The sequence below is a fragment of the Panicum hallii genome, chromosome 7 (assembly GCF_002211085.1).
Source record: "Panicum hallii strain FIL2 chromosome 7, PHallii_v3.1, whole genome shotgun sequence".
Classification (NCBI taxonomy): Eukaryota; Viridiplantae; Streptophyta; class Magnoliopsida; order Poales; family Poaceae; genus Panicum; species Panicum hallii.
In genome coordinates this window covers 10,662,206-10,734,294 of record NC_038048.1, presented here as the reverse complement: position 1 = coordinate 10,734,294, position 72,089 = coordinate 10,662,206, and the positions used below count along the sequence as shown (strand labels likewise).

The window sequence follows — 72,089 nt, the reverse complement described above, 5'->3', positions numbered from 1 at the left end:
CGAGTTGAATCCAGCTCGACATGAAAAGAAAAGAAATTCATTTCTAGAACATATTTTCAAGCTTAAAATCAATCTAGAAACGTCTAGATAAATCTTTTTAAACCATGAAAAAAATATACGCAGAAGAATCCCAAAAATTCCAAGAAAACTCTGGAGATAATTTGGGACACGAGGAATCCAAATAAATATTTGGGACATAAAAAAATTTTAGAGCCTTCCAAAAAATGGATCTAGCTCTAGGATAAATGAGAATAATTGCTAGAAAAATCTTTAAAATTCTCGGAGAACCCTATTGATAGATGAACACATTCTAGAAGATACTCACATCCTAAAATTAAATATTTTAGCGTGTGACAGCATACTTTTCTTAGGATAAGCGTTGGGATATGGCCCACGCCCTACATCTATTGTAACTACTCGTAGCCTAGTAGAACGGCTCCTACAGTAATAAAACTAATCGGATACAGTTGGAAACTAACAGAAAAGTACTCGGGTAGGACTCTAGGGCATGTATCCGACTAGGACTTCCATGTAAACCTATCCTCCAGACTATATAAGGGTGGAAAGGACCCCCTTAGGGACGATCATCCAGGGAATCACCTAGGAGATCACCCGATCACCATCAAAGGCAATACAAACCACACAGAACGTAGGGTATTACGCTCTCGATAGTCCGAATCTGTCTAAACCTTATGTTCCTTGCACCTTTGAGTTCCAGATCTCTGCAACACCCTACCTACAAACTCACCACCTTGGGGTATCCCTCGGTGGGCGTGGCGGTAAAACACCGACACCCTATATACAACCTTTTTGCAGTGAGTCAAGTATACACTATTAGTTTCATCTAAGCAGTGTTTGCAGGCTCTATATCCCTTGTTCGCTTGTCCTAACAGGTTACTAAGAGTAGGCTAGTCATTGATGGTTACGAATAACAAGCCTCGTAGGTTAAAGTTCTCCTGTCGGTATTCATCCCACACCCATACACCTTCTTCGTGCCATAGTAATAACAGTTCTTCGACCAATGGTCTTAGGTATGCATCAATATCATTACCAGGTTGCTTTGGGCCCGGGATAAGCACCGCATCATGATGAATTTTCGCTTCATGCAGAGCCATGGTGGGAGATTGTATATGCATAGAGTCACAAGCCAAGTGTTGTTGCTACTGTTCATTTTATGGAAAGGATTCATGCCATCCGTACTAAAAGTGAACCTTATGTTCCTCGCATCAGTACAAAGTCTGGGTAAGTTCTATCTATTTTTCTCCACTGGGATCCATCAGCCGGGTGTCTCAACATTGTGTCTTGCTTTCATTCTTCTTTGTGCCATCACATCAACTTAGCATGATCTTTGTACCTAAACAGACGCTTGAAACATGGTATTATAGGAGAGTACCATATGACCTTGGCAGGAACTCTCTTCCTAGGACGCTCCCCCTCGACTTCTCCAGGGTCGTCTCTCCTGATCTTACACCTCAATGCACCGCATACAGGGCATGCATCCAAATGCTCGTACTCATCACCACGGTACACGATACAGTCATTGGGATATGTGTGTATCTTCTGTACCTCCAAATATAGAGGGCAAACAAGATGTTTTGCTTCGTATGTTGTGGCAGACAACTCGTTATCCTTAGGAAGCATTTTCTTAAAAGTTTCAGTAATTCACCAAATCCCTTGTCGGATACAACATGCGTTGTCTTACATTGTAGCAACTCCAAAGTGATGCCAAGCTTCTTCAAGCCATCTGCGCATCCTGGGTACAACAACTTGCTATGGTCCGCTAAGATCTGCTGGAACTTCATCCTCTAATTCTCACTTTCACAATCTTCACGTGCATTACGTAGCGCCTGCCCAAGATCGTCTGTGGGATCATCATCTGCCGCCTCTCCTTCAAGCTCTTCCATTGCAGCATCATCATTAAAGGCACCGAATCCAAAGTGGCCAGAAAAGTTGCAGAAACGTCGGTTAGCATTGTACATCCATTGTCGATGATATGATATTTTACATAACATGAACAATTACACGACATGATTAATTAAAACATCTAAATATTGATTTTGTTACATGTGACAGTTTATGTGCTTGTAAGTTAGACATATATTTGTTAGTGTGAAATATGTGTTTGGTTGTATAAAGCTTGTGTGTGTTATGTGAAACTTTTGAAAATTTAAAGTACAAGTAAAATGGGTATTTTTGTAATTACAGAAAAACCTAGGGTTGTTTTTGTAAAATGTAATTGGACAGAAGGTAACTTCAAATAAGAGAAGGGTGGTTTTGTGAATATATTTTTCTTAATCTACTCTCTGTAAAAATTATATATTTATCCAATAGTTGTATTTAAAATGTATGTGCTGAAGTGTATAAAAAATTTTGGGTGAAGTTATAAAAATAAGGGTATTTATGTAATTTTACAAAAGTACAAGTCCTTTTATGCAAAATAGGTGATTTACAAAAAGTAACTTTCCAAAATTACTATAAGTAAAAAAAATAATAATAATGGAAGTAATCATGACTTACATAGCATCTTGCAAACAGGTCCAAGTTTATATGTAATTTACACTAACAATGATAAAGATTTTATAAAATTCAATTTTAGTCCAAGTCTTAAAATAAAACTTCATATTTTGAGTTTTGGAGATAAAACCCTAAAACAAAGTTGTAGAGTTTGAAAAGTTGTACAACTTTCATTTTGGTCACATTTTTGTTTGAACCCTAGAACAGTGGTTAAAATAGTCTTTACCGAGAGGTCCCTGCAATTTTCTAAAATTACAAACAGATCCCTGGGAAAATCCCCTTTCTCTTCCTCCTTTGGCGCTGCTCTGTTTTTGCTCTGTTCTCTGCTCTGCAACCGCCGCTGTCCGGCCAGCGTTGACACCTCCTGCTGCTGCAGTTCACCGCTGTTCCCACCCTTGCCACATCCTGCTGCAGAATTTTCCACGCGTCGCTACCCCCCCCAGCTCCTTCTCCTCTGGCGCCATTATTTCCTTCCTCACGGCAGCAGCTCTGTTCAATTCCATTTTCCCTTTCTCTCCTCCAACCAGACAGCACAGGAAGCAGCAGGCGCTGGCCAGGCGCTTGGTCTCGGGCGGAGCTCTGGCGGCCAGGCCGCAGTGGGGCGAGCGGCAGCAGCAGGTGGGCTGGCGCAGGGAGCGGTGGGCCCAGGCGGGTGCGGCTCAGGCGGAGGCCGGCCAGGCAGCCGCGGGCGCCAGCGCAGGCGGCCCCACGCGAGGCGCGCGCAGGCAGGCGGCTTGGCGCTGCGCTGGAGGCAGGCGGGGGCGAGCGCGGCCCAGGAGGAGGAAGTGCGTGGCGCGGTGGGTGCGGCCGCAGCTCGAGCGCGTGGAAGCAGTGCGGGCGCAGGGAGCCGGAGTGCAGTACAGGCGGGCCGGGCGAGCGCGCGTCCAAGCCGGCGCGCAGGTACTGGAGCGCGTGGAAGCTAGCGACGGCAGGCCGGAGCGGGAATCGGTGGCGCGCGGAGTGCGTGAGCGCTCGAGCGGCTCGGCTCGGGTGTGGGCGCGTGCGGGACGCTGACTTGCGGGCGAACAGGAAGCGGTGCTGGGCGGTCAGGCGCGCGGACAGCAGCGGTTTGGCGCGGTGGTGGAGCAGCGGTGCGCATGGCCGGAGCAGCTCGCGTTCCTGAGCTCCATTTTTCCCCAAGCGTTTCCTCTGTTCCAATTGCAGATGAAGGACCTCGTGCGACAATTTGAACGAGCTCAGGGGGTTTTCCGCAAGTTCTAGACCCATAGAAACAGTGTTATTTGAGGACCTCTGGGTAAGAGTTTTTGTTATTTCATGTGAGCTGTGTTGCTGACTTATAAATTCAATAGAAAATTATAGGAAATTCCAAAAATTACAAAACCAGTTTTGTTTGAAACTAAGTTTTGAACTCTATAATTTCTATTAAGTGAGTTTGATATGAAACCAAATAGTTTAGAATCTATGTTAAATCTAAGATAAGAGAGAGTGTAAAATTCATAGCTCCTATGTATTAACTTGTAGATCATGATTTTTGTTATACAATTTTTTATAGATTAAGTATGAATTGATGTGGAATTTTCAAATCTAATTTTGTTTTGTAACTTAAATTCTTTTAAGTTAATCAATTCAATTTGTTTATAGAAGGAATAGCTAAGCTATGTTCAGTCATGTTTGCTTGTTATTGCAATGTGTTTTCTTGTGCCGCTTGTTTAAATCTTAATTAGACTTGTTGTGCAACTTTAAATAAGGTCTAATTTGAAGTGAAATGTTTGAATTGTTTTTAGCCTACTGTTTATATGACACTAAACTTATTAGCTATTGGTAGCCAAAGTCCTCGCCATAGATTGACTAAGGATAAATTGTGCACCATGGCTGATGTATTTACTGCCCTATGGCAGATTTTTTTGTGATGATTGATTAACCTTTTATTCATATGGATGCTCATGCCTTTACTCCAGTCTTGATTGCAATATTGTTAGAGCCCCTTTCCTATGTAAAGGTCCTAGTTTACCTCGTGTATCGACTACTTAGTTAATATACCTTTGTAACTAGGCTTAGCAATCGGCTACTAGTTCAGCTGATTTTCGATAGGCGTAACCCTATCGACCATGAGCCTTTTGACTTCTTCCTTATCGGCAAAAGCCCCTCGGCCGATGTTAACCACCCTATCGGTCCGATCCAATGTTAGTGCCCTAATTGACCCAGTCCAATCTAGACAACCGCGTTGGCTATACGTCAATCGGTTGTTTTGTTGGTAAAATCGAACCAATCAAACACTAATTACTTCGGTTAACACTCTAGTCAAGAGTCGGATAGGCACATTTAATAGAGAACGTATTTATCGGCTAAGCACAGCCAGTACAGCATAGGGAATCGGCTACTTCTGTCGATTCACAAAATCTAACGCATGTGCACATAATAGCTCGACCAATGTTCACACTGTCGACTAGTTTACTAATGCACAATCAACTAGTTACATACCCTGATCGGCTAGCATGCTGATGTTCACAGGTCGACTAGTTTGTTAAGAATACATTTTGGCTATGCCGATGCGCATAGTGATTAACTAGCCATCCGATTTAGCTAACATATCGTCTGTACATAGTCAATGCACACACAATCTTAGAGTTCTATTACCCTTTGATCTAAGCCGATTCCAGTTGTTTCCCCTGGCGGTCAAATATGGCCGGTCAATCCTTAGTTTTCCTATCCTTATCCACACACTGTTATCAGCCGATTTATCGGCTGAGAGATCGGCTATATGTTTGCCGGTTACATACCCTCAATCACATCCTCCTTAATCTAACTCCGCACTTATGGTCTCACCAACCTAGTTTAATATTAGTGTTCTATTACATCTAAATCTTGAAATAGATCTAACTTAGATAACCCCATCGGCTGTACAGCACTCAATTGTTGTGCTGATGTAATCCAGCCGATGCAACCACACCTAGTTACCTAGGATAACAATTAAGCATATCTCAATTAGGCACAGCCAGTGCAGAGTAGGACAATCAGCTATACAGCTGATATGCCCCAGTAGATATAAGAGAACATTAAGGATAAAAACCGGCTACATAACTGATTCACCAATCGGCTGAATACGCTGAGACACAGGCCGTACGGACACATAGTTCGACTAGTCTATTAATACACCATCGGCTAGTTACTTGCTTTAGTCAACTAGCTATGCCGATACATCACTCGACTAATTCTACCCGATGTATAAATCGGCGAATGTGCCGATACACTAAATCGGCTAGAAGGTCAAATCATTGATCGACTAGTTTTGCTAAAGCATGGATCCGCTATGTTGTTACGCACGCGATCAGTTAAGTACACCGATGCTCACACAGATTAGCTAGGACATAACCGCTTTAGGAAACATCCCTCTACTAAAGTGATCGATGTTTTCATCGATCAAATAGAAAACCAGTGCACTTGTCAATCGGCTACCCAGACCAAAGTACACAACCCTAGATCAGTAAGATCGCACAGTAGACACGTCTCTGTTACGCCCGACCAAAGCACGTCTATCGGCTAAACCGATGCATCCTCATCGGTTAAGATCAAGATCTATACACCAACTAATTAAATAACTGAACATGCTAACTAATGAAGTTAGTATAGATGTTTAGGGTAAACCCCCTGTCGCCTAACGAGACTAGTTAGTTTAGTTAATACTCGATAAATGACTGCCCAGCACAGGGTAGTTAGGTTGTTTGTCGAAATGTAATGTTCTTTTATTTAGATTGCAACTTTATTGTGAATTGAAATGAGAGTGTATGTCATTGAACTCCATCTTGCATATCATATAGATTCGACCACTCTCGCCAACGGAAATTACCAGCTAATCCCGGAATTAGAAGGAGGTTATTCTGAAGACTCCGAGAACTTCGTCGCGGAATTATCGGAAGCCCCGAACCAAAGTTCGGAAGATCTTAACTTTACTGACTTCAGCCCCACCAGTAAAGGCAAGCCCCGGACATAACCCCTAATTTATTACACTGCAACCTATATTATTTATATTTATATCTTTATGCATTAGGTTCTTAGGAGTTGTTTGGAAACTTAGCTGCATAACTCCAGAGACCTATGTATTGATCACTAGAATTGGAGTCCGACTAGCTGCTCTGCTTATAGGACCGGTAGAAGACGAGTGATTTCCTGTCACTCGCGCGATATAGGAATTGTAATGTTCACATTCCTGTTATCACTATAAGGATGCCGGACGGGAGTTTTATGAGGTATCATGGTCAAGATGATACCCCGTCTGTGTTGATGAAATTTTGATAAGGTCGCAGTGTGTGGTAGCGGTGGCTAAGCGTTTGAAAGTACTAGCCACATGCCGTGAAATATGGTAAGCGGTAAGCCTAGTAACCGAACGGCCCGAGGAGTGGACATACCCCCCACCACATGTATTTGCTTCTTTTGGTTACTTTATTCGACGTGTAGGCATATGTGTTGCTGGGCAACTAGGAGTACGGGTTTTGTAGTCGCGCTACAGACGTACGTCCTGCACTTTTGTAGTGCGTATGACCTGCAGTCGCTTGTGGTGGCCCTGATCCACGAGTCGGAATGAAAGGCAAACGGTTGCTTCGGAACTACCCTGTGGTGTTCCAAGCGTGTGTGTTAGGTTTACCTTGCAAGGGTTGAATCTCGATTCAGAATCGTCCGCCTCTCACGATGTATGAGACTGCTTATCCCCTTTATCACATAGAGTAACAAGAGCAATTATATGATTATTAAAGATGATGTTTGAGTAAAGATTCTACCATGTTTGGATAGCTATAGGTGCTTACCTAGAATGGTTAATCAACTAGAATCTGAAAGCTAAAAATTGAAATTAAGGATCTACTCTTTGTTGCTTTTCAGCTGAAAACCCTACCCAAAGCTAAAAGCCAGCATGAGTCTAGTTATGGGCTAAGATATACCCAATTCCGGGTAAGTCTTGCTGAGTATTAGTATACTCAGCCTTGCTTTGTTGATTTACTACAGGTAATCTTTCTGGTGAGCCCGCGTTCATTACACCGTGGCCTTACCCTTTGCCTGATGGTTGGTCCGTGGAATGGGATCCGTCCCCGGCCAACACAGACCCCGCCGAGTGATATTATGCCAGGGCTAGCATAATATCTGTAATGACGCCGTGTATATTAACTACGCTTTTCAAATTCCGCTGCTTTAACTAGAAACTTGAACTTGTGTTGTAATAAACTTTACTCAGTGAAGACAAATGTTATTTTGTATATTTTTGTAATATAACTGCCTGTGGTGTAAATTATTTTGGCATTATATCTCTGGACTCACCTTCGTGTGAGGTACCTTGTTGGATCCTGAGGTCGGTGGTTTATCGGGACGTTACCCGACAGACCAATAGTATTATACCGTTTGAAGTGCGAGGTAGCCCTCCAGTGAGGACTAGCGTACTTGAGTCGGTATAATTCAGGTTGGTTCTGCCACATTACAGGTACCAAATAAATGTAAAAAATGAATAAATTCTCATAATTACAATAATATGAATAATGAAAAGGTCTGAAATATCCATCACACAATATGAATATTATTTAAAAAGGTCTACATGATCCATTACACAACATGATTAATTAAAAAGTCTAAAATACCGAATAAGGCACAGGCTAATACATACTACTCACGAGACCTATTTGACTGATGCCTCATGAACAGACGCGCCAACTCTCGTCACTAAACCGTCCATTTTTGCCATCCTCGACGCTCCTCGCCTTAATTTACATTGAGCCATCAACTCACGATCATCATCCGTACCATGCAACTCGACATCAAATTCACGCTCAAATTTGCGACTTGCATTTCGAAGCGTGAGGCAATGAAATGCTTTACTAATTTAACGACAAATACGACCGCTAACAAGTCCAAGACGCTCTTCAGGGCGGCACTCAAGGGAATGTCTGGTTCGCTTCAAATGATTGCGTACCGACGCTTGAGCGGACGCACGGCGCTCCAATGCATCATGTTGCAAAGCTATTTCTATGCATTAAATATTAATTACTCATCATATTGGCTGAAGCACTCAACTATGGTATTTTCAAAAATAAAATTAATCTCACTACACTTATCAAATAAATGTAAGAAACTAAATAAATTTTTAGAGGCGAACACTAATTATTTTGACACTCTTCAGTTTTAGGCGAACACTCATCGTCCCACGCCATATAGGATGCAATCAAGGTTCGTAACTTTGTTTCAGACTCTATATGCAAAAACCATCGACAAGAAAATTTTTTTTGTTTAGGAACATGTATCTGCCGTTAACCTTGACCATGCGGTGATGACACTGCCATTCGGGGCCAACATTGATATCTACGATACGGTGCGATATAGAGATGTGATGAAGGAGTACGGCCTTGGTCCGAATGGTGGCATCCTCACCTCGCTCAAAGGTGAGGATTTCTTCATTGGGACCAAGGCCGTACTCCTTCATCATATCCTTATACCGCACTGTGTCGTGAATATCATGTTGGCCCCGAATGATAATATCATCACCCCAAGGTCAAGGTTAATGACAGATACATGTTCCGAAACAAATATTTTTTTACTTCTCGACGGTTTCAATGTGAGCCTGAATAAATACATTATTGGAGCGTCAAAGTAATTCATTCATAGTACAAAATAAATACTAAGTATATATTTTTTTCACTTTCAATAATTATTCAATTTGCCATTACACATTGCACATAAATATTCAATTTAAAATTTCACATTCACACATTTCATATTCCATATTCAAATCCACATATGGTCCTATTTATACATACTCTCGTTCTAAAAATAAAATCCTATGATACTCATTTTCATATCCATATTCTTTCTAAATAGTATTCCTCTCTCTCTATGTATATACTCCCATTCCAAAAAATAACATTCTATTCTATGCGAATCTTAAGTAATTTGAGCTCTAATGGTGTATAAATCGAAAAAAAACTCCAACATTTTTTCCAACCTAAAAAAATCTCAAAATCTCTATTTCTAAACTACGAAACAAGCTACAATAGCAATGGAAGATGAGAGGATGAAGTTTCTAACTTTTAAACTATTGGATAGATGGAGAATCAAAAGACTTCACAAATCGTGGAGAAAATTGGTATGACCTCCCCTCACCTGAGAGCAAAAATAGGAAGAACACGAATGGAAGAATGGCTCGGGTAGGGGAGAAGAAGGGGATAAAAGGGCCTGAAAATTTAGTCCCGGTTGGTGGCACTAACGGGGACTAAAAGTTCCTTATTTGTCCCGGTTGGTGGCTCCAGCCGGGATAAATGGGTTCCCCCATCCTCCTTAATAGCCCCTAGCCATTGAACTAATTGCTTTCATTAGTTCTAAATCCAAAACTGGCTAGGATAAATGAGAACGATGAAAGATGGTTTCCGTACGAGTGATAGGCTGCCGCGGATGATGTCTCTGCCCCTGCTCGTCAGCACCTATGAAGCCTCCAGCCGGCGCATCCTCCCTCTTCCTCAAGGTGAGTGTTGGATCTGCTCAGCTAGATCCCCACGAATGTGATTGGTCCATGGAACAGCCGCTGGGATTTCCAATTTCCAAATCTGCTGTGAGCTTGCCTGCCAGGTACGCTCGGCTGCTGCCTGCTCGTTGGCACCTGGCTGGCTCTTGGGTCCAGCCCGTGGTGGCTGGCTGCCTGCTTGCTGTGAGCTTGTAGACTAGTAATGACATGAACTTTGGGAGAATGTTTGACTACTTAGCTTCTACGTTGCATATAGTGTCCGTTCACCATTTGGTGCCATCATGACTCTTGAAGTGCAATAATGATAATGCAAATTTGTTCACCAGATCGTTGGCACCTCTTGCGAGTTCCGCATCCTCGCCGCACCGGTTGCCGTTCGGAAGCCTCATGTTGGAGTCGGCAGATGGAGGTCGGCTGGCACTCCTCCGTGGTGGTGGTGGAGGATGGGAAGGAGGAGGATTCTGACCGGAAGCCTTTCTTTGATGAATTGGAGCCTGCCGTTCGACCGGGTGGTGCTGGATTGGATCAACAATGGGGATCGCAAACAGGAGGGCGATCTTGTTCACCAAACTCTGATTCCGCTTCAACAAACTCGACCTTACCAAGAAGTGTAAGCAGTTCCGTAAATAATGAATCGATTAATCAATGCAGCATATATTATTTGTTTGTAGTGATAAGTTGTAGATTGCCCAGACAAATCATGTTTCCCCAGATGATATAATGTCTGATCTTGCTAGTGTTGTTTCCATGAACATGAATAAGTATTCGCCCAGTGTTGCCAAACTCTAGTTATGTAGGAAATCAGATATCAACCCAACCATATGAGGATGTGCCAGGAGCGGGTTAGTCAAAAAAAGAGAGCACCAAATAGGTATGCAAGCAGGGCTACGGGATCCTTCACCTGCAGCATCAAGGAGTGTGTCCAGAATACAGTCATTGTTGTTGAGACGGAAGTCCCCAGTAAGGAAGCAGATTGTGAGGTCCCCATTACTGAAGAGGCGGCTAATGTCACCTAGGATGGGCCAGTCTAGAGCAAAGTACTTGAGCCCCCCTATATTATCATGTTCTCTGGACAGTAAAAGAGAAAATAGAAAAGGAGTCTTCAAATGAAGATCAGTATATTGCAGCAATGACAGTTAAAATGGAAGAGAAATTTCAGAAAATATTGGGAGCACTACCGGAGGCGCCCCCTTTGCCGAGTGTCCCAGGCACTCGGCAAACCCACAAAAACGCTCGGCAAAGCCTTTGCCGAGCGCGACACTCGGCAAAGAGCCATCGGCAAAAAAACCGTCGGCAAAGGCATCTTTGCCGAGAGCCTTTACACGGGCACTCGGCAAAGCTTTTGCCAAGAGCCGGAACCAGCACTCGGCAAACAAAAGTGCAGTGACGGCACGTGGAACGGTGATGGGGCCTTTGCCGAGAGCCAAAACAGGCCAAATAGGTATGCAAGCAGGGCTACGGGATCCTTCACCTGCAGCATCAAGGAGTGTGTCCAGAATACAGTCATTGTTGTTGAGACGGAAGTCCCCAGTAAGGAAGCAGATTGTGAGGTCCCCATTACTGAAGAGGCGGCTAATGTCACCTAGGATGGGCCAGTCCGGAGCAAAGTACTTGAGCCCCCCTATATTATCATGTTCTCTGGACAGTAAAAGAGAAAATAGAAAAGGAGTCTTCAAATGAAGATCAGTATATTGCAGCAATGACAGTTAAAATGGAAGAGAAATTTCAGAAAATATTGGGAGCACTACCGGAGGCGCCCCCTTTGCCGAGTGTCCCAGGCACTCGGCAAACCCACAAAAATGCTCGGCAAAGCCTTTGCCGAGCGCGACACTCGGCAAAGAGCCGTCGGCAAAAAAACCGTCGGCAAAGGCATCTTTGCCGAGAGCCTTTACACGGGCACTCGGCAAAGCCTTTGCCGAGAGCCGGAACCAGCACTCGGCAAACAAAAGTGCAGTGACGGCGCGTGGAACGGTGATGGGGCCTTTGCTGAGAGCCAAAACAGGCACTCAGCAAAGGATGCTGGTTTGCCGAGTGCCTACAGGAGGCGCTCGGCAAAATTTCAAAAATTTGCCGAGCGCCCCAGAGTAGACACTCGGCAAAGGCTCCCAGTTTTGCCAAGTGCTTTCTGAGTGGCACTCGGCAAAGGCTCCCAGCTTTGCCGAGTGTTTTCTGCGTGGCGCTCGGCAAAGCTGGGATTTTTTTTTCACAGCCTGTTCTTTTCCATTTTGCACAGTATATACAACATATACACGCAATAAATTTCAAGCAACATATGCAATATATACACAACCAAATTCACAGAAGCAATACATATATTAGCACACAAACACGAATAATAATCGTCCACAAAGTTTACAAGAGTTCAACGACGAAGTTCACAAGCAATTCAAAATAGTTTTAATGCAAACAGTTCAACCACGAAGTTCTTGGAAACAGTTCAACCACGAAGTTCACCAAGGCGGCCAATTAGGCTAATTCGGAGAAACATTAGGATTATTTGAGGCCGCCGATTGATTCTGCGCAAAGGAGGAGAGATTGCATGTGTGAGACAAGAAAAATAACGATCATACATAACTAAAACTTATCCATACTCACAGGAGTAGAAAACGGATCAGAAGCTGGAGGCGGCGGTCGAGGTGGAGTCATGAATAGCGAAGCTGGCGGAGCTACACCCGTTGAGGCGCCAAGAGTCTGCATATAAGCAAGAATGTCCCTCATCCTCTGCTGCTCGGCCTCCCGCTCGGCCCTCATCCTCTCCTCCAGCTCCTCACGTTGCCTCCTCTCTTCTACCAGCTGGCCTTGCAAAATTTTCATGCCGATATTACAATAATGCAAAGAAAAAGTATATAGTAATCAATGAACGACGGATAAAGAAGAAATAACCTGGAGTGTCTCTATCTGTAACTGTGAAGTGTCCAGCCGAGTTCGTACGGCTGGGCTCGCGCTAGTGCTCCTTGCTCGAATCTGAGATAGAGTGGGAGTAGAGGACGAGTCGATTGCGCCGTCGGCAATCCAGTACCGCCCATGCTTCTTACCTCCTCCGACCCTCATGACGACTTCCCCATCAAGATCCTCGGTGGTCGGATCAAATTCTGGCCCATGGATCTCCCTTGCCATCGATGTGTACTCACTGAGGCGATTGTGGACGGTCGGGTTGCTGTATGCCGGGCCCGTCCTCTAGGTTGTAGTTGACGTCGGACATCGCCTTGCCCTTATGGGACAAAGCATATGCCTTGAATAGAGAGCAAGGCTCGCCACCATGTGACGACGACTGCGATAAAAACAGCAAGATGATTACAAATCATGCATAATGGAGTGTTGCGTTAAATAAATGAAGTCGCGTACCCATGCTTCTACGTATCCGGAGAGGCTGCGGCTGCCCTGATGGTGTGGTACACTTGGCATCATCAAACGCCGCTCCCGACAAGCGTTGTGCGTCTCCTCCCACTCGTCGGAGCACCACTTTTGCACTATTTGTTGCCTGCACTCGGGATACGAGGCGCACTAAGAAGGAATCATCTGCATAACATCAAATAAAATGGAATCAATATTGATGTTTGACGATGACATGAAGAAGGAATCATTTACCTGTAAGTACTGCTCCTGAGTCAACGTCATGGTTCTTGCTTCCACTTTGGTGACCTTTTGCCCAAGGACGGTGCCGTAGTAACTTACAATGGCCTGGACACGCGCCTCGTAGTGCATGTCCGTGACTAGTTTCCTACAGCATTTGGTAGCCACCACATCCGCCATATCCTCAGATCCCGCCTGGCATCTGAAGAAGTCCTGCATACAATTGAATGCATATAAATAGAGAAGTCCGTGACTAGTTTTCAAGAATGTGCACTGAATGCGATGTATCGAGCACTTACCCAAAGCTCTTGCTTCACCCGTTCTGCCTTGTTGTTGAATACCCTGCCGTCCCGATCTTCGGCATCAGGGGCAGCGGTATAGTGGTCGAACGTATAGGCCGGCCCCGTCACTCCGGCATACTGAACCAGACCAGGGTAGTGTTCCCTGCACAGAAGACCAAGGATGCCATTGACATGGCGTGTGTGATTTCCCTCCACAAGAATCCAGCTCCTGCACAAGTGATTAAGAGAAATTATTAGTTTCTATTTTAAATTTCAACATATAACATGAAGTAGTGAAAACATCTAAAGTTACTTACTTTTTCCCATCGGTTCGAATCACTGGGCGTCTGGCAAGAGGTATCGGTCGCTTAGGGAGAGTCGCGGGATCTTGCAAGTAGACACACGATGAAGCAGATGCCGCGGAACCAGTCGTGCTCTCCCGCGCCTCCTCCATCTCGTCCTCCTCCTGCTCCTCGTCCTGCGCCTCCTCCTGTGCCTCCTCCTCCTGCTGCTGCTCCTCCTCCTCCTCCTGCGACGGCACCCACGTCGCCCCCCTACTCCTCACCCTCCTCCTCTCAGACGACCCCTCAGCTCCATCGGACACTGCAGCAAGCTTTGACTTAGCCCTTTGGTAAATCGACCGTACGTTCCTCATCCCACCACCCACCATCCTTGCTCAATCAACTGCAATATAGAAGAGTAGAACAATAAGTACAAATAAACAAGATGTGCTTAGAAAGAGATGCAAAAATTTTACTCGCTCCTTTAGCACCTTCGCCAAACGCCCGTTCCAAGAAAGCATCGGTCTTATTGATCCATTCATTGGTTACGTGACCCTGACCTAAGCGGCCCATGTACATCCACTCACGGTCTTCCATCCCCTAATAAGCATAGCATAGAGTACTATCAATTGCATATAATAGACATTTCGATAAAGAAAAACAAAGCAATAACAGTGCTATACATGTTCTGCCCTAAGTCTCCTAGATCTCCTAGCTAAGTCTCCTAACTAAGTCTTTTACCTATGTGAACTCCTAGCTAAGTCTCTAAGATCTTCAAACTAAGTCTCCTAGCTAAGTCTCTAAGTCTTTTACCTAAGTCTCCTAAGCCTTGAAATCGAACGAGAGTAATTAGCATCTATACCTTTCCGTCGACGGTCCGAGGGCGGGCGGGCGGTGCCGGTGCGTCGTGGCAAGGAGGTGGCCGCTGGAACAGGCACGGCGACATGGGTGGGGCAGGGAGCGGTGCGGCGAGGCAGGCGTGGCACGGGCGGATGGCAGCCGGGGTGTGGCGGGACGGCGCGGGGGGCGGGGCGCGGCGGGATGGCACGGGCGGGCGCGGGCGGCCGGGTGCGGCGGGCGGGGCGCGGCGGCCGGCGGCGCGGCGGAGCGGGCGTGTCGCGGCAGGGTGGCCGGGCCGGGCGCGGCGGCGCGGAGGGGCGGCAGCGGCGGCCGGTGCGGCCGTGACAGCGGGGCGGCGGCGGGGGCGAGCGTGTGATTGAATTGTGAAACGTTAAGTCCCGGCCGTATATACCCGAGCCTTTGCTGAGTGCCAGATCATGGCACTCGGCAAAGAGCCCTTTGCCGAGTGCCACTCTCAGACACTCGGCATAGTATATTAATTTTTTTTTCTTTTTGCCACCAAACTTTTTCTGGTGTGATCCTGCAATACCCTGGACAACATATGCAAATTGGACATATTACTCTAATTGTTTGCTATATTTAGTCAATTTATTTCATTTGATTGAATTTGTTGAGATAATTCAAATTTGAACTGCGAGTCGATCGAGGAATTGAAAAAAGTGAATCAAAAAATTATATTCATATTATTGAGCGTACGTTGATGCCATATCCATGAACGGACAAGAAATTTCAAAGATTATGTTCACGACACGTAACCACAAACTTGGGATCCAGTTGTTTTTAAATTCCATAAAATGCAAATTTGGTCAGACAATTATGAAACTTGTCGTGATGTCATGATATCATATGGTGAGGCTGTGATAAAATTTTGATATGGTTTCGTGAAAGTTGTAACGTACGATGTTTACAAATCTATACGCCCTTCACATGTGATAATGAAACTTCATTCCATATGTTTCGCATTCTAAGCATCGTACGTTACAACTTTCACGAAACCATATCAAAATTTTATCACAGCCTCACTATATGATATCATGACATCATGACAAGTTTCATAATTTTCTGACCAAATTTGCGTTTTATGGAATTTAAAAACAACTGGATCCCAAGTTTGTGGTTACATGTCGTGAACATAATCTTTGAAATTTCTTGTTCGTTCATGGATATGGCATCAACGTACGCTCAATAATATGAATATAATTTTTCGATTAACTTTTTTCAATTCCTCGACCGACTCGCAGTTCAAATTTGAATTATCTCAACAAATTCAATCACATGAAATAAATTGACTAAATATAGCAAACAATTAGAGTAATGGGCTAAAATTGTATATATAGTTCAACTTAATGTATAATCACAATACAAAAAGTTTGGTTGCAAAAATAAAAAAAACAAAATATGTTTGCCGAGTGTCTGAGCGGACACTCGGCAAATTGGTTCTTTGCCGAGTGCCCTGTAGAGGACACTCGGCAAAGATAACGGCCGTTAGCTGCCGGTGGCTAACGGCAGCTCTTTTGAGAGCCTTTATTTGCCGAGAGCCGGGCTCTCGGCATAGCCGCTCTTTGCCGAGTGTTCGTTTTTGCCGAGTGTTTTGCTCTCGGCAAAGACTTGTTTGCCGAGTGTTTTTCTTTGCCGAGGGCTACACTCGGCAAAACAAGTCTTTGCCGAGTGCCCGTATTTTGCTCTCGGCAAAATGTTTGGCACTTGGCAAAGACCGCGTCTCCGGTAGTGGAGTTACCCTTTCTGCAGATTTGTGTGCCTGTTGTTCTAAATCCTAGATTCAGTTTCAATTTCATAGTCTTTCGCTTGGAGGCAGGATTTGGCAACAAAGGTCCCTCGTACACTGCAAAAGTGAAGTCAACATTGGAGGATTTATTTTTTGCATGTTCATCACAAACACCTGATTCAAGCAACAACCGTCGGCCACAATCCAATGATGGGATTCTGTTGTATCCGGAGCTATCTCTACGATCTTGACTGGCTCATGTCTATGTGGTCACACACTTGTAACTGTTAGTTAACTTTTCTGTTGCAGTGACCTCTAATCTTCTTCACTGCAGAGCAACACTACTAGAAAACGCTATTGGTCCACCTCAAAAATACCGGTAGCAAGAAGATCCATTAGTAATGCGGGTCTTCTTGCTACCGGTATTCGGTATTTTTTTTAGTGTGGATGGAAGCCTACAATGACCTTTGGTATCGGGTGGTAACACCATCCGATACTAAAAGATCACTTTTAGTACCGGGTGTCGTTACCACCCGGTACTAACATGGCTGGAGATATTAGTACCACGTGGTATAAACGTTTTATTACTAGATTGTATTACCACCCAGTACTAAAAGATCCTCCACGGGTTACATCAAAAGGATAGCATGTTCCTTCAAATCATAATTGCTGTGTAGGTAAGATGGTAAGGGGGTACACGCGAGCCAAGAGATCCTGAGTTCAAATCCCATCTGCTGCACGCGTGCGTATTTCGCGTGACTTGTGACTTGCAATGTGCGGGTCTCTTTCCAGATTTCATATATTTTTTGACCAAAAATATTTTGGTGGGACTTTGGTACTAGGTGATATTTTACAGGTGACGAAGACTGATACTTTTAGTCTCGACTTCGCAGTAACAGTTGGAGAACCGGGATTAGTAGTGCAAGTTGATCTACCAAAAATAGTGCTCATGTTATATCCATAATTTTTTTATCCTGATTTGGTTGATAATTATTTGACACTATTCTATTTTAGATTTTTTATGATATTTTAGAAGCATTAGGAATTGCTTTTCCTGCTGGGCATACAAGTGAGGCTTTGTCAAGAGAAAAAAGCTAGCTAAGCTTTAGCTTGCGGGTCAAGCGGGTTGAGCATATTTGCAGGTCAAGCGGGTTAAGCATATTTGAGCGGCTTAAATATAGGGCGTGTTTGGCATGGCTCTGCTCCGTCCCGGAGCTGCTCTGCTCCAGAACTCCAGGGTGGAGCAACTCTGCTCTGGAGTTTTTGTGGTGTTTGGCAAGATTGGTGTTCACGGCTCCAGAAAAGAGGTTTTTGAGTGTGGAAAGACATTCTTACCCCTGTTTGTTGAATGTATGTTTGTTGAGCATGGTGAAGCATATGTAATTGTTTTTGCCGTTAATTCATCAAAGGAAATTGAAATATTCGCCCACGATACTGAGAAATAAGTCATTGTACTGATCACAATTACTAAAATATTACAAGGCCATTGTCTTCATCTAACCTTGTAACTAAACATTAGATTCTAATTCCAAGCTAGAGAAAGAGATGTCGCTATTCTATCGCGAAATCCATCCATGGTAAGAAAGCTTGCTTCAGTTGTTGAATCATCAGAGGCATGTGGTGACACTGCATACTTGTTGTACCTATCAGGGATCGTAGGCACGAAGTTAGGATCTCGATCAAAGTTAGCAAAATCCACATCACCACTTGAGTGCTCACGAATGAAATTGTGGAGGACCATAGTGGCAGCAACAATCTTTTTTTGTGTGTGCATGGTATATTTAGGCATCTTGTACAATATTTGCCATTTCATCTTCCATAGTCCAAATGTCCGCTCAATAATGTTACGAACAGACGAGTGCACCCGATTGAACTTCTCCTTTGGACTATTAGGTTCCATACCTCTATGCCACTCGGGCAAATGATATCTTTCACCTTTGTATGGAGCCAAGTATCCCGGGCGGTTAGGATAGCCCGCATCTACAACATAGTACTTCCCTTCTGGAGGATGTGGGAAGTGATCTTCATCTACCTCAAATGCATGGTACAATACACTTGTGTCATGGTAAGACCCCGGTTGACCAGCAGCCACATAGGTGAAACGCATATCAAAATCACAAACAGCAAGCACATTTTGAGTTGGAATGCCCGTCTTTCCAATGTACCTAACTTGTTCATCAGGTGAAACAGAGACACAAATATGAGTGCCATCAAGTGCACCAATGCAATCCTTGAAGTGTGGATACGCTCTTTTATCATTCCGAATCCTCTTGTGGATGGTGGGAAAATTAGGATTGGTTGGTCTCAAGTACTGTTCAGCCATCGCCACCAGACAATCTAGCACCTCATGGAATTTTCTACTAATAGTTTCTCTTGAGTGTTTGAACTTGTTTTGGCACCTCCAATTGGACTCACAACCGGAACAAATGAATAGGAAAATTGCAAGTATCTCATAAGTATTCATATGTTTGGATGGTTGTAGCCCGTACCTCTCAACCAATACATCATGAAGATCAATGAATATTTCTGTGTTCATCCGGAGCATTTTGTGACACTCTCCTGGTGTATTCAGGGTCTCTTGTAACCATCCAATTCCAGTTTGAATTGATACTCTTGGTGGAGCCTTATGCAAATACAAATCACAATAGATCTCAGCAAGCTTAGCACCTTTGGTGATAATGTCAAGAAACTGGTCACCATCATCACTAGAACTGTCACTCTCACTTTCTGACATCTGAAAATATAAGAAATTATTAAATGACACAAGCTGAATTAATGGCTAAGGGAACACATAAACAACAATCTCGAAAAAGATCATGATACATGATACAGGATACATGTTCAACAATCTGGAAAAAAACATGAAAAATGTTTAACAATCTGAAAAAAAAACACATGAAACAAGTCAAACCATGAAACAGGGAAAAAACATAGGAGCCCCACAATCTCTACTTTCCATACTTGCCCATATACTTCCTAGTAAGCCAGTTGAACCTAAACTCATTAGAAGGAAATGTCATGAACATTTCTCTCTGTTCCTTTTTCACAAATAATTCCGATGCAATGAAATATTCATTGGTCTCATAATCGGCACCACAAGCAAGAACGTGTCCCATCACTTCATCAATAGAATATTTTCCTTCTTTCTTGGAAGCATAAGAGCTAGCTGAAGTAGCCATGGATGTCACTGCCTCTTGAATGAGTAATGCAGTCCCTGTTTTCGGCTTCTTGCCTTTTTCTTGGATAAACCTTGGTGCTCTTTTGCCATTTTCATTGACAGGAGATGGATCCTCTTGTGTGCCCCCTTCATTGGTGCTATTTTGCCCAATATCAGCTGCATCCTCTGCTGTGTCTTCTTCATTGGTGCCATTTTGTCCTTCCTCAGCACTTGCCATATGCGGTGACCAATGATCTGTACCAATACTAATGATGCTACCAAAACACACTTGTAGTTCCTCTTCATTTTGGAGTCCTTGTTTTCTGAATTTTCCACAGCCTGGAATGTCCTGAAAGATGCAAAAACCACATAAATACAACCTGAAATGAACACAAAGATGCATCATGTAAGCAACAGCTCAACACTTACCGCTCTAGCTTTCTTCCACCATTCGTCGTCCATAACGATGGTGCCCTTTGTAGGACACCAACCTGTTCCTGTTTGCCTCAACAACAATTTTTTCCATGCCTTGAAATCTTCTTTCAGCTTGTCCCATTTGTTTTTTATTTGCAGCTTGCTCACCTCGATACCGAGTCTATCTTTCATCCCTTTCTCAACTTCAGCATACCCAACCGAATTCAAATACGTGTTGGGACGATTCCCTCTACGAACTTGTTCAGCAAACAATTTGCAAAGTTCCCGAGTGTTCACAGCATTCCAATCAATTTCAACCATCTAAAAACAACTTAGAAATCATCAATTTGTACTTGCATTGCTTAGGCAGCACTTTATAATATTCACCACCAAAAGATGCTACTGGAGCTTTGTGCTGTTAAAGAAAGACTTGGCAATTATAACATTTCTTTCTAGGCAGGCAGGGGAATGTTTGTGCAGTGAAGGACAAGAGCACTCACTCATCCACTAGTGACAACCCTGCTGTCTGCTAACCAGGGTTTTATTGGTTGCTAGCACCACTACTTTATGCTGCCACATGCCATTTTGACCCTTGAGGGCTTGCACATTGCAATCCTGCTGCTGTCGTTGCACATTTCATGCAATGCTGCGACGTCCTAATGTGGTTGTTAATCTCTATTGTATGCATCTAATTTCTGATGGCGATCGAGTACATAGGTTCCATGCATCAGAAAATACTAGTGGTGGCGATCGAGTACAGAGTGTTAATCTCTATTGTATGCATCTAATTTCAATGCATGCGGTGCAACAGCTCCTAGCTTACTTCACATAAAAATACAGTTAGTGGGTGCTTTAAGCTTGCAAACAAAAGGTACAAACAGGCATCAATTAATTCTATTTTTTACTAGTGATACTGATATAAACAGGCATCAATTAGTAAAAAAGAATAAGCAGGAAATGGTTCTTATGATAAGATCATTTTAATGTTAGACAATACACTGGTTTATGTTGCTTTCAAGGCAAAATATTACACGGAAATAAGACTATGTGGTACTAGCATGTGGTTCTTATAACATTTTGCTAATAATATACAAAATGCTACAAAACCCATAATAGCTTACCGAGTGTAACTAAAACCCAACACATAGGACACATACCCTGAGGAAACGGACAACGAATGCTAGACGCCTATCAGGATCCTTTGCTTCTGCCAAAACCTTCTGATGGATTAACACGTCCTCTGCTTTGTCAACATTCACATCCAGCTGATAGCTACACAGCGACAGTAGAGTACAAGAATAACATTAATTAAACATTGGAGGCACCAATGAAACAATATATGGCAGTCTAAGAAATCAGAAACAGGACCAACCATGCCGGCGGAGGGAGATATGGCGGGGGGAGACGCGGCGGGGGCGGATGCGGCGGGGGCGATGCGGCGGCGGGCGGATGCGGCGGCGGGCGGGGAGATGCGGCGGGGGCGGATGCGGCGGCGGCAGATGCGCCGGTGGCAGATGCGGCGGGCGGGGGCCGATGCGGCGGCGGGCGGGGAGATGCGGCGGCGGGCGGATGCGCCGGTGGCAGATGCGGCGGGCGGGGGCCGATGCGGTGGGGGGCGGGGAGATGCGGCGGGGGGAGACGCGGCGGGGGCGGATGCGGCGGCGGGCGGAGGCGCCGGGGACCGATGCGGGCGGAGGCGCCGGGGACCGATGCGGCGGGGGCCGGGGATATGCGGCGGGGGGGGGGGGGGTGGGAGATGCGGCCGGCGGGGGGAAATGCGGCGGGGGGGGGGGGGAGATGCGGCCGGCTGTGGGGAGCGGGAGAGACGGGAGAGACGAGTTCGGGAGAGAAGAAAAGAAGCGGAAACGAAACGTTTTCTTTGTAACGAGTGGCAGTAGCGGGTAAATTCACTAGAACTCCACGACGACGTTCGTAATAGGAGTGTTTGGAGCTGGAAACCTGGTGCTCCGTTGCTCCGATCCAAAATACACTGCCGGCTCCGGGAGCATTTTGCTCCGAAGTTGGGACGTTTGGCTGGCTCTGGCGTGCTCCCCTTTGGAGTTGGACTCCAGAGCCATGCCAAACACGCCCATACTATCCACAGATAGATAACTTGCCACCTTCGTAGCCCCTACCCCAGTCAATATCAAATGTACCTCTAGGACAACCAACAAAGACTGCGTTGCCGAGAGGGCGGATAGTTCAGCCCAAACTAGTGTGTATGGTCAGTCGTTCACAGGAACAGGAGCAACAAGCTCAGTAGCCAATTATCCAGCCCACACCTACATACATGATATATGTTCATAGCTCACTATCTATCTTGCAGGGCACGCCTGATTGAAGTTTCTTCTTACCGCGGGATGTACCTTGTATGGTGCAAAAAAAAGCGGGATGCCAACTTTTCCAGCTCTGTTTTGGCGGAGTCCAAAAGAAACTCAGTTTTGGCGGACTCAATAAAACAGCTCTGTTTTTAGCGCAAACAGAATAACTTTGCAACCGTCATCACCTAAATAGTTGGAGTGCGCCTAGACTGCAGTGTGTCACGCCGGTATCTCGCCGGCGTGAGAGGGAGGTGGGCCGGCTCCTTGCTCCTCTGTAAATTAGTAGATTAAGTTCAGTTGTTGCAGCCTGCCTGTATGGGTGCTTCTCGTTCCTTGCTGCTGTGGCTGTTGCTGTCTGCCCCGCGCTCGTCGCCGGCCGTCGTGGTAGCAAGGTGAGCGCCAATAAAATAAACTACCTCCCCTGTTCCCTCGCCACCCGAGCGGATCCTCAACTCGTCATCACCGCCCGTCCTCGATTTTGATCCGCTCGTCGTCATCATAGATTCGGCCGTCGTTGCCGCCGCGGCCGTCTTCACCGACACCATTACCTTCCGCCCTCAAGCAGCAGGAACCCACCAGCTTCCAGGCCGTCCTGCGCTTCCTCGTTCTTGGCTCCATCGATGCTTATCAGGTTCTCCACCGGCCACCACGGGGATCTATCGAGCCTTCCTCTTGCACTCCGGCGCCACTGTTCTACTTCATCCACCTCGGCGGAGAAGTCCCCTGATGCTGGTTTCGACGCCCCCTTTTCAACCCCAGCTCCTTTAAGCAGTGAGGCCCTTCCGCTTCGGCGTCCCTTCTGACATTAGTCAACGGCGACGAACTCATCGGCGTCGGTATCGTCGCCATCGAGCATATGCGCAGCGACCCGTCTCCCTTTCACCCTACCGTGTGTTGACGCGTGTTCATGCACGTGGCGGCTGTTGGTGGTGTGTGTGTCAATTTCAGCTTTGGCCCAACTCTAAGCACCTCTGGACCTTCCATCTGTAATGCTGCTTTAATATAAATATATATGAAATATCAAAAAAGCTTGCCACTAAAAGTATAATTAACCAGATGGAACCTAATCAAGTAAGTAATGCTTAAACCCCGTTTAGAAACCTCTCCTCCTAAACCGGTTCCTTGCTACAGTAGCGGGAGAAGCCGGAGCTGGTGCACGCCCAGGCCAGTTTTTTTTCTCCTAAATTTTCCAACCAGCTTCTTGCTATAGTGCTGCTGCAGCGCAATAAAAAGTTGAAGCCAAAGTTAGGAAGAGCCATGCCAAATAGGCTCGTTGTTCATAGTGTGGTTCGTGCTATTAAAGTCAATTAGAAAGTGAGAAAAGAAACTGATTGTGTGCACAAGTTGGTGACATTACTATCTATTGCATGATCAGGCTGAGATGCTGTCCGTGCGGGTGAGGTGGAGATTGGGGGCACCAGCTTCCTCATCCAGCCTTGGAGAGACACCACGTACAGCAGGCCGACCAACTGGTTCTACCACTACAAGGTCTTCATCGAGAAGATGCCTCTGTATTCTTGGTGCGAAGTGGGCGTTCGCCAGGCCCTGGGCTGCTCCTTCGACTACATCGAGCCGGTGTCCTACAAACAGAAGAACACTGAGATTCTCCAGTGTTGGGTCTGGATGTGGAGCCCGAACCTGTTGCCGCGCTCCAAGCTGACGACATTCTTCCCTGAGGGTGCCGGCTGCTCCAGTCCTGGGGTGACGGTGACTTCCCCCGGCGGTGACATGGTGGAGTTGCTGATCCACCTAGACAGGCACTTCGATTGGAGCCCGCAACCGCATCCTCGGACGCCAAGCTCCCCGGCAATGGCCTACCTTCCTCCGGCTCGCCGGACTCGGAGGGGCGGCCTTTTCTGTTCTTTAGGGACTTTCTGTGGTACCCTGGAGTTCTGGATGGCCGCTTGCCTGCGCGCTAGGCCCCCAGACCTTCCTCTACTTGTAGAGGTGTGCCGCCGCCAGCACGCCGCGACCACAACCCCGACGACAATGGCCGGCGTGACCCTCGCCGCAACTGGGCTGAGCGGTTCAACGCTCGTCGGCAGCCGGTTGATGATCTTCCGCTCCGGAGGTAGCTGGGCACTGGTGATAGGTACCGCTCCTGCTCGCCTGTTCCGCAGGGCCGTCAACATGGCGGGGGAGGGACATACTCGCTGGACTCCCGCGGTAGGAGCTGGACGCGCTCCCCTCCATCGCCAGCCAGGGGACGCGATCTCGCCTGCAGAGACGACGGAGGATGGGAGCGCCGCCGCTCGCGATCCCCGGCCTACCCTCATTCCGATGGCATCGCTGCACGTCCCGAGGCATCACGGGCCTCGGTGGACGAGCGGTACGGTGACAGCTGCTCCTAGGAGTAGAGACGAAGAAGATACTAAATAATTACGATAAATAATTACGATAGTAGTTTATTTGTTCTCCTAAATAATATTATTCTAATTTATTTTATCAAATTTTTAATTAACTTAATAATTTAAAATAAATATAACTTGCATACTACTGGAAGGCTGCGCGGCATAGGCGTGTGGCGGCTTCTCCGGCCCAGCTGAGTCTCGAGCCTAGCTCCCTGGAGCTTCTTGCAGATCAGGTGCATCACATGGACATTGATGGCCCGCCTTCTGCTAATGGGCTGGAGGACGACAGGGCTGGCTTCCTCGGGTCTCTGTTCAGGGAGATTCCACCAGCTGAGCTGTCGACTCCTGTTCAGCAGTTGCCTCCTCCTGCAGTGCCACCCTCTCGCCAACAGAGCATCAGGTCGCTTGCAAGGCCATCGTCTGTTCCGGTTTCCAGGAGAGCAACACATCTTCTGATCAGGCAACTCGATTTGGCTAGGCAGGAGGAAGCCATTGGCGATGAGGCAGTGGAGATTTATGAGCGGATGTATCAGCACCCGCTCCCGAGGAAGATGATGGCTGCTCTGAATATAGTCACCCGCATTGCCAGCGGTGCGGTGATGGCAGCGGAAGCGGGAGCCGAGGAGGTTGAAGCAGCTTAGATGTATTTGCTTGCTTGTTTCAGCTGGTGTTCTGTTTGTTACCAAATGTTAGTCTCTTCAGTTATTGTTTGGCCAGCAATTCCTAGCCTTCTGTAGCTTGTAGGGATTGGTTGTTCTTATTGCTATTCCTTATTGTAGTACCGGAAGTGTGTTGGGTACCTGGGGTAGCAGTGTTTGGGTACTGCTGGTGGTTGCTCCTTCAACCTCTCAAATGTCTGGTGGTGTAGTTTTAACTCCACGCAATTCAGTTAATAGTTTGCTGGCTATGTCTGGTGTTTCATGTTGTTCCCATGGCTAGTGCACCATTCTCGTTGTTCAATTGGAATGTCCGAGGCTTGAATGCCCTGGGATGTTGAGAGGAGGTTCTGAAGATGCTGCAAACAGCTCGCCCAACTCTTGTAAGCTTGCAGGAAACCAAGTTGCAGGACATCCCCAATAGACTGGCTGTTGAGTTCTTGGGTGGCCAGACTGTCAAACTTCTTTTTTCTTCCTGCTGTGGGGGTTTGTGGGTGTTGAGGTTTTAACCCTGTGTAGGCAGTATCTAGACCAAATCAACTAGTCGTAGGTAGCAGCACGCTGCATTTACTGCTTGCATGCAGCCCATGCACCAAGGCTTCTTTTGCTTGAAACTTGTGTCTGGTCTTGTACCCAGCGCCTCTTTATTATAACTTTGTGACTTGTCTGTCGGTGTTCTACCACCTGCCTACCGAGGGGTATACCCGAGGTAGTAAGTTTTAGATAGGGTGACGCCGAGATTAAGAACTCGAAGGTGCAAGCAACACAAGATTTAGACAGGTTCAGGCCGCGATGTGCGTAACACCCTACGTCCTGTTTAGTGGTTTGTATTGCTTTGGGTGTTGATATGTTTTGAGGGGGTCCCTGCCCGCCCTTATATATCCGGGAGGATAGGGTTACATGAATCCTAGTCCGACACCAGCCTAGAAATCGTACTCAAGTACAACTCGAGTAGCTTCCTTCTGTATCGGCTAGTTCTACTTTGCATGCGAGTAGAATACAACACAGATAAGGTATAGGACATATCCTATCTCCTTTTCCTGTATGAACTACGTTATGTATTCAGTCCCGTAGTCCTGGGTCTGACAATCCCCCGAGCTCTTCATAGCTGAGTACTGCAGGCTCCTCGAGTACTTCCGAAGTAGTCTTCGGCTTCTTTTGAAGCTCCGTCTTGAAGTTCTTCTTTGAGTACTTGGAAAAATTTCTATTATTCTGGAAGTTCCGCTGACTGAAAATCCTCTGTAGGGACACACGGCGTTGTACCGGAGTTATCCGTCACAAGCCGACATCCCCCGACCATACCACCTTCTTCCCAGCGCCACCGCTGAAGCAAAAAAGGCTCAATCGTCTGACGATCTACCCAGCGGTGAGACAACTGAAAGCGAGAACCCCCCAGCGGAGAAGGCAACTGAAGGGAAGGCGAACAAGAACAACTCCCATGGATCATCCGTGGAGTTGGTGGAAGCCTTGCTATCAGTCCCTCGGGGTCATCGGGTGGTGCGCAAGCGTAAAGCAAACATAGTCGAACCCACCAGGTATGGGGTCGCTGTCTTGTAGAATTATCAAGTCTTGTGTTTGTTGGATGCTAACTTTGTCTGTGTTGCAGTCCTTCTTCTTCCCCACCCGACCCCAAGCGCCGAAATATGGTTGGGACCACATTTGCTGAGATGATGTTCCAGCAGCTGGTTCTGTAGAAACTGCTGGGACAGACCCGTCGGCTACATCTGCAGGAGTCATGACTATTGCCGTGGCGGGTAACTCGCTGGGGCATCCCACACCCTCGGCTGGTGTGACCCCGCCACCGGCAATGAGTACCGTGGTTGTAAAACCACGGGCACTAAGACTGAAGAAGTCCGGCATAAAGAAATCCAAACTGTAAGTGCAGCTTCTTGGTCATAATGTATCGTTTGTTTTTTCGACTTGTTTGATGATGTATCTGACTCTGCTGTTAGGACTTCGTCTGTTTCGGGGTTGGATGAGACAGAGCCTATCTCGGCTACTCCAACCCCTGAGCCGCCAGCCCTCGAGGATGACACGACGCTGCCCGACCCACCACCTCCCGAGCCCTAGCAACTCGAATCCAGCACTGGTGGTGGTGAACAAGTCGAGGCCACCAATGCCGCTCCTGCGGATGGTACAGGTAAGTGTCTGACCCCCTGCGGCTAACTGCTTAGATCGCAGACTTCGTGTATTGAACGTGTTTTCGACTTGCAGGTGCCCCGCAGCCATCAACTGAAGAGGCTACGGGTACTTCCAACAGCCCTGGAGCTCTGCTGATGTCCGAGAGAGGATACAAGAACATCATCACCAAAGATCGGTTGAATGATCTTCTCCTCACGATCGATAACATGAGGTACTTCCAGAAGACCTCCAAGGAGATGTACAAATTTACCCTGGTAAGGCATGACTGCTCTTCTGCCATTGTGTTTTGTCGAGTTGTGTCATCTTCTCAGTCTTTCCCCTATATAGGATGTGGCCAAACGCTCTCAAGAAAAATCTGAGAAGCTGAAAGCAGTCGAAAATGGCCTCCAGGAGCTCCAAGTGAAGGATCGACGCATCGAAGAAGCACTCCGAAAGAACATTTATCTTCGCAAGGAGCTCGACAAGCTGAAGCAGGAGCGGACACGGGAAACATGGCTACTCAAGAACAACGTCCATAATCTTGAGAAGTCCAACTCCGAGCTCCAATAATAGCTTAAGGAACAGAAGAAAGCGCATCAAGGCAAGTCCCTTCCTTGATCGAGTATTTTCTCTAGCATTTGATCTTGTGTTCTGAAACATTATCTTCACCACAGAGGTTAAGAAACTCTTAACTTATAAAGAAGAGTTACTTACTGACATGAAGAATATGTTGTATCGCCGTACAGATGATGTCGGGAAGCTGCAGAAGGTGATCACCGACACTGAGCAGCAGTTCGTCGAGTGCCTTCAGCAGATCAAGATGCTAGGCGAAGAGAAGGAGCAGCGCCAAAAAGAGCTGGAGGACCTAAGGGTGGCTGCCCAACAGCTGGTTGAAGTGGTGGACCCGCAAGATGATGGCACAACAGACACGATGCTCGATCGACTCTGCGGAGCTCCACAGAAAGTCCTGAGCTTCATCGCCGAGGCCCCCAACATATATGTTAGCCATGACTTAGGTCTTGTGAAGTCATTTTAGTCCAAGGCTCGACTACAAGTACTCGCACAGGGTGTAGCCGCAGACTACTCGGAAGAGCAGTTCAGCGAGTACCTTCTAGAGGCCAGGCCTGTAGCTGAAAAGATAGTAGATAGTATAGAACAGGATTGAGTTATTGTTAAAACAAGTACTCTTCTCCTTGTAATATATCTATCAATGTTGTCCATACTATCATTGCCTTATGATTTATGGATTTCCATCCACGTTCATAGGCTAAATAGTAGACACTACCCCGGGTGCAACGACCCTGGGAGTAGTCGATAAAGCTCCTCAAGTGAGCTTGTCCAACAAGTTAGATAGAATCCGATCGAGCAGATCTAACCTGTTAGGAAAAAAACGCGATCACCATTGCAACTATCATGCTCGTAGCAAGTAGTCGATACTACCCCGGGTATAGCGATCCTGGGAGTAGTCGATACAGCTCCTCAAGTGAGCCCGTCAAACAAGTTAGATTGAGTCCGATCGAGCGGATCTAACCTGTTTGGAAAAATGCGATCATCATCGCAGTGACTATCATGCTCGTAGCAAGCAGTCGATACTACCCCGAGTGCAACGACTCTGGGAGTAGTCGATATAGCTCCACAAGTGAGCTCGTCAAACAAGTTAGAATCTAATCGAGCGGATCTAACCTGTTTGGAAAAACGCGATCATCATCGCAACGACAGCTATGCTTATGGCAAGAAGTTGATTTATATAAAACTTGAACATGGCCATAGCCTCCGAATTTTAATAGAAAATTTACATTCCTGATTCTGTGGCATGTGGCCTCCAAATTGAATCGAAAAAATACCGCCTTGGCACTCAAAGAATAGCTATCACAGCGTGTCTTCTTATGGGTAAAACTTGCGTAGGCTTTGTACGTTCCAGGAGTTTGGGACGTCTTGATCCTCGGGGTATTGAAGTCGATAAGACCCCTATCTTATAATCTGCTTGATGACGAACGGTCCTTCTCACCTAGAATTGAGCTTGTGTAATCCTGACTCGTCTTGGATGCGGCGTAGGACCAAGTCGCCAGTACTGAATGACCGTTCTCTGACATTGCGGTCGTGATATCATCGGATCCCCTGTAGGTATCATGCTGACTGAACAAGAGTAGTGCAGCGAGCCTCTTCGACGGAGTCAAGCTCTAGCTGCCTTGTTTCGTCCGCCTCGCCTTCATTGTACATTTCAACCCTTGGAGATTTTCACATGATGTCAGCCGGTAAGATTGCCTCGGAGCCGTAGACAAAAAAGAACGGTGTTTGTCCTGTGGCTTTGGACGGCTGAGTCCTGAGCCCCAGACGACATGTGGCAACTCGTGAATCCACTTTCCGCCTTTCTTGCTGTTTTCATCATAGAGTCTTTTATTGAGGCCCTCGATTATCATGCCGTTCGCCCTCTCGACTTGACCATTGGCTATTGGGTGTGCAATGGAGACATATTTGACTTCGTGCACGTATTTTCACAGAACTCCCAAAACTGGTTAGCCGTGAAATTTGATCCCAGGTCCATGATGATGTTATTCGGGAAGCCGAAGCGATGCACGATATCGGAGATGAAATCAACGACTCTGTCTCGTGTGAGCTTAGTTATCGGCTTGTATTCGATCCACTTGGTAAACTTGTCGATTGCCACCAATACGTGGGTGAAACCACCTGGTGCCGTTGTAAATGGCCCAATCATATTAAGGCTCCAGCAGGCAAACGGCCAGGGTATGGTGATAAGATTGTGGGCTAGGACATGAGATTGCTTGCCAAAGAATTGGCAGTTTTGGCATCTCCGCACCAGGGCCTCAGCATCTGACACTGCGGTAGGCCACAAAAACCAGCTCTCTATGCTTTCCCAACTAGAGTTCTTGAAGCTGCGTGGTTGCCGCATACGCCCTCATGTATCTCCCGCAGTATGTCATAGCCATCTTCTCCCTTGACGCACTTCATGACTACGCCTGATCGTGCGCCACGCCGGTACAGTTTATTGTCGACTAGGACAAAACCTTTGCTTCTGCGCATTACATAAGCTGCCGCTATGCTTTTTGTGTCCATCCCCGCTAGTAGTCTTTGGTCCCGGATGAAGTCGATGTAAGTTTCTCTCCAGTCCTCGCCGAGCATCATAACCTCCCGATCGGGCTTCTGAAAACCGGTATCAGTGGTTATCTGAGGTGCGGACTTGATGGATGGTTGCTTCAGCTCCTGAACGAAAACTCCCGCTGGGACTTATGCATGGGTGGATCCCAGCTTTGATAGTGTATCTGCGCTGACATTGTGTTCCCGTATCACGTGATGAATCTCTAGTCCGGAAAGTTTATTTTGTACCTTGCGCACTTCTTGTACGTAGGCGTCCATTGTCTCCTTGTTGCAGTCCCACTCTTTGTTGACTTGCTGAATGACCAGAAGTGAATCGCCGTATACAAGTAGTCGCTTGATGCCTAGTGATATCGCCAAACATAGCCCGTGAAGCAAGGCTTCATACTCGGCTTCGTTATTGGATACCTCCCAAAGGATCTGGAGGATATACTTTAGTTGTTCGCCTTTCGGGGATACCTCCCAGCATCTCTGCCATCGAGCTTGAGAGATCCATCGAAATACATGGTCCAGTGCTCTGGCTTGTCGACTGGAGTTGGAATTTGGTTCTCTCTCCACTCGGCCATAAAATCGACTAGAGCTTGAGACTTGATTGCAGTGCATGGCTTGAAGTCAATTGACAGAGCCCCTAGTTCCACTGCCCACTTTGATATATGTCCCGTGGCATCCTGATTGTGTAGAATATCCGCCAACGGAAAATCCATAATCATAGTGATCTTGTACTCGTCGAAGTAATGATGTAGCTTTCTTGATGTAATCATTATTGTGTTGAAGTAATGATGTAGCTTTCTTGATGTAATCAGTATTGCATATATAAGTTTTTGAACTGCCACGTATCGTACCTTAGATTTGGAGAGTACCTCGCTGACAAAGTACATGGGCCTCTGCACCCCAAACGCATGGCCCTTCTCGCTGTGCTCGACGATAATGGCACTGCTGATGACATGAGTTGTTGCCGCAATATAAAGTAGTAGATCTTCTCCCAGCAGTGGCGCTGTGAGGACCGGAGGTGACTGTAGGTGTTGCTTCAGATCCTGCAGGGCCCGCTCAGCCTCTTCCGTCCACTGGAAATGTCCTGGCGCTTCAGAAGTTTGAAGAAGGGTAGTCCTCTCTCCCCGAGTCGGGAGATGAACCTGTTCAGGGCTGCCATACATCCTGTTAGTTTCTGTACATCCTTGATTGTGGCTGGAGCCTCCATGTCGGTGATGGCTGAGATCTTCATAGGATTAGCTTCAATTCCCCGGTTGCTGACAATGAACCCGAGCAATTTCCCTGATAGTACTCCGAAGACGCACTTTGTTGGGTTGAGCTTCCATCGGAACCTTCGTAAACTGTTGAACGTTTCTTCCAAGTCTTTGATCAGGTCCTCAGGATTCCTGGTCTTGATGACCACGTCATCCACGTTGGCCTCAACATTCCGATGCAGCTGATCAGCGAAGCACATTTGAATTGCGCGGTGATAGGTTGCACCTGCGTTTTTCAACCCGAAAGATATTGTTTTGTAGGCATATGTCCCGAACAGGGTGATAAACGCGGTCTTTATTTGATCTTCCTCCTTGAGCGCGATCTGTTGGTACCCCGAATAGCAGTCTAGGAAGCAGAGGAGTACATAACCCGCCGTCGAGTCGACAACTTGATCAATGCGCGGTAGCCCGATGTGGTCCTTTGAGAATGCTTATTGAGATCGGTGTAATCAACGTACATTCTCCATTCATTGTTCTTTTTCTTTACAAGGATGGGATTAGCTACCCACTCTGGATGGATTACTTCTTTAATGAAGCTAGCCGCGAGGAGTTTAGCTATTTCCCTTTTGATTGCCTCTCGTTTGTCTTGAGCAAACCTGCGAAGGCGTCGCTTTTTGCGCACAGCTTGTGCATGTACATTTAGGCTATGCTCGATCAGTTCCCTGGGCACCCGTGGCATATCCGCTGGTTTCCACGTGAATATATCTCTATTAGCCTGAAGGAAACTGACGAGCACGATTTCCTATTTATTACCTAAGCCTGCACCGATGACAGCGATCTTAGATGAGTCGCCCTCCTAGAGCTGGATAGTCTTGAGGGCCACGTCGCCAGTCGACTGGATGCTCGACTTGCTTGCCTTCCTTGTTGGTATTTCCAACCCTTGGGACCTCTATTTAAATCAAAGCTCACAGCAGCTACCGGGATCCAGTCGGAGCCCTAGCACAAACAACCTCAAAGGTGTGAGTGTGTTCATCCCTCCCAGTGTAGGCAAACCACTCGGTTATACCTGAGAAACCACTCGGTAGGTGGTGGCTTTCCAACAATTGGTATCAGAGCCTAGGTTAAGTATCCGTTGGATCAATGTCTCCATCTAGGAAGCCCGTTGGGTCTAGGCATGGCTCGAGGGAGAGCAAGAAGCCGGTCGAGGGCGAAGAGGGTCTCCATGGGAAGGAGGACTTGACACCCAAGGACCAGCAGCTAGAAAACTCAAGGCGGCAGGTGAAGAAGGAGAAGAAGCCGGTCGGTGAGAAAGATGCGGGGGTCATCGTCGAATGACTCTATATTCTTGCGTCGCCACCGGAGATGTCCCTCCCCTTTCCTGCGTGGGCGGAGCTACGAGGATGGGGACTGGCCAGCCGTTCAGATGGTAGTGAAGGTGTCGAGTGGTGCAAAGTACCCGACGCTGATGAGATCCAACTACACCCACTGGAGCCTCGTCATGAAGGTAATACTCCAAGCCCGCAACCTCTAGGACGCCATCGAGTATGGCAATTGCGACTTCCAGGAAGATTGCATGGTCAGAGAGGTCCTTATCCTCTCAGTGCCGCTAGAGATGGTGCCGCGGGTGGCCAAGAAGCAGTCAGCTGCAGATGCTTGGGACGCCATCAAGACGACGCGCGCCGGCAGCAACAAAGTCCAGAAGGGCAGGGCCCAATAGCTGCAGAGGGAGTTCGAAGCCATGACATGTCACAGCAGCAAGAAGGTGGATGACTTTGTTCTGCGCCTGTCCATCCTCATCATCAACCTAGAGGAACAAGGTGAGGAGATGGAGGAGCAGCGAGTAGTTGAGAAGCTCCTTCAGTCGGTGCCACCTCGGTTCAACCACCTGGTGACTTCCATCGAGACGTCGCTGGACATCTCCTCCCTCTCACTAGAGGAGGTGACCAGGCGTCTGAAGGCATATGAGGACCGCATGGACCGCGCCGACATGAATTGCGACTCGGGCAAGCTGCTATATGCAGATGCACTGCATCGGCGAGATCGTGAGTCAGGCGAGGGCTCATCCAGGACTAGAGGCAGCAGGAGCCAGCAGCGGCGCCCGCCGCCTCCAAAGAAGAAAGCAGTCGAAGGCGGTGAGGTGAGGAAGCCACCGCGCGACGACACCTGCCACAACTGTGGCCGTGCTGGCCACTGAGAACGTGAGTGCAAGCAGCCTAAGAAGGGGCAAGCGCACCTGGCCTAGGCAGAAGAAGAGCCATGCTTTTTCATGGCACAGGTCTGTGTGGAAAACCACTCGGAGGAGCAGCAAACCGAGTTGTTTTCTGTACAGGAGGCTAAGAAAGTAGTCGGGATGGTCAAGAAAGCGGCTGATGAGTACTCGGGTGACCATGGGGTCAACCGCAAGTCTGCTCCCCTGCCTACGATGATGGCTACTACGACTACTTGCATCGAGGAGCCTCAAGCTCAAGCCTACCTTGGAAAGGGTGGGGAAGATGAGTTAGTGGAAGGGTTGTACCTAGACATAGGGCCCACCAACCACATGACGGGGTGTAGCGACGTCTTCTCCTACCTCGATCGGGCCATGCGCGGCTCGGTCAAGTTTTGTGACGGGTCGGTCGTGGCAATCCATGGCTGTGGCACCATCATCTTCTCCAGGAGGAACGGGGAACACAAGGCCCTAGATGGGGTCTACTACATCCTGAAGCTGTGCAACTCCATCATCTCAGTTGGGCAACCCGACAAGATCGGGTCCAAGATTCACATCGAAGATGGTGTCTTGCGGATCCATGATCGTGAGAGCTGGTTGTTGGCAAGAGTTCCCCGCAGCGGGAATAGGCTGTACATGCTGCGACTGGAGGTCGCAAGGCCGGTCTACCTCACCACACACTGTGGCAATGATGCCTAGCGGTGGCAAAACCGGTTCGGGCACGTCAACTTCGGTGCCCTACAGCAGATGGGGCGGGGTGCGCGGGCTGCCACAGCTGGCTCACATTGAGCAACTGTGTGATGTCTGTGTCACCACCAAGGATCGACGCGCCCCCTTCCCCAAGCAGGCAAAGTATAGGGCGGACAAGCCGCTCAAACTCGTACATGGCGACTTGTGCGGCCCCATCACGCCGGCGACTCTAGGAGGCCGACGCTACATCCTGCTATTGGTGGATGATGCCATGAGGTATATGTGGACTTCTTTCCTCGCAGAGAAGAGCAGCATGCCAGAATCCATTAAGAGGATCCAGACGGCTACAGAGAACAAGTACGGGAGGAAGCTGAGGGTGTTCCGCACCGACAACGGCGGCGAGTTCACATCAGCATCCCTCACCGAGTACTTTGCTGGCTAGGGTGTGGAGCGGCACCACTCGGTGCCTCACACGCCGCAGCAGGACGGCGTGGTGGAGCGGCACAACTAGTCAGTGGTGCCAATGGGGCATGCCTTGCTGAAGTAGAGGGGCATGCCAGCCATCTACTAGGTAGAGGCGGTGAGCACGGCCGTGTTCCTCCTCAACCGCTCAACCACCCGGGCCCTCTCCGACAAGACGCCATATGAGGCATGGCATGGAAGCAAGCTGGCGGTCCAATTCCTATGCACCTTTGGGTGCCTGGCGTACGTAAAGGAACTTGGGCATCGCGGCAACTGGAAGACTGGTCGACCCCAGGCGTCTTCATCGGCTACGAGGAAGGAGTCAAGGCCTACCGGGTGCTGGACCCAGTGACACAGCGCGTGTGCACTATGCGCGACGCAGTGTTTGATGAAGATCACGGTTGGAACCGGTCGCAGGAGGAAGATGGTAACACCAGGTGCAACTCCGACTTCATCGTCCAGTACCTAGTGGAAGCTACAGTGGCTGCGGAGGAGTCAGCTACTCCCTCAAGTGCTTCTCTGACTACCCCTGGTATGTCTTCAAGTACCACGAGCTCTACTTTGAGTACTTCTAGGGGTGAGGCGACTCCCCTGACTGCTTCCCCGACAACCTCCACTCCTGCTAGTGCGACTTCAAGTGCCTGAGAGGGCAGTCCAAGTACTCGTGAGGCCCCTCCAAATGCTCGCGAGGGTACCCCAAATACTCGTGAAGCCACTCTGAGTGCTCGTGCGCGTACTCCAAGCACTTGAGAGGCCACTCCACATACTCGGGAGGGTACTCCAAGTACTCGAGTGGCCAATCCAGGTGCTGATCCACTTACGAGTGCTGCTCCAAGTTCTTCCCTGAATTACGGCAGCAAGGACTCATGCCTTGACAACGACCACGACGATGCCCCATTGCGCTATCACATAATGGAAGACCTACTCAGTGAGCCACACCTAGGCCTTGAGCAAGTGGAATTCGAGGAGGCGGAGTTGATGCTCACCAGCACAGGGGTGCCAAGCTCCTTTGCTGAGGCGGAGCGGGAGGAAGCCTAGAGGGTGGGAATGCGCGATAAAATCAACTTGGTTGAGCACAACAAGACTTGGGAGTTGGTTAAACTCCCAGCTAGGCACCAGGCCATTGGGCTAAAGTGGGTGTTCAAGCTGAAACGTGACAAGGCCGGAAAAGTCATCAAGCACAAGGCACGATTGGTGGCGCGCAGCTTCGTTTAGCAGGCCGGCATCAATTTTGATGAAGTATACGCGACTGTGGCTCGCATGGAGTCGGTGCGAGTGCTTCTGGCTCTTGCAGCTCAGGAGGGCTAGACTGCCCACCACATGGACATCAAATCAGCCTTCCTAAATGGAGACCTGAAGGAGGAGGTCTATGTCAAGCAGCCCCCCAGGTTCGTCGTCCTAGGGGAGGAAGGAATGGTGCTGTGACTGCATAAGGCCCTCCATGGCTTACAACAGGTGCCGTAGGCCTGGAACGCAAAACTTGACTCGACGCTCAAAGCACTCGATTTAAAGCAGAGCGTGCACGAGCACGCCATCTACAAGCGGGGTGATGGCAAGCACGAGGAGCCACTACTAGTCGGTGTTTACGTCGACGACCTGGTGATCACCGGATCATCTGAGCAAGCCATTGACAAGTTCAAGAAGGAGATGAAGGGCCAATTCCAGATGAGTGATCTTGGGCTTCTTTCTTTCTACCTTGGCATAGAAGTGCATTAGGCTGACTCCAACGGAGCAGCCAAAGGGCCAGGCAAAGCTAAAATAGCTGCCGCGCGGGTACTGTAGCAGCAGAAATCTCCTTCCAACGGGACAGCTAAACGGGCCAGCCAAAATCGCTAGTGCTCTGGCCGGCAGCCATCACGCTGCTCCATCTCTGCTAGCATGGCCCCACGGCCTACCAACCCGGACCCACCACCATTTACTACAAGAGGAGAAGGGAAAGTAGCTTTGCTGTTGGATTCACTCGTGATATGGCTGGGCAGGCAACTTGCCGGGGGCAGGCAAAGCCCCGGATGGCTGGCCGAAATGGCTTGCGCCTGTTGGAGTCAGCCTTAGGAGGACGGGCACATCACTGTGAGCCAAGCACAGTACACCAAAATGCCCATGGAGGAAAGGCTGCGCGTGAGCTGCGGCACCACTGCTCCGGAAGTCGACTCCACCAAGTACCGGCGATCAGTCAGAAGCCTCCGGTATCTACTCCACACGTGACCAGATGTGGCCTTTGCGGTTGGGTTTGCGAGTTGTTTCATGGAGAGGCCGACTGAAGAGCATATGAAGGCGGTGAAGCGCATCCTCCGCTACATCAACGGCACGCTCAACTATGGCCTATGCTACGACAAGTCGACCGAAACAACTCGGTTGACTGGCTATAGCGACAGTGACCACGCCGGCGACATCAACAACCGCAAGAGCACTAGTGGCAACCTCTTCTACCTTGGGAAGTGCCCGGTGAGTTGGCAATCACTCAAGCAATGAGTGGTGGCTCTGTCATCATGTGAGGCAGAGTACATTGCAGCTATCGCGGTAGCAACTCAAGCAGTCTGGCTCGCACGACTACTCGGTGAACTCATGGGAAGGAAGGCCGAGTGCGTGGAGCTCATGATGGACAGCAAGTCGGCACTGGCACTGAGCAAGAATCCCGTCTTCCACGAGCGGAGCAAGCATATCGAGTTGAGGTACCACTTCATTCACGACTGCATTGAGAAAGGATTCATCAACGCCGACTACATCAACACCAAGGACCAGCTCGCTGATGTCCTGACAAAAGCACTCGGGCGAGTAAAGTTTTAGGAGCTGCGATCTAGAATCGGGATGATCCAAGTACCCTCGAGTAAGGCACACAAGGCTTAGGGGGAGAATTGTTGGGGTTTTAACCTTGTGTAGGCAGTATCTAGACCAAATCGACTAGACGTAGGTAGTAGCATGCTGCATTTACTGCTTGCATGCAGCCTATGCACCAAGACTTCTTTTGTTTGGAACTTGCGCTTGATCTTGTACCCGGCGCTCCTTTACTATAACTTGTCCCCTTGGGACATCTATTTAAATCAAAGCTCACAGCAGCTACCGGAATTCAATCGGAGCCCTAGTGCAAACAACCTCAAAGGTTTGAGTGTGTTCATCCCTTTCAGTGTAGGCAAACCACTCGGTTGTGTGTGAGAAACCACTCGGTAGGTGGTGGGTTTCCAACAGTGGGGGCGTTGTACTGGCTTGGGATGCTGATCACATCTTAGCTGAACAGCTCTGCTAAATGGGCTTATTCAGACGAACCTGAACCTTATCTACCAAGCACAAGATAAAAGCAGCCTGAACTTGAACCGGCGCTAAATGGGCTTATTCAAACGAACGCTTGATCTGAGTGAGCTTCTGGAGATTGCTCTGCAGAACCAAAAGGACGCTTGGAGCAATGAAAGGGACAACCCTACTCTAGAGTAGCCGCGATGTGCCCGCTTCAAGTTCGAACACTTCTGGTTTAGAGTACCGGCTTTCTTAGAGACGGTGACTGCAGCTTGGTCCCAACCGGTTTCATGTGTTTCGCCACTAAACATGCTGCACCACAAGCTTTGCAACACTGCGAAGGCATTGCGTGCATGGAGCAACTCTCTGTTTGGTGAAGCTTTGCTGCAGTTTCACATGGCTCAGGATATTATCCTAAGATTGGGTATAGCACAAGACCACAGACAGCTCACTGATGAGGAGAAGGAACTGCGCGAGGCTCTGAAATTACGGGTACAGGGGCTGGCAGGCAATGTTCCAGGATAACCTGGTTGAAAGAAGGAGACACCTACACAAAAGTTTTTCACCTCAATGCAAATGCACGACGTCGGAAGAATTTTATCCCAAGTTTGAAGGACCCAAATGGGCTCATCTTGTGGTCCCATGAAGAGAAGGAGGGGTAGATCCTGTGGCATTTCACTGCCACTTTGGGGACCAGGGAAAACCGAACATGCACTTTCAACTGGGATGATTTGGAGCTAGAGACGGTTAAGCTTGATGGTCTGGACGAGTTCATTGAACAAGAAATCTGGGCAGCCATTTCTCAGATGCCTGCGGAGAAGGCACCGGGGCCGGACGGTTTTACTGGGGATTTCTATAAAGACTTGCTGGCCAATCATAAAATCTGATGTGGTGTCTTCTTTTCATTGCATCTACAACCTCAACACTGGCCCCTTGCCTTAGCTGAACAACGCCTCTATCACCCTTCTGCCAAAGAAAGAGCTTGCGGAGATGGTGAAAGATTATCGCCCAATAAGTCTGATTCATTCCTTTGCCAAGATTGTGATGAAAGTGCTCGCTCTCAGGGTGGCACCAGCAATGGACAATCTGATTTCAAATTCCCAAAGCGCTTTCATAAAAAAAAGTGTATATAGGACAACTTCCTGTATGTCAGGAACTTGGCGAGAGCTTATCATGGAACCAAAACGCCGGCTTTGCTACTGAAAATGGATATTTCGAAGGCTTTCGATTCAGTTTCTTGGGAATAAATTTTTGAGCTGCTGCAAAGGGGTTTCCCATCGAGATGGAGGAACTAGCTGGCACTTTTCTTCTCCACTTCTTCATCTTCTGTTCTGCTCAATGGGGCTCCTGGGCCGACCATTCATCATCAGCGTGGACTTCGGCAGGGGGACCCGCTTTCTCCCTACCTTTTCATTCTAGCCATCGACACTACAAAAGCTTTTCCATCTTGCCACTGAAGATGGATCCCTCTCTACACTCAGGGGCCCGCATGCAAAGCTTTGGTGATGCAACTGGACTTAGGATAAACCTGGAAAAAAGCTCTGTGGCAGCGATCCAGTGTCAAGGAATCGACCTGGATAGTTATTGGCAGCCTTCCCGGGGCAGCGGGTTGGTTTTCCAATCACTTACCTGGGTATACCGATCGTCCTTGGAAGGCTATGGCTGGCACATATCCAGCCGGTGCAGGACAAGGCGCTTGCGAAGATGGCTGGCTGGCAGTGCAAGTTACTTAACCCGGGGGGTCCTGGTCAGATCGGTGCTGAGCTCTCTGCCAGTTTACTTGCTCACAGTTATGAAGCCACCAAAGAAATTTATCAAGAATTTTGACAAAGTCAGGCGAAGTTTCTTGTGGGCTGGAAACCAGCAATTGCATGATGGTAAATGCAAGGTGAGCTGGGCAAGGCTGCAGCGACCAATTAAGCGAGGTGGACTGGGGATCACGAACTTGGAGTTTTTTAATCGTGCTCTCAGGCTACGTTGGCTTTGGTTTCAATGGAAATACCCGGACAGACCATGGCGGGAATGGAGCTACCAGTTGACGAGGTTGATATCGCTCTGTTTGCTTCAGCAACGAGAGTAACAGTCAACAATGGCCGGACAGCAAGGTTCTGGTGGTCAAGTTGGTTGAATGGAAACACCCCGGCTCTGCTCTTTCCGTTGCTTTTCAAGCACAGCAAAAGGAAAAACAGAACAGTAGCCGAGGCAATGTTGGAAGAACAATGGATACAGGACATTTCACATGATCTGACCGTTCATCTCTTGGATGAGTTTGTCCGTATGTGGGGGCTGATTGATGAAGTCAACTTTGATGCAAACAACCTAGAATCAGACACAATAATTTGGACAAGAACTGCATCGGGAGAGTACTCCGCAAAATCGGCTTATGACATGCAGTTTGAGGGCGGGCTGCTGTCTTTGTTCCCAAAGATGGTCTGGAAGGTGCAAGTTTTTTATGTGGCTTATGTTACAGAACAGGGTGTGGACAGCTGATCGGCTTTTACTACGGGAATGGCCGAATTGCTACTTCTGCCGGCTGTGTTCCCGAAGTTTAGAGACTGCCATACACCTGTTCACGGAGTGCCCGGTTTCCTGCGCTATTTGGAGCTCAGCACCTGGAGCCTTTGCCCTGCCATGAACCCGGCGAACTGGAAGCCGCCATGTGACCTGACCAGCTGGTTCTTTGATCTAGCTGGGAACTCCACAAGTCCGGAAGCAAAAGGCGCTCGCTCTCTGGCGATCCTAGTGACCTGGTCACTCTGGTGTGCAAGGAACCGAAGAATTTTCAATGACAAAGTGAAGACACCGAGCAGGATCATTGAAGAAATCAAGGATGGCTTTGTGTCTCGGCTGGTGCAGAACAGCTGGCCGTTCTAGTTGATAGATCATCTAGCGAGTAATCCCTTTGTTGTGGGGCTATTCCAATGCCCCAGCATGACTCGATTTCTTAGACCATCTCCAACCATGAGTCTTATATTTGGATCCTATAATTTATATTAGGGATATATTTGATGTGTTTAGGATCCAAAAAAGCTTATACTTCAACAGCGGATCTCAAATCATGTCATTTACAACTAATTGGGGAAAGATTGGAGCGGAAGCATTGGGGAAAGCAGTCTTTGTCAGTTAGATTTCGTGGCAAAAGGGAGATAGGACCCAACCAATTGAGTCCTATATCTAGGACTCGGGAGACTGAGTCCTAAATTGATTTGCCAGTTTTTTGTAAAATAGGACTCCTGTTAGATGCTATTTTTTCTCTTAAGCTCTATATTTCAAGATAGGACCTAATTTAGAACTCCTATTGGAGTGCTCTTATCGGCTTAGGTAAAATCTTGGTACCTCTTGCGCCTGTAACTGCTACTCCTTATTAACTAACGCCGGGAAGCTGGACTTTCGGGAAAAAAACTATCTGTTGCTGTGATGGTATATATCGTATTTTGCACCCCGTCCCAAAAATGTGTTCTTTCTGATTTATCCTAAATCAAACTATCTTAACATCTTAAGTTTGATCAAATTTATAAATAAAATTATTAATATTTATGACACAAAATAGATATAGTATGAAAATATATCTCGTGATAAGTCAAACGATACTTATTTGATATCATAAGTATTGATATATGCTTGGTGAAGCTTAAAATGGTTCGATTTAGGAAAAATATAAAAGAACTTATTTTGGGATTGAAAGGAGTACGGACGTTCTCATTTTCGGTAGGTTAGCTTCTGACTCAAGTTTGGAACAACAAGAGGTATATTCTCTCAGCGGCACACGGCGTTAGCTCAATCGACTAGAACTGCATGCAACACGTGCATGTGAATATTCCGGTTAAGCAAGTACCAAGTAGGCACGTACAATCACAAGTTAGCGAAGATATTAATAAACATGAAAAAAAAGAAGGAAACAAGCATGTCGATCATGGAAACTAATAGGGATGGAAAACCCTCTTTTCTAATTTGTGGTTGCCCAAAATCAGAAAACTGTTTGGGACGCCACTTGACATGTTAGCACGCCTTTAACTCAGTAGCTGAACCATCTCATATTCATCATCAAAAGAAAAGATAAATAAAATTAAACCATGACTAGATTTGTGCCCGTGTGTTGCTACGGGCGGCAAACAAGTTTAGCCCTTGTGCGTTAATACGGGGTAAAGTCCAGTTGATACGGATTAACACAAATAAAATAACACCTGTTCAACTTGCATACAGTATGATTTTTCTGAAACCGGCCAGGATAATAATATGGAATAATACTTTCATGCAAAACATTATCTTATATAATCGCTGTAGATCGATGAATATTCTTTTGGCGCACAAGAATATTTTTAACAATACAGTGAAATCTAGACGGCTAAATAACAAGAATAGTCGCTATTGATAATCACGTGTAGAGTTATGAATTGCCAATCATTGTTTGTAATATACAATTGTGTCGTACATATACAAATACAAATACAAATAAGCATATCCACGTATCCTCGATAATGCCTTGAGTCACACACTATTCCGGAGTATCTGCAAATAAACTATTCAAGTCCGATTTAGTTACTTACTGTTAATATCATATTATGAACAGAATATAAAACTCATGTAATAATAGACATTACTCATTACCGTGCATCATCAACATACTGTATGGAGATCTTGAGTAGCAGTATATCCATGATTAGACTTCAGACACATTTTGAGTAATAAGTCAAGATGACACATTATTTATTTCAAGTGTATAATCATTATGAATAAATATTAGAGCAAAAAATAAACAAAGAATTAAAACTACCATTATCTCACATCTATAGTGTAAGAACCTCCTTATATACAATATTCTTGGTGAACGTACCATTCTTAGTTGGAATATATTTGTTCAACCTTTTTTTTCTGCTTACCATTCTTTTTACCCTTCTTCTCATTTTTATTAGTTCCTTCGTCCACCTCAGTAGCATTAGGCGGCTTTGCGAGAACCTTTATGTTCTTCCTTGAAGTGGCTCTAGACATCGCAATATACAGCAGGCCATGAGAGAATACCCGCACGGGAAGGTACACACCGACGTGTGGGATAGTTTGATCTTGTGATTTGTGACAGTCATGGCAAAACTTAATCTAACTGGGAACTGTTTTCTTTTAAATTGGAACGGAAATATCTTATTGTCGGATGGGCATAATGGTATCTTAGGAAGGAAAACACGTTTTCCAGCATATTTACCTAACACAATTTCTGCGTCGATTGTATTTCTTTGAAAACCTCGTACAACCAATCTTCTACCATTGCATAGCTTGTTAGCAGGATCTATATTCCTGATCAATATGACAAGGCAGCCAACCTTAAATTTTAGCACATGAGGGGGGAGCCCATTAGGGGTCAGAGCATTAAGAAACTCTACCAGATAATAGTTACAAGGATCATCAACTGCAGCGCCGAAACTATGATACTCCATCTCACCACCTTGGAAAGTATCTATCATGTTCATATTAATAACCCAATCATTTCTAGTAGATAATATAGCTCTCGAAGTGATGTAGTCTTTGTTTAACATGTTCTCCTTGAGATTTAGAAATATGCTATTAATCAATGTATCGAGGTCACCTGCCTTCCCAGTATATGGTATGCAAATCTCATCTGGTAGTTTGATCTCACCATCAGAATTAACCTCCTGTGTTCTACACCAATTCGTAATAAATAATCCGCAAACCAAGGGTCACTTTAAGCCCTCATATTTCAAACCAGCTTTAGATGTCACATGAAACCCTATAGGTATGACCTCCGTAGCGAAGCATCAACAATTTGAGCCCTGGAGCCCTTTCAAACAATAGGTAGTACCTACCTAAAGTCTTCACTGAACACAACTATCTTACTCCCAAACAAGCGCTCAGGTCGATCCATTATATCGCGTAAACTGTTATCTAGCGCTTCCACAACTTGTCTCTCTATCATAGAAGCCTCATCCCATATTATTACATAAGCTTGACGTAGCAGTTTCGCAGTACCATTCTATTTTGCGAAACTAAAAAACTTTCTTCCTCAATGGTAAGGGGTCATGTTGCAGGCAGGGCGGGTTCTTAACCAATCCACTTAACTGCCCAGCAAAATTGCAGTTTGCGACGGATGCGACTCAGCTGCTAATTTTTTCGCGGGCGGGCCTATGTTAACCCGCCAGCCAAACCCGCGGACGAGAGCGGAGGTCCGCGAGGACCCGCAAGAACCCGCAACTCGTCTCACATCTCTCTCGCTCACGAATCCTTTGCCTCCGCCACCACCAGAGCTCAGGTGGCTCAGGCCCTGCCGACCCCGTGTTGCTCTCCCTCTCCTCCTTGGCCAGGTGCTCCTCGAAGGCATCGATGGTGCGGTCGATGGCCTCGCCATCGGCATCCGGGGACATGTACCAGCAGGACCAGTAGCCCTCCCGCCCTCGACTCCACCCTCGCCGGGGCCGGCGGCGCCGAGGACCGCAGTGAGGCGAGCACCAGCTACGCCAGTACCCCCTCGGCTCTATTGTTTTTTTTCTGAACTACCTTCGCTGAAGAAATTCTGCATGGAAAGGTTGACATGCGCTGTCTCCGGCTCAGATGAACAACTAGCTCGAGCAATTATCTTAGTCCCTGGATTTGGCGGCAAGGCGCGGAGGAGCTGCAGCTGCCTAAAGCAGTAGCAAAAGGGTGGTCCACGCTCTCAGGATCTTTGTTCGTCGTTTGATTTCCCATTTAATTTTTCTTGCAACATGTATTTTTTCTGTTGATGGAAATTTCTGCTGATGGAAACTTGTACAAGGGGGTGATGCAGCTACCTACTGAACTCGATATGAACATTCCTATTGTTCTGACAAATTAGTTAGTTGGATCATGTAACATCGTTGCCTGCATACTGTCTATAATAGCAAATGCACATTCTTTTAATACTATGTGATTATTCATATTTTCTGAAACCTATGGAAGCCTGCAACCTGACATTGTTTCATTCAAATATGTGGACTGAATGTTATCATAATCATTTACATACGCGTGTACTTGCATGCTTGCAGTCCATTTTGTGATCAGATTTCTACCACTTCTCTATACAGAGAGTAAAATCATTAGTGCATGAACTTAAACTATAATTATGCACATGTTTAGATTCTGAATATAACAATGCAGTTCTTATAAAATTTTTCCTTTTCTTTTTAACTTACCAGATTCAAAGAAAGAATGGAGGATGAAGATTCATACTTTTACTTTGTTGTTATTGTTAGTGTCAAAAGTGTGAGAACCACCCAATTTAACATCATTTTAAGCGAACCGCCGGTCATTAACATTAAGATGAGAGCTAACACGCGCTCGCGCTAAGAGCGTGCCACGTGTTAACCCACATCTAAGTCATTAATGACCAACTCGTCATTTGCCAAAAATAATATCAAATCCGGTAGTCCCGGTATGTGCTCCACCATATGCCTAAGATCATGATATACACATACCGTTACAATCTCATATATCACCGATGGGCCACACAAAGCAAATTTTAAGCAATAAAAGTTACACTAAACATTATAAGTTCAACAAGGGATAGGTTCAAATCCAAAATTAAAGTTCAACAACAAAATACAAGACTCGGGCTCACTACTTAACATTAGGAAGGGATATAGTTTATCAAATTAAAAGTTGAACATGTCATCCCCAAAATAACAAGTTCGTAGTGGATAACTAATTAACGATAAATTGATGGGGTCTTGCTCAAGGACACCATCTAGGCTGCATCGATCTACTCCTCGCCCGCACCGGGGTCGGCGGGATAGAAGTAGCCAAACACAACCTCCGGCTCACCTGCAACTTAGTTAATAAAGCAACATGAGTACAAAGGTACTCGCAAGACTTACATAATTTAATTAATAACCAAGAATTACGCAAATAAAGGCTCACAAATACGGCTTTAGGGTTAAGTAATTTACATAAGCATGAGCTCTCTAATCCAACATCTAGCTTCCTAGCATTTTATTTATCTTGCCCAACCCACCTCAAGTTTTAGTTAATTGAATTACAACACAATTAAATACCATGAGGCGACATGAACCAAACCCGAACAAAAACGACACTTCTACGAAGAATTCATTGAATATTGAGCTTGCTCATAACAGAAAGTGTGGCAATTCGAATTGATTCATTAACCTTACAAGGGTGTATTTCTTTATCCACACGATACAGGGACCATGTGACTTACCCAACCGATCACGTTGAGCAAGGGGGTACTCGCATCAACCTTTTCCGACAAGTCTCAACCGTTGAACATCATGCCTAATTTGCGCGGAGAGTTACCTAGGCCCACCGGGGACACCCCTAAGCCTCTCTATAAAGCCCTATGGCCACGCATCTAGGACCGTGCATCAAGGATTAATATTTAGAAGGTAATCGGCTCATCCATACCATGATTGGATATGTGGTAGTACGATAATATGCTCAAAACCGAGGTCATCCACGGACGGTCCTTAATCGATTGAAGCAGACTATGCCTCCGAGACTCCTTTCTCGAGGCCCTGCATTTAGCCCAAACCACGAAACCATTTCTTTTCCGACTAGACCGATACAAGATCTCAACATCCCAAACCCGGATAATCGCAAGCAAGGTAAAAGTTGTGTATTGTGCAAGTGATTCTATTCCCAACAATTTCTCCCAAGTTACGGATTAATTCTAAGCATAGCTAAGCATTTATCAAATTGATTAGTTACTAACTACAATAACCACAAGTGTCAAGATATGGGTATATAAAAGCAAGGTAGGTCGAGGTATAAAATAGGATCGACGATGCAATAGATAATATTTAGCATAAACTTATATATACCCGAGTGAGATAACTAAATCCAATCAAAATAAATGGGTCAAGGAATCATGCTTAGCTGCTTGTCTTGGTTGTCTTCCGGCTCGACAACAAATTCAACCCCCGGCTCGGTTTCGACGATCTCGGTGGGCTCAACGAGCTCGTTCTCCGGCATTTCGGTCACTATAATGCATGAATGGAATATATACAGTAGTATGATGTTGATAATATGAAAATGATATGATGAAATGAAGAATGAGCATCACATTTAACAAGAAAACACGCAAACACTAGATAAGGAGCTCGCCGATTACATTCACAAATATAAGGATCAAAAAGAGGATCGCTCAAAACCATTCATATGGCAAGTATAAAAATGTTTGCATACAAAGGACATCATGAGGAACTCGTGAGAGTTGGATTTGCAAAAAAATTATTTCATTAGAATTATTTATGAATTCCACAATCTTGAGCTACTTTAAACAAGTTAAATCTTAAAAGACAAGTTAAATATTTCCATAAATTCTCAAGAAATTAACAGGAAACTAGACATGAAGACAAAGCTAACAGAAGTGGTTTGGACATTTTATCACCTTTTAAGCAAAAGTTATAATTTAGATAAGCTTGCAGGCAAAAAATCATTTAACACTCCAAAATCCTATTAAACAACATAAAATCATTTGCATAAATTGTACCCATAGATAGAACTTTTCACTTGGATTCCAATAGGATTTAATTTGATATTTTTAGAGCATCCTAACAATTATTAAGCAATTCATTGACTTTGGCAAAAATAAATCCTAACTAAGTGTACTGAATATTAACATGCACAACAACCATTTTTCTAAGAAGAGTTATCACCTAGGAATCAAACAAATCAAGTTTCACAAATTTTGGAGGCCTACACAATTTATTATGCAATTTACAAATTCACTGCCTAATTAAACAAAAGAATAAACGCTGAAAACATCTAGGGCCACCCGGATCTGGCGCTCCCAGGTGCCGACAGGTGGGCCCAGGAGGTCAGACCGAGCCGGGCGGAGTCAAGGCCGGCCGCGGGCCTTGACTCGCCATAGGGGCGCGCCAGAGCGCGCGGCTGGTGAACAGGGCACGGCCACAGGCGCGAACGGGCGGAAGCGGAGCGCGCAGGAGTGGCTCGGCGCGTCGGGGGTGCTCACCCATGGCACGGATGGGCGGCGCAAGGCGGCGGGTAGTGGCACGGCGGAGAGCGGCGGCAGCGGACGGGGGCGGCGTCGGGGAGCGGCTGCAAAGGAGGAGGGAGGCGATTGACAGCCGGGACCGAGCGAGGAGGAGTAGGGGGTGTTGCGCGTGCGTGGAATCGGGCGGAGATTCACCGGTGGCGGTGAATCGCAGCGGGCGGTGGGAGGAGGAAGAAGTGGCGCGGGTCGGGCGGGGCTAGGGTTTCGCGGGGAGAAAGAAATGTGCCCGAGGGAGAGAGACGAGGGGAAGAAGGGGCGCGGGCGCCGGGGTGGCGTCGCCCCGCGGCCACGCTGGCCCAGCCAGCGGCCGACGGCATGGCGACGCCGCCGCGGCTGGCCAACCGGTGACGCCGGAACGCATCACGCGGGGGAAGAGGGGTTGACGGGTGGGCCCGCTGATGGGTGGGCCCGGGTGAGTGAGGAATAAAGAAATCGGCAATTCAAATTCTAAATTCAAAATCTTGTACTTTCCTAGCTCCATTAATTACTAAAAATTTACTGGAGCAAAATTAAATCACTAAGAACACAATGCCACAACAAAACTCAAAAGGCTATTAAGGATTGCTCACAAATATTCGAGCAAAACTGCAGTTTTAAATTTTCCAAGAATTTTATGACTCAGGTTAAACATCCAAAAAATTCTCAAAAAAAAATTCAGAATTCACCATTTGAAATATAGTATTTGAATAAAATTTTTGGGAGCATAGTTACTTTGGAAAATTCAAACTTTCTTCACAACCCTCTCTTAAACAAAGCAAGAAATTCAATTATCTCAAACAATTAAATGCACATGATACTCCATTATGCTTGGATGATGCTTGTGATGATGTTGTTTAAATTTTTTATCATGTTCATCAAATTTTGGGTCGTGACAGAAAGATTTCAGATCATAAACTTCTATCAAGATTACCTCAGTGCCAAGATTTGGGATTTGATTAGTCTTCTGAAAACCTATGAGATATCGAGTTGAAGTGCTGAAGATCATGTTGATATATTAGAAATAGTGTTCTGTCAGTTAATGTAATCTGTATATTCTGAATTGATTGAGTAAACTATTTGTCAATCTTGGAATATTGTACTGATCTTGCATTTTGGTCACATATCTGCAGGTTGATTGCTAAACTTATTTGGGTAATATAATCTGCACATGCTTTTAACCTGTAGTCATAATTTTCTACCAATGTTTATAATTTAGGCTTCATCTTGCAGGTTTGCTATTCTAATGATAAAAGTTCTTGTTTTCGAAACTTGCAGATTTGAAGCAAGAGGATGCTTTGCAATTTTTTGAACTTTTTTGCTATTTGTTAGTGTTAAAGATCTGTGATTTGCTTTTTCTAAAATTTTTATGAGGAAACTGAAGCGCATGTAGTAGGTCTTCGTCTATATTGGCTAACAAGTCAGTGCAGCATAGGCATTCGAGCTGCTAGTTGCAAGCACATGCGGGCCCATGCGGGTTCCGTAGGTTGGCCACCAAGTCTACGGAGCCAAATTCAGCTGCCAGATTAGTTAGTGGGCGGTCACGAAGCCTCCAGATTAATTTAGCGGCGAGCTTTGCGGGTTCACGACAGGCTGCAACCCGCCCCGCCTGCAACCTGAGTAAGGGGTATCTTGAAACGTGAGTGGGCTGTTCTCCTACCAGGTATTATTTTTGTACTGCAACACCGGACGTAGCTGTAGCCACTACGAGCATGTTCTGCCTTTGTAGAGTTGCTAGTAGAGGTCTGTATAGAAAAGTCTCTCCGGTGCCGCTAGGACCATCCAAAAAAAAGAGACCTCCTTGATCAGAATCAATAGTCAATATGATCTCCTGGTAGGTGTCCCTTTGTTCTGGGTTAAGCGAGTCGACCAATGACACATCATCAGTATTGATCCCAATGCTTGCCTCCTCAGATATCTCACGAGGAATACCGTTAGCATCATCATATGTCTCATCAATATCCGGAAGAGGAAATGTTTTAATGTCCTTCCCCATTGACTGCAACATATTTCTAATATCAGTAAGTACCATTTGTGTGGCTAGACCGGGTGATGGATTATTTGGTCGATAATCCTCTGACATTGCATCCAGGTGTTTCTGCCAAAGTCCAAACACATCACTTGATTCACAAAACACCAAAATAGTTGCAAACAGCCTTAGTAGTGAGGAAGGCATTTGGAACATAGAAGCTTCCGTAAGGCACTCATCTAATGTATTATCTTCTTCAATTAGACCTCTTCTTTCAGCTGCCTCGCGGAATGTAGGTTGCACGACGCCATCAACCATTTTAAGATGGTTGAACGAGGTAGCTCCAACAACGTGGTTAAGTAGAACGCGAAGATAATAGCGTTCCCCCTCAACCGAATGAGCGGAGACAATTCTGCCAACTTGCTTGCGTCCCTCATATACCCTTCGTTTCCTAAATTTACCACTAGAGTGCCAAGTATAGAATTCCAGAAAATCATGATACAATATCCCACGTGCAAACTCATCCACCCTATTTTGAGAAAATTATGCTGTAAGCATTACTCTTCCACACAAGGACGATTTACTATATTTTGTATATTAGAACGCTGAGGGAATGACACTAGATGCATATCACGTAGATGAAGCTGGAATTGTTTCACTGGTGGGTGGTTTTTGCTTAGGTCGAAACCATATATCCTCCACATTGCTTCTGGAGGCGTCACCCACCGAGCGTCCCTAAACTGCTTTATCTCGTCAATATTAGCATTGTTATCAGCATTACCACCATCTCTGATAGCAACGGATGCCCGATCATGACCCTTGTAAATGTATTTGAATAAGTATTTAACAGATTTAATGCTTCCACAAGCTTCAACATTAATATGGCAATTGAACGTGTGTAGCAAATAAGGGTTGTACGGGACTACCCATCGATTGTCCAGCTCATGATCTCTAACCATTTCCTTACGTCCATCATTACGTCGCCTATATATGGGGTACGAGTCCTTCCCCTAAGATGTGGACTCGCAAAAGGCCCGTGGGTAGCAACTCTTACAAGATGTGTCCCCCATAGTGCAAGGAAAAAATGGGTTTAACACCTCGCACGGGCCATGGATCATGTGCTTGGTGACCATCTTGTACAACTCAGGAAACTTTTTTTGTTTGGAAATTCTACTGAGATAAGGAGATCATATTGCTCAGGACACGTAAGCTTGTACTTCCGTTTCATGATCAGCAAGAAGTGAGCATGTGGTAACCCCCTCTTTTGAAACTCCATAACGTATACATAAGCCCGAACCTTACCAACGATATCATTCTTCATCAATTTCTTCTTTAGCACCTGAAGTTTTGCCCTGAAAACCCTAGTTACGAGATCAGGGCGATCCTGTGCAGTTTGGCCAGGCAAAAGGTCCTATTTGATCTCATCCCAATTTGGGTTCTACGTCATTGTGAGGAACATACATATCTGGTTTCCCATACTTCCGCAACAATGCCATGGCATCCATGTACCAATGTCTCATGTCCCGAGGACCTCCGATGAATGACGTGGATAGCACTGTCTTTTTCCCAACAGCATCTGCTCGACCCTTGCCTGTATGCAAACTAAGAACGAGATCTTGGTATAAATCAGCCCTCAACTCCAGGTGATTATTCCTGATGTAATCTAAGCGTGAACTTTCTGTAACATCCCGTATTTTTACGACATGCTATAAGTCCAAAATATGAATTTTCAAAAACCTTTTTGTGTGGAAGTGGAAATAGCTAGAATAATTTAAGGCTAATTCCTATCTCTCTCAAATTTCTAGAAATTAAAAATCTAAATAAACTAGGGCTTATTAAAATATTAGTGTGAAATAATTTGGAGTTATTCGAATCTCGTTTGAACTTATTAATTCGAATTCAGTTTGGTTTGTTTGAGAATTTTGTGTAAATTAATTTGAATTGAGCCATTCAAATTAGTTTCAAAACCTAACAACCTAACCTAACCTAAAACCTTCGGCCCAACCCAGCTGGCCATTCCGGTTTGCAAGGCGGGCGCCCCACGCCGCACGGCCCATACCGGTCCAGCCGGCCTGGTCCGAACAGTGTAGCCTAGCACTACTAGCCCAGCACCGCCCCCTCACCTACCCCTTCACCATGCAGGGTCGCTGACAAGCGGGGCCCGCTTATCAGCTTTCCCTTCCACCTCTAATCGTGCTCCCCTCTCTCCCTCGCCTGCAATGCTCCCTCCCCCGCTCCGCAACAAGGCGACGCAACAGCCGCACGTACAACCGTCTGCATTAGCCGCCGCGATCGCTGCTCCCCTTTTCCCTCGAGCCTCGCCCGCCCGGCCATAGGGTTTCCCCTAGCCCCGCCGCCACCATCGAGCAGGAGAGGAGGAGAGGAGAAGCTGAGGGAAGAAGAGGGAGCCAAGGAGGAGGAGGACTGCCGTCGCCAGGACCTCTCCACTGAGCTGGCAACCCGTACGACTACACTAGCGAGGCAGCTCAGCACGGCACGGCACTGCCTCGTCTTGGCCCTAACTCAACGCTGCATCTGGACCCCCTCCATCGCGCTTGCCGGTAAGCCATAGCCGCCGCCAAGCCCTCCTGGCTCTGTGCTTCTGGCCTCGGCCGAAGAACCTTCTAGTAGCCAGCCCAGGATACCTAGTCCCTTCCTCTCGTTTGCAGGGACCCGTCGCGCCGCTCTTCCTCCCGTGAGCTGTCCCGTCGCTGTCGACACCCCGGCTCACCGCCATTGGCACGCTGCCGCTAGCCTGGAGCACCAGAACTCCTGCGCGCACGCGTGCGCTTCCCTGTCCAGGCCGAAAGGCCTTGCCTTTCACCTAGCCGAGCGTAACCCCGCCTTTCCTGCCCCACCATCGTCCTGCCGCCAACACGTCTCGACCCCGCCACGGCCTTGCCGTGCGCGGTGACCATATGACAGCTCCACGACATCGCACATGCATCGCAGCCAGTCCTTTGGGCCACGAACTGAGCTAGGCTGTGATGCCGCAAGCCGAGCTGAAGCCAAGTCGGCCTGTGTAGCCAAGCCGGACCGAGTTGGGCCACCGGGCCGCCCCAACGACTTTGAACCCAGAAACCGGAGCCACCCTCCCCTTTTTCCTTTTCCCTTTTTACTCATCTGACACACGGGTCCCGCCTCTCAGCCACGGGGTGAGGGTGACAGTGGGCCCCACTTACCTTTGACCCAGTTGACCGTTGGGGTTGCCGGTCATTGCTGACGTCAGCAGGGCCCCCTTGTGACATCAGCGGGCACTGACCCTAGTGATGTCATACTGACATCAGCATGCCACATGGCATGCCCGGGTGCTGCCTCGTGTCACTGCGGAGTGTTTTTCTTTTCCAAAATAATTTTATTAATTTTAGAAATAGGTTTTTCCTTAGAAAATTTATAATAAATCAACCGGACCTCCACAAATTATGAAACCAGTTTCATAATTCTTCTAAAATCATGAACTATCCGTTAGAGTAGGTCTTGTGGTGATTTGGATCTTATTTGGTAACTTTTGTGCACTTTTTCCCTTTGGTCCTTGCCCTGCTCGTATTTACAAATAGGACCTGACTACGAGGAGGTGACCGACGGCTAGGACCACCCGGAGGCTCAGGAGGACTACGAAGAGCCGCCAGGTTCACACCCATCTTTGATTTAAATACCTATTAGACATTGCTTGCTAGATATGCTATTGCTCCCTGATGTGTTGTGATGAAATGAACCTGCGTAGCCTATTTATTTTTCTGAATTCCTTGCTATCCCATACACTTGATATATTAGTGAAATGCCTTGCTATGCTTTGCATGTGTATGTGTGGGAATGGATGAATAGTCTTAGCGTGAGTGGAGTTACACCTCTGCAGAGTTGGTGCATAGGGCTTTTTAGCCGGGAGCGAGCGAACTTAACTCGATCTTGGATCGAGAGCTTAGGGTGTGTGTCTTGGCACACCCTACGGAGTACCTGTGGTGGGTACAACTTTGTGGTTACTTGGTTGAGGAGTTAGGGGCACCCGTAATAGGTGCAGTTGCGGATCATTACGGTGGAGACACATGTGACGAAGATGCTTGCTTCGGTAATTAAGGACTGGGTGAGAGTAACTATGATTTATGGGACTATGTTTAGCGTGCAAACCACTTACCCATTATGAGGGTGGGCCCGGTCTGGGGCTAGCAAGTACGGTACCAAGCCGGTAGGAGGATCGAGTATCGGTGCAGGGGGAGGAGGTGCTGACCTCACCTCTCCCGAGATTCAAGGGAGGCTTCATAGTCCCGGGCGACCTCTTGCGGGAGGATGCGCCCAAGACCCGAGAAAGCCAGATGGTACCGAGGCTACTAGTTTCTGTTTAAATAGACCGGTGTCTCGTATTCCAGTTGACTGATCTAGGCCTCTTAGTGGGTTTTGGTGGTAGATGACAAAGCATATGTATATTTAATCGTATTATCAAGAATGTGTGCAGGTGCTAAGGGTGTTTAAGCAAAGCGTATTACGAAGCATGACCCCTCAAAAGGGAAAATAAAAAATGGTATTTCAAATTTACTTGAAGAGTAGATTTTGTTTTGAAATTGAGTGTAGGAACGCCATACTATCAAGAGGGACTTTGATCTACAGGTGTTGATGTGGTAGGTGTGCTCAAGAGAACCTACAAAAAACCATAAGAATCAAACCTACCACTATAAACAGCCTTTTTGTGAAATTCCCTGCTAAACCCGGAGTGTCCGGGTCTTGGTCCAGAATGTTCGGACATAATGTTCAGGAGTATCTGGACATTTACCCGGAGTATCAGAGCAACTAATCCCCGGCCGTAGATTGCTCTGAGTCCGGAGTCTCCAAATCCTAGTGTCCAGAGTATCCGGACATATGCTTGGAGTATCCGGGTATATACCCCCCAATACCCCTTTCACTCAACCACTCTTGCTTATTTCAACCAAAAATGCCCACAAGCTAAAGAAAAACTCTATCACTCCCCCTTTCTTCATTCTTGAGTGATTACCTTTGGGGATTCAAGTGAGATTGTTGCAAGAGCAAAGATTTGTGCTAGTGAGCTTCCATTCCATCCCTTGAGCACATCATCCTTGTCTAGCCGGTGGATTTAAGTTTGTTATCCTTGGAGCTTCAAGCTCTTAGACGGCTTGGCGTTGCTCATGAGTGCTCAAGCAAGTTGTGAGCATCACGGGAAGTTTGTAATCGTCCTTCCTCTCGGAGAAACTCATAGTATGTGACCTTGGGTTTGAGCGTTGGTCTCACCCTTGGAGAGGAGCATAGGGGTTCTTGAGCACTGTCTCTTGAATCCTTTCTCAACGGAAACATAGCTCCTCTGGGAGTGAACTTCGGAAAACAAATTCTATCTGTCTCTTGTGCTCCTTACTTATTTTATTAGTTATTTGCTTGCGAGACTAACTTTCTAGGGTTTGAGGTCGATCTACTATTACACAAGTCTGGTAAGAAACACTCCAAAGGTACCACTAGCTCTTCTAAATTTACTCGATCTAAATTACAACATCAATATCTCCTTTTTATGTACATTCTTTCATACCTAGATAGTCTGGACTTTATCTCCGAAAACACCGGACACAAATCCCGGAGTATTCGGATATATATCCAGAGTATTCGGACATCTGTGTTACTGATAGTGTTCAAAGCTTTTAAGTTTTAGATTAGCCAATTCACCCCCCTCTAGGCATCTTGAGGTCCTTTCAATTGATATCAGAGCCAGGTTCTCCATCTTTGAAGCTTAACCGCTTGAAGAATCAAGATGTCGGGTGACACTTCATCAAAGGCTCCCATTAATCCAACCGATGAAGTTGACAAGGAGAAGTCATCGAGAAAGCCTAAGGATAACAAGAGTTTTTCTTCCAAAGACAAGAAAAAGAATAATCGATAGGAAAAAGAACAAGATGAGTTGGAAACAACCGATGATGAGATGTCATTCCAAGAGCGGAAGGCATGGAAGAAGAAAAAGAAGCTGCAAAGAAAGAAAGGGAAATCCAACACCAAGATCATAATCAAGTCAAGTGATGACTCCGACACCGATTACAAGAAAAGATTCTCAAGCGCATCAAAAATGAAGAAAAGAGCCAACTATCACCGAGTGGCTCATGACTACACATTTCAAATTTCAAGTGATCACAATGCCTCAATTCATATGGAAAAGCCACCTCACTTTGATGGTACGGGCTATAATCAATGGAAGACAAAGATGTTTGGTTACTTAAGTGCTATTCACAAGGACCTTTGGAAGATTGTGGAAGTTGGCTGTGACATTCCGGATGATGATGAGACTCCTACACCGGTTCAAGCTTAAGTTTTGCAACGCAACTACCAAGCTTTGAACATCTTTCACCCTTCCGTAAGTGCCGAAGAGTTTGACAAGATTGAAGATGCTCTCACCGCCAAGGAGGCTTGGGATACACTCCAAGTTAATCATCAAGGATTAAGAAAAGTTTGTGAGTCATGAATCAAGACATTATAAGATGAACTAAGTCTTTTTTTCCTTGATGAAAGATGAAACCATCAAAGAAATGTACAATCGAATGAAGAAGATCACCAATCAAATCAAGTCACTTGGTGGAGATAAATGGGGTGATCGTGAGATAGTGGACAAGCTCTTGACCGTATACATGGCTAGGGACATCACACTATCTAGCTTGATAAGAGCCGAAAGGGGATTCAAGCATTTCACCACCAAAAATGTTCTTGGAAGAATAGAGGCCCATCATGATCAATTGAGGAGAGTCAAAATCAATCAAGATTTGGCCAAACTTCAAGAACAAACAGCAAAGAACAATGGGTTGGCTCTTCAAGCAAAATTAAAGGACAAAGAAAAAGCTACCCAATCCTCAAAGAATGATGACTCTAGTGATAATGAAGATGATGAGCTTGATGATGAGCAAATGGCTTTCTTCATCAAGAACTTTAGAAGGGTTCTAAGGAAGAGCAACTTCCGAAACTTTGGCAAGAACAAGTATGAATCAAGAAGAAGATCAAGCAAGCCTTATTTTGGTTGTAAGAAAATTGGGCATTTTATTGCGGATTGTCCGGAAGAAAAGAAGAGTAAGGACACCAAGGAGAGCTCATCCAAGAGGGATAAGCCAAGATACAAAATGCATGCCGGTGAAGCTCATCTTGGTCAAGAATGGGATTCAAATGAAGAGAGCAACTCCAAAAATAAAGATGTTACAACCATGGCATTCAAGATCTCTTCTTCACATCAACCAAGTTTGTTTGAAGATTTCACTGATGATGAAGATCAAGGTCCAATCATATGCCTTATGGCAAAGAACATGAAGGTAACATCTCCAAACTCATCGGATGATGAACTAGATGAGGAAGATGAAATTGTTAGTCTTATTAAACAATATGGCAAAAGAGCGGCAACTAAAATGATGAAACTAATAATGAAACTAGATGACCTAGATGAGACTCTTGAATCACTAGAACAATTGCTTAGGCTTGAAGAGAAAATCTGAAGCTCTTGAAAAGAACCTTACCAATGAAAGGAAGGAAAACAAGAGGCTTGAGGACTCTCTAAAAACCAAGGATAGCATACTTCTTGAGGTGGAAGAGTCATTCACTAGTGAAAAGAGGAAAATGAATGACTTAAATAAAAAACTCTCCTTAGTTGAAGACACTCATGCTAACTTGACGAGAGACAATGAGAAACTTCAAGAAAGCTTAACAAGCTTGCAAGTCATTCATATGACATTTGAAGTTAAAGTTAACACTCTTTTGCAAAGCTCCTCTAAAACTTGTGAGTCATCAAAGTCATCTAGTCCTTCAACTAGTAACGGTTCACTACTAGATTTTAGGTATATGGCAACGGCTAAAGAAACATGGCGATAGAGCCAATATAGTTGCAATAGGTATAAATTGCCACAACAGAAATTTAGTTGCGAGCCATTGCAATTAGCTTTGAGACAATAGGTGCTTTGCAACGGTATTTGTTTCATGTTGCGATACTTGTAATTGCCACACAAAGAAGCATTGCATTAGCTAGTTGTTGCAACTTCCGATGTCGTGGCGATACCATGTATTGCCACACAAGTCGGCCATTGCCATAGTATTTAGTTGCAACGGATTGACACTATGGCAATAGATTGTTTGGCCACGGCCAACATCATGGCAATAGGGGGTATGGCCACGCATATATTTAGTTGTGATTGATCCTGTGGCAACAGAAACTATTTTTTTGAAATAGACTATATTGCCATGATACATGGTGGCAATAATTATTACTGCAACGGAAAATAGTTAGAAGCAAAAAGTGATGCCGCAACAACATGTTGTTTGAGGTTATTAACTATTGTAGCATCATTCAATAATGTGTGCAAAAGCATGTATGGATAGAACTAGAGTTGTGGCAATAGTATGTAGCAACGAACTACACTCGTTGCATTTAGAGTTTTTGCATCAGCCAGATCTATGATGCAATGCATATTGCATTTGATATATTTGGATAATATAAATCATATTTGGAAAAAAAGAATTGTACAAAAATGTGAATTGTATCATCATGAATATAAAATGAATCCATCATCAATTGTGCCAATCGGTAAAAAATAGTATGTAAATCGTCCAATACATTATTCGAATTGAAAATAGTTCATAGATAATCAACACTACGACGACATCTATCTTATGTAGGCTACATCAAACTTTGGTTAACACTGCATGATTCCTTATGTTGACCAAGAAAGGCATCCAAATTCGAGTGATCCATTTAAGTTCAAATATCTTGCTAAAAAAAGAATTTGTATGCATCAGCAATACTCAGTAGCAAGTCATTCTTTTTGGAACAAATATGATAGAGACGAAAATAATTCTCAGCATGACCAATTTATTGATGGTAGATAGAAATCTTATAATAGAGTTATAGTATCAATTCACCATAGGTAATGACATAGAATAATATATGACAAAGTAGACAAATAGATAGAATTCTATTGTGGCCTCAAGTCAGCAACCCTGGGGAAATTAAATAATCCATGGGAACAGCAACACAGGGATTTCTATTTTTTTAAAAAAAGACAACGACAGTAGCAAAGTTAGATAGAAAAATTCAGGATTTTTTTCTGAACTAAAACAAGTCCGCTCAACACGCTATTCGACTAAAATCAAACTGAACTCCCACAGAGAATTAAAAAAACAGTTAGCAGCCTACATTTATGTGCTAAAGCAGCCAGTTTGTGCCTACACTAGTTCAGCAATGATATATTCATATATATTGACCAGGCCTAACTACTTTGATACTGAATCCCCCAATATGTGCTAAAGTAGTGTGATCTGAATTATAATTATGAAAGCTACCATAGAAAAAGAACAGTGTTAAAAGGAACTTACAAAGTGAACAGCAGAGTCACCTCAGCTATTGCAATTCATGTATGCATATTCTAATCACATAAACAATGAGAAAAGGAATGCTCAGTTCTTACCTAACATAACTTATCACCTAATCACACATAATAAGTCATAGCTATGCTTAATCTGCTCCCAGGAGATGTACCATGGACCATTTCTTTCATTTTTTGTTGGAAAATAGAAGCAGGTGAAGCAATTATCAAAGCTAAACTAGCTATTGACTTCAATCAGAATATTGACCAGATGAAAAATTCAGGAATTTTTTTTTCTAAACTAAGCTACGAGTCATTATTAATGGACACAGAGTTTAGGTCGTAAAAAAATTTCCAAATATTGTCTAGAAATCATATTTGTATTTTATACCTGTTGGCTTCTTGTCCGTATATGTTTTATAGCAACATTCATCAGTTGATGTGTAGAAATATAATTCTTGTTGTTTTGAGAAACACTTCGCGTCGCCTTAGAAGCTGGAGATTTTGTAGCAGTTTTCTGAACTGTTGGTGTAGCTTCACTCGGATCGATGCTTTTTCAGGTAGTCTGCATAGGAAGAAATTGTGGAAGAAACTTAGCTCATATTCCAATACCATCATGGGTGCAATCAATATCAAAATGTTATTTACCCAAACTGTTCGGGTTTCGAATGCATTTGAAGTTGGAATATCAGCAACACTTTCCTCAACTGTTGGCGTAGCTTCACTTGGGTCGATGCTTTTTGTGGCAGTCTGCATATAAAAAGATAGTGGAAGGAACTTATTAGATCACATTCCAATACCATCATGGGTATGTCGATATCCAAATAATTTTTACCTGAACTAATGGGGTTCCTCTAGATCCTGCAAGCGCAGCCATAAATTCTTCCTAAGTCCTTGGAGTTTGTTACTCTCTTCCTCTTTAAACTGTTGCAATTTTTCTTCCAATCTCCTTTCACTTTCAGCTTCTTGATTTGCAAATTTTTAATTTAACCTGACAACGTCTTCTTGTAGCTCAATATTTTTTTGGTTGGTTGCATCTGTAGCACGGGCTTGTTCTTGGAGTTGATGCTGCATGGATTCCCTCATTGTTGGACGTTTAGACAAGTACCCATGACCATGAACAGTGGATGTTTTGCATCCTGTGCTTTGCTTGTAGCTTGACTGGAAAATATTATTTTCCTCACCAGTGGAGACGAAAGCAGGATCAATGCTGCATTATCTCTCTATAACTATAAACAATGCATCATCCTAAAGAAACAGCAGCAACGGAGTTAGTATTTCACTTTAAAAATAAAATAATTTATGACTCTTGCTGTGAGTGGTGCATTATTACTCACATATACAGTCCTAAATGCTACGTCTGACCATTGCCCATTCTTCATGTGCATGCACATCCAAAGACTTAGATCACCTGGTTCTTCACCTGTTTCAGGGTCTCTCTAAGATGCCAACAATGTATCACATGAGTTGATTGTACATTTGTTAAGAAAGAACCATACAGAATACCATAGGAAAAAGAACCATAAAGTATGTCATAGCATTACCTGCTCATCGCTAAGTTGGGAAAATGGTTTCGATTCCATGCAATGATTGGTCCTTTTTTCTCATGGTTGATAGAGTTCCTGTTGCTAACCTTCTGCAAATTGTTGAAGTAACAACATATATTAGTACTCCACTGAACATATTGCACATACATATATGAAATGGAAATGAAAGGAAACGCTACCAGACCTTAAAATCATCACTTCCAAAGTACAGAATCAAGTAGTGCCACTCAACAATATCTAAGTCTTCAGGCTTGTGTTTCATCCTTGCATCATAACTATCATATGCCTTGTATGTAGCACTCAATGTTGATCACCATCCTTTGTACCGCTCCTTAGCTATGGCCCATATCTTTTCCTTTTGATCATCTGTGTTTTGTAGGTCCCACCGATTCTATTTATTTGAAAGCACGTTCAGAAGGTGAAGTATTTAGCTAACTGAAGAAAAATGTAGGCAACAATATTAAATAATCTGCATACCATTATATCAAGTGCTATAGAATTCTTCACATTTAGCTCTATATCTTTCCATTTTCGGACTCCAATAAGAGGAGCTCTTTTCCTAGTGAATATTACCACTTCATCAACAAACGAGCGAGCGTTAGGGCCTATGGGACCTCCAAGTCTTGATGAAAAATCAATTTTTAGTTTCTGGGAGCCGCTCTTTATTCTCTTTATGGCTGCTGCTAAACCCTTGGCTGCACCACGTCTACCTTTATTGCGCCCTTCATTGGAACCTGCTACGAAAACAATAAGTTGGATATCATGACACAATTTGAGCAGGGGAGATGAAGTTGTAAAAAAATGTAGGACGTATAGCACACCATGTCCTTTTCTTTTCTTCCGCCGAGCATGAGGATGCAATTCTTTTTGTGGAGATGGGTTGCTAGCAAGACATCCGTCATCAGGAAGATTGTCATCATCACTATCATCATCATCATCTAAATATGATACTGCAATTAATGGAAGCATCAGTATATACAATTATATGGTTTGCGCAAGTAGTAATATAATTGAGTGGAGAAGCAAAGAATAGAGATTACAAATGTCTGGAAGAAATTCTTGACGCCTTAACCATTCTTTATATGTCTTTATGGTTTCATCCCTATAATCATCTCTGAATTCTACATGTCATGGAAATGTAAGTTTATTGGACAAAGCAACGGGAAACTTAAATTAGTTGTGATGAGTGGAGGAACTTAACTTACCCGTATCTGGTTGATCTTGTTGCAGGTTCACAAACCACTCCTTATAACCATCAATTGGTTCTTCTGTAGTAGGTACATCTACAATTTTTTCTGTAGTTCTATCCCTTGGTCGCTTCATGGGTGTTATGCTCACCTCCAATTTGGTCTGTTGAACCGTTATCATCATTGTTCTAAGTTTCCTCTCTCTCTCATTGGCAGCAAGCATGGCTGTTGTTTGGTTCTCATAATCAACCAAGATGAGGCTTGCTGTGTGATTGCCATATCGCTCCTTATAGTACAAGAAGTCCCGCCCACTGTAGCCCAGTCTTGATTTTAGTAAAACCAAGTTGTAAAATGTGATATAAGCCCTATCACATTCGAGCTCGACGATTTCTGTATCCGGAGGCGCCCCATCGCGATGGATAATTACAGTCCACATCTCACCAATGAGACTGCATCAACAAAAATTTGGTCAAATTTAGTACATTATTTAATTGATGTTGTGGACACAAATCAATAAAGCATTAAGAGATATAGCTAACCTGACCGGAAAATAATTATTACAAATATATCTAATAAGATGAAAAGAATAACAATAAGAGGTATAGGCTGACCAGAAACCATCCATTAGAAATATATGAAATAAGATGAGATGAATGACTAGAAAATATGTATACATAACCAGCCAAAAAATATTTGCAATAAAAAACAGAGATGATTTGCATATGGCCAGAAAACAATTAGAAGATATTGATTGAGAAAGAGAAGGAAAGTTCTTTCTATTCCCATGGACTGCCCTGTCATTAACAGGATAACAAGTACCTATACATGCAACCAAAAACACTCGTACTGCTACATGCATCTATATGCTCTGCGTCTGCCCCTAGTTTGGCTCTTGCAGGGATCTGAAATCCATGAATCTCCCGATAAATAAATAGAGAGTCCAGTTGCAGAACTAATTATAGGATTTCAGACCTAGATCATAGCGTAGCTGCTGGTATGGGGAGGATCAAAAGATGCTATGTTGTCACCATTGATCCCATGGACCTGAGAAGGCGGACGACGACGTTCACCCTTGGTCCCTTTGTCTCCGGCGGCACCAGCATCATGTGCTGATTCGTCCCCGGCGGCACCAGGAACAGGACTCCCGTAGGTGGCGGCGCCAGCAGATGGAGTCGCCATACGTTGTTGTCGCACCCCCCTCTGCGCCCGGCCAGATTTAGATGGGAGTGCAGTCGTGCGGGAGTTAGGGGCCGGCCTTTTAGAAGGATTTGTTAGGGTAATATTTAGGGGAAAACTGGCGGGATTATTATTATGTGGGAAAAAAATTGGAGGGGAGCAGCGAGAGTCCTGGTGGGATTAGGCCTGTTAGCCGGGTCATGCATGGTGTCATGGTGAGATCAAGTTATCATAATGTGAATTTTGGGATGTGTGTAAAATAAAAGTACGATCAACACAACCCAAGATATGTAGATAAAGTTCTGCCAAGTAGAAATTTGGATTGTCAATAAATATATACATTTGGATTTAATCATTGTTGAGTGATCAAGTTTGTTCAAATAAGTGGAAAATCATAAGTAGCATGAAAGGTACCTAGCTATGTGAATAAGGTTGACCGTGTCAAATTTTGCATTATAAATATAAAAACATTTGCAACATTTGGAATGAGTTATCAAGTTTTCATAAGGTTTGGGTTATATCAGAAATGTGTTTGGGAGCGGGCCGGGGCTCAGCTCAGTTGGTCAGCCCTCGTGGGTACGAGATGGCAACCAGAGTTCGAATCCCGTGGGTTACGTCTCTAGTAGAGTGCGGGACAGACCAGTCAGGATTTAAATCTCGGTCCCCATGCCATGTTCCTCGGGGTGGCAGGAGGCTAATCTATTCTCTGACTTCTACTCAGAAACGTATTTACTTATAATATTTATTTTAAATTTGTGGACCAAGATGGGAGCAAGTTTGACCAAGTCAAAATCTCAATTCTTAATATTATATACATTAGAATAATTGGAATCGAGTGATCAAGTTTGTTGAAATATGTGCAAAAACATAAGTACCATCAAAGGTACCTAGCTATTATGTGAATAAGGTTGAAAAAAATATAGTGATCATGTTTGTTGAACTATATGTTCAATAAAAATTAGTGAAAAATGGTATGGCTTGGCATCCCTATTTAGTTCGACCATGAAGTAAGAATGGAATATATTGATTGTTGTACAAATGTAACGAGTTGTACTAATGTATCATAAGTGGAAGGGAATTTTTAATTGTTATGAACTATGTTGAAAATAAAATAGTAACAAAAAATGCGTAAACACAGAAGTATAGCAAAAAAAATGAAACATAGTCAGAATTTCGAGGAAAAGAAATTTAAAACGATGCTACAGCCCAAAAAACCAGGGCAGCCAATAGGGCCAGGTAGCAGGAGAGATGGCTAAACTATACCTAGTCAGGGAAATTCAAACCAGCATGCATGCCCGAGCCTTTAAGCTGAGCAACTGGAGCTTCAGCAAGCGAGGTGGGACTAAAGTGGTGGCTGTGCACCCAGCAGCGCTGGTGACATGAAGATGGGCCAGCGCAGGTGCCACGTATATGGGCCCCTTCCCCTTCCTGTGCCCGAGCACCGCATCCTTTCCCCTTCCCCTTCCTGCACCGCATCCCTTCTTCCTCCTCCGGCATCCACAGCATCCCCATCGGCGATGCGCGAGATCCCCCGTGTAGGTCCGCACCAAAAAGAAGAAGGTGGTACTCTCTGTGGACTCATCCTCATCTGATGAGCCAAGTGCATCCATCGGCAATAAGTTCCACAAGGGGAAGAGCCCCCAAGCCACAGATCAGGGGACCTCTCAAAAAAAGAGGTGGTGCAAAATGATGTCTTCATTATATTATTGATTGACAAACCTTTTACTAGAAATTTTGGCCAGTTAAACCATGTTTGTTAAACCTTTTACTTTTCATGTGATAATGCTTTGATGCACATACACCCAGGGGCATTGATAAATTGCAAAAATAAAATATTCTGATCAGGTCTGAAATAACATATCTAGTTCATTCTCATGGCCAGTTGTGCTACTACATTTAGAAATCAGAAGGTCCAAGGGCATGGATAAATTGCAAAAATAAAATACTCTAAGGTCTAAAATACTGAAATGTCAATAGCTGGTGGTCCTTCTCTGCTGCTACATTTAGAAATGCACTATATGAAAAATGCACCATCAGGTCCTTCAATGTTAGAATTCACTGGTGCTACATATCCATCATCAATATAGTCGTCGGAGGTGTCATCTTCTTCATCGTCTGCTATGTCAATACCTGGTGGTTCAGGTATAGAATCAGCATGTGCCTCTTTAATAATAGAAGCATCACCAGTAACATCTTCAATACCCGACCTAGTCCAATTTGTCAACTCTTCAATAGCCTTTAAGCGTACGCAGATACCTCTAAATTGGGTACATCCATCTATAGCATACAGGTCTTCCTAGTTTAGCCTCTTCAGCAAGATGAACCGGCAAATGCATCATGATATCAAAGAAAGCTGGTGGGAAGATCATTTCAAGACGACAAAGAGTTTCTCTAATCAAAATGCTCAGTTTATCTAACTCTTCAGTGCTCAACTCCTTTGAACATATTGCATTGAAGAACCTACTAAGCTCAATCAATGGGATAACTACCTCTTCTGGCAATATGTTACGTACTACAATGGGTAATAGTTTTTGGAATATAACATGACAGTCATGAGTTTTAAGTCCAGAAATCTTACACCTCGTCGTGTCCACGCATCTCTTGATATTAGAGGCATAACCATCAGGCAGCTTCACACCTTGAAGAAATTTGCATAAATTTGTCTTCTCATCCGGGCCCAGAGAGTACAATGCAGGAGGCAAAGTGTACTTGTCATTCTTCACCAAAGGATGTTGATCCTTTCTCATGCCCAATTCTTCCATGTCAAGGCAAGCCTTTTCGCTATCCTTTGATTTACCAACCATGCCAAGCAAAGTCCCTAGTATGCTCTCACAAATATTTTTTTTCAATATGCATCACATCCAAATTATGCCTTGCAAGCAATGTTTCCCAGTACGGCAGTTCAAAAAAAATACTTTTCTTCCTCCAGTTGTGCCATCTGGTTTCTTCCTCACATTGCTTCCTCTTTTTTGAGGCGTTCCCAAATGTCACTTGCTCAAAGCTTTCATACTGCTGCAGCACCTGTTCACCAGTCAACGGTACTGGAGCCTCCCTGGTTTCCACCTTGTTGTTGAAGCTAATCTTGTTGCGGCGCCACTTGTAGCCCATTGGCAAAAAACGGTGATGACCCATGTAGCAGTGCTTGGACCCAAATTTCAACCATAAATAGTCAGTACCCTTATTGCAGTATGGACATGCAAACTTGCCTTTTGTGCTCCAGCCAGATAGCATGCCATATGCAGAAAAATCATTAATTGTCTAAAGTAGAACTGCACGCAGAGTGAAATTCTTTTTCACCTTTGCATCCCATGTCTCAACACCTTTTACCCAAAGATCTTTTAGCTCATCGATTAGGGGCTGCAAATATACATCTACGTTATTGCCTGGAGATTTTGGCCCTGGTATCAATATTGACATCATCCAGAACGGTTGTTTCAAACACAACCAAGGAGGCAAATTGTAAGGTATTAGGATCACAGGCCATATAGTGTATGTCACATTCATCATCCCAAATGGATTAAAGCCATCAGATGCAACCTTACATTACGAGGATCCAATGCAAAATCCTCATACTTTTCATCCACGTGCTTCCATGCCATGGAGTTAGCAGGGTGTCGTATTTTTCCATCTTGGACCAGTCCCTCCTTATGCCAACGCATATATTCAGATGTGCTCGCTCTCATGTATAACCTTTGTAGACGAGGAGTAACCGAAAAATACCTTAAGATTTTCTGTGGAACACACTTCTTCAGTGCAGCATCACTACTCGATGCCTCCTTTTCACTTGAACTAGTCGTTTGCCATCTAAACTCACCACACGTTGGACATGTATCCATGTCAACGAATTCCTTCCGAAATAAAACACAATCATTGATGCATGCATGTATCTTTTGATAGTCTAGGCCAAGATCATGGACTACCTTTTGCACTTTCTCTAAAGTGTCCGGAACACAGTGGCCTTCAGGAAGCACAAGCGAGAACAATTGAAGAATAGCCTCTAATGCACCATTACTAAGACCAAACATGCACTTTATCTGAAATAGCCTGACATTGAAAGATACCTTAGTAGCCTCCTTGCAACCTGGGTAAATTTCCCTCTGCGCCTCTGTTAATAATTTAAAGAATGTCTTGGCATTTTCATTCAGCTCTTCAGTTTCACTACCCATGATGTCTCCATGTATTGCACCACTGATTAGTGAAGAAACCAGATCCCTCATAGAATCACAGTCACCTATTGCACCGTCATTGCCAACCCCTTCACTAATGCCCTCAAATGAATTCTTTTCTTCTCCTTCCCCTTAGTTCAAACTTTCAGAAAACCCTCTAAGAATCAAATGAGTTCTAACTTCTTTAATTGTTCGGTAGGACATTGTACAACATCTCGTCTCGTACATGGATAGGGTGCCGTTTCTCCTTTAGATGTACCAGCAAATATAGCCTCTATAAATTTCTTGAATCATTTTTGCCACTCTTTTGTTTGTTGTGGCAGGCGCATCCAAGACCTATCATCACGCGAATACATGCCCCTCAATCTTTTCAATTAAAATGATGCACTAATTAAAGTGATCAATGGCCTGCATATACAACAATGAAAAAGGCACTCAATTAAATAAATCTGTAATACAAATGTGTGTTTATACATGAGTCCTTTGAATTCTTTGCCAACAGTCAAGCAGTTTGAGAAATTGTGTGTTTATAAATTTCCAATTATTAGATGTTCTCTACCGATGTTTACTGTATATGTGCTACATCTCACTTCTGTTGGAAAACAACAACTTTATTTAACACAAAGCATAAAAATTTAGCTAAATTAGCAGCAGATTTATTTTACTTCCTAATCTAAACTCACCAACACACGACGAACGGCTATCCTTTGCCTTCCTCCTCTTGCTATCGCGCAAGTTTTTAATTAAATTAAAACTACAAATGACATAAATTTCTTGAATCCTTTCTGCCACTCTTCTGTTTATTCTGGCAGGTGCATTCAAGACCTATAATCATGCAACGACATGCTTCCAAATCTTTTTTCAATGAAAGTGACACAAATTAAAGTGATCTATGGCCTACATGTATGACAAAGAAAAAGGCACACAATTAAATTAATCTGTAATAGAAATAGGTAACTAGAATAGGCTTCGTCAAGAAAAACAAAAAAAAAGAATTTTATGCAAATTACTATGAAATCTTCACTGCGGGGCCCTAAGAGACAACATCGAGTCCTCTGACTTGTTGGCCATCGGATACGCAGTTAAAAAAATTGCGTGTACAAATTTCCAATTAGATGTTCTCTTTAACCAGGGTCCTCTGCTGGAACTTTTGTTTGGTCATCTTTACCCTGTAGTACTATATCTCAATTCCATTAAAAAAAGCAACTTATTTAACACAAAGCACACAAATAGTTCTAGTAGGTTTGCAGCAAATTTAATTTACTTCCTAATCTAAACTCACCTGCACATGACGAACAACGTCTATCCTTTGCCTTTCTCCTGCTGCCGCTCAAGCTATAATGTTTAACAAAAACTGAAACGACAGAGAAAAATAGTCTTGGCAGTATCTCCAATCCTGTCCATTTATGCGGTAAGCAGTAATAATATAAGCAGCATATTTAATTTACAATACCTAATCTAAACTCACCTACAGGTAGTAGGTCCGTCGTCGATCTACTGCGGGGCAAATTGATCAGCTGCAGCTGCAAAGGCACACCGGCCAGGCGCACTCTTGCCCACCGGCCGGCTAGCCGCACTAGCTGCTCTGCTCACGATGGCGCGCTGCCTGGTCGCCCCTCCTCCATGTGTCGCCCGTCTCGACCACGGCGCCACTGCAGTATACTAGATCGATATAGTGAGGATTTAATGCAATGCAACAAATTTGTAGCAATGTATTGCAATGCACGTGAGGATTTAATGCAATGCAACAAATTTGTAGCAATATCATTGACTACTCGCAACCACTTTGAATTTGGTGGCAGTAACCCTTACGTATTGCAACAAAAATAAAAATTATAACAACGGATAATAAATGTTGCAAAATTATCAGCTTCTCACAACCATATTTCAAATGGTTGCAATTGCATCAATCATTTGCAACGGAATTACAAAATGGTTGCAATAACACCTATCTAATGCAACATATTTTGTGTTGTTGCAATGTGCTCCGTGGCATTAGCCCTAAAATCTAGTAGTGGTTGTGCATGATGCTTTAATATTGATGTTCAAACTTGTGCTACTAACCATATTGAAATGCATGCCATGATGAAAGAGATTACTAGACTCACTCAATTAGTGTAAGAAGAAGCACCATCTCACAAGCAAGTACTCAAAACAAATCCCTCACCTAGGGTGGGTAAGTTTGAGAAGCATACCAAGAGATTTGGATCAAAATACACAAGCAAGTATAGCTTTGAGAAAGGTAAGAGACTTGGAAAGAATGAAGATGGTGCACCTCATACCATCTCATATGTCAAGAACAACAAGAAGGCTGCCTTAGGAGCAAATGGAGGTCTAGTGAACATGACTAATCCCATCCGCAAGGGAGTTGGTAAGACCCAAGGAAAAAGTCATTCCAAGTTTGTCAAGGGATGCACAATATGTGATGAAGGTGCTAAAATTATCGCATCTTCATTAAAGTAAGACAAGTTCCAAGCTCCTAAGATACAAGAACCATCGTCTCAAATGTCTTTTTATGCGGATTATATGTTAACTAGAAACCACTGTGGTAAAGTGGTTGCTATATTTTTGGGTCACCGCTCATGGAACACTAAGGTGAAAAGTCATGTGTGGGTACCTAAGGTGCTTGTGACTAACACTCAAGGACCCAAGTATTACTGGGTACCTAAAAAGAAGGAATAATCTTGTTTTGTAGGGATACTTCTCCGGTGGATCCACATGGGTGATTGACAGCGGATGTACAAATCATATGAACGGAGAAGGAAGTATGTTTGAATCTTTGAAAGAATCTGATGCTGATCATTACATTTGTCGGAAATCAAATGGGAAAAGTGCATGGCACTCGTAATATTGATCTAAGCTCAAAATTCTCTCTTTCAAAGGTTCTCTTAGTTGAGTCACTTTGCTACAATTTGTTATCCATATCACAATTTTGTGCGTCGGGCTTCAATTGTTTATTCACTAACGAGGGTGTGACCGTCATTAGGAGAAGCGATGGCTTCGTCTCCTTCAAGGGTGTGGTCAAGGGAAAGCTTTATCTAGTTGATTTTTCACACGAAAAAACTCAACTTGATACATGCTTGGTGGCAAAGTCTAGCTTGGGTTGGTTATGGCATCACCGACCAGCCCATGTTGGGATGAGAAATCTCAACAAGCTCCTAAGGGGGGATCACATTCTAGGACTAAACAATGTTTATTTTTAAAAAGATCGTATTTGTAGTGCTTGTCAAGCTGGAAGGCAAGTTGGTGTTCCTCATCCATCAAAGAGCATTGTCACCACTGTCAAACCATTGGAACTACTACACATGGACTTATTCGGTCTGGTGGCTTATATAAGTATTGGTGGTAACAAATATGATCTTGTCATTGTTGATGATTATTCTCGTTTCACTTGGGTATTCTTTTTACATGACAAAAGTGTAGTGCAAGATACATTCAAGAATTTTGCAAAAAGAGCTCAAAATAAATTCGAGACCAAGATCAAGAAAGTGAGAAGTGACAATGGCACCGAATTCAAGAATACCAACATCGAAAAATTCCTAGATGAAGAGGGCATTGGTCATGAGTTCTCTGTTCCATATACTCCACAACAAAATGGAATTGTTGAAAGGAAGAATAGAAATCTCATTGAGGCCGCAAGGACAATGCTTGATGAATATAAGGTCTCGGATCAATTTTGGGCGGAAGCAATCAACACGACGTGTCATGCCATCAACCGCCTTTATCTACACAAGATCTTGAACAAGACGGTCTACGAGCTTCTACTTGGTAAAAAGCCTCACGTATCTTATTTTAGAGTTTTTGGAAGTAAGTGCTTTATTCTTAACAAGAAACCCAAAAACTCTAAGTTTGCACCTAAAGTTGATGAAGGTTTTCTTCTTGGTTATGCCTCAAATGCTCTTGGCTATCGTGTCTTCAACAAACCCTCCGGTTGTGTTGAAGTTGCGTATGACGTGATATTTGATGAATCTAATAGCTTTCAAGGGGAGCAAGTTGATAGTGTTGTAGGCATGGAAGAATCACCAAGCAAGGCAATCAAGAAGCTAGCCACTGGTGAAATAAAGCCTCAAGAACAAGAAGATGAAGATGATGATAATATGTTGATGTTCAAAGGGTCATCTACATCCACCTCCGCCGCACAACCCGGAAACTCCG

The 72,089-nt window shown here is 45.1% G+C and overlaps 2 protein-coding genes and 1 pseudogene across 2 annotated transcripts; 1 reads left to right on the top strand and 2 right to left on the bottom strand.

The window, feature by feature from the left end:
* Positions 1–19,640: 19,640 nt before the first annotated feature.
* LOC112899228 (L10-interacting MYB domain-containing protein-like) lies at positions 19,641–20,584 on the bottom strand. Its single transcript, XM_025967612.1, has 3 exons — positions 20,364–20,584; positions 20,273–20,282; positions 19,641–20,198 (listed from the first exon to the last, which is right to left on the bottom strand). Exons 1-3 carry the CDS (start codon positions 20,582–20,584, stop codon positions 19,641–19,643), a joined length of 789 nt encoding a protein of 262 aa, XP_025823397.1.
* A 20,028-nt stretch (positions 20,585–40,612) lies between these two features.
* On the top strand, positions 40,613–41,089 carry LOC112900482. Its single transcript, XM_025969343.1, has one exon. It carries the CDS (start codon positions 40,613–40,615, stop codon positions 41,087–41,089), a length of 477 nt encoding a protein of 158 aa, XP_025825128.1.
* A 24,693-nt stretch (positions 41,090–65,782) lies between these two features.
* Positions 65,783–67,427, bottom strand: LOC112900480 (annotated as a pseudogene).
* Positions 67,428–72,089: the final 4,662 nt, after the last annotated feature.

Bases quoted from the DNA above. Each gene is read 5' to 3' on its own strand.
- LOC112899228 (XM_025967612.1), bottom strand. From the start codon at position 20,584: ATGGTTGAAATTGATTGGAATGCTGTGAACACTCGGGAACTTTGCAAA.
- LOC112900482 (XM_025969343.1), top strand. From the start codon at position 40,613: ATGGCGGGAATGGAGCTACCAGTTGACGAGGTTGATATCGCTCTGTTT.